The sequence below is a fragment of the Ambystoma mexicanum genome, chromosome 9 (genome assembly GCF_040938575.1).
Source record: "Ambystoma mexicanum isolate Mex_15411 chromosome 9, UKY_AmexF1_1, whole genome shotgun sequence".
Classification (NCBI taxonomy): Eukaryota; Metazoa; Chordata; class Amphibia; order Caudata; family Ambystomatidae; genus Ambystoma; species Ambystoma mexicanum.
In genome coordinates this window covers 1,365,253,674-1,365,325,762 of record NC_090931.1, presented here as the reverse complement: position 1 = coordinate 1,365,325,762, position 72,089 = coordinate 1,365,253,674, and positions in this window count along the sequence as shown.

Here is a 72,089-nt window from a genome sequence, read left to right as displayed (position 1 = left end):
CAGTACCCTTACATCAAAGCCCTAGTGGTGGTGAATGCTTGGGTAGGGATATTATATCTTGTAGGATTTGCATATGGCATTTCACCTTCTGTGATGGCTTGGCAGGCTGATACATGATGGTCTGGAGGGTTGCCCAGATCAATGCCTGTGGTTATGATTAATGCCTAACCTTCCAGCCATCACCTTTTTGATTTGCTTAAGGATTCCCCAAAGACGTCCTATCTGCCAGGGGATCCAACTTCATATCCACTGTGAGGGTGTAGGAGTAAGACTCAGACACAAGGGCGGCATGTTGATTGGTAGAATCTTTTATTAATAACAATTACAGGGGGGTTGGAGGAGTCCTAACTAACCCTACCTCTAAGAGGGATTCCCTTGCCACAACAAGACTAGCTAATGAAATTGTTTGTGTAAGAATTCCCAAAGTACGTTTCACCGTCCTGTGTCTGAGTTCTAATCTATCCCTCACAAGCTAAACTCAACATAAGGTGAAAAGGGAAATGTCTCTTGGCTGTCAGCCTGCCGCCCAGCTTCGTAGTACCAAGCAAGCATTTCAAAAAGGTGTACGAAAGAAAACAACGTATCACAAGACTGAAGAGGTTGATTCTTTTCCCTGGAGTCTTTCCGTGCTTTATCCAAATTATCTATGTGTTTCTGGTTTTCGAAATAGGTCCTTATCCTTACTTGGCAGACCTGACTCCCAAGCCCTGCAACAAAAAGGAATAGCCTGGGTAGTTTTTACAAGCTATCTTGAGGGTCCCAGATTCTTTGTGAGCAGACCCATCTCCCTGGTACTGTGACGTAGAGAAATAGGGCCTCATCACGACTTGGGCGGTAACGGTAACGCTATTAGCGCGGGCGGTATTAGCCCTACCGCTGAACTCCCCGGAGCTAATAGCGCCGGATCACGAGTTCGGCGGTAATGTAAGTCCCCATTCCCCACTGAGCCCATTCGGGAATGCCCCATTCCCCATTGGGCTCAATGGGGAATCTTCGCGCTAATACCGCCGGCGGATTTCCCGCCGGCGGTAATAGCGCAAACTTTCGGCGGATTTCCCCTCAGCTCAGAGCTGGGGCGAAATCCGCCGAAGCCCTGATTCTGCAGACCCTTAAATCCGGCGGTAATAGCGCTACCGCCAGATTTAAGGGTTACTGCCGAAGTCGTGATGAGGCCCAAAGTCTGGATCTATTTTCCAAGCTGTTTTGAGGGTCCTAGACCCTTTCTGAGTAGATACAACTCCCTGGTACTGCACTGAACAATAGCCTGTATGTCTTTTCCAAGCTGTACTGAGGGTCTCATATTATTTCTGACCAGACCCAGCTCGCAGGTACTGAGACGAAGACGAATAAGTGCAGCTCTTTCTTTCAAGTGCTACGAGTCCCAGAACCTGTTCTCAGTACCCCACTTGGTCCATTCTCCTGCCAAGTGGCATCCTCATGAACCTACATCAGAAGTGGCCGGGAGCCCAAGGCAGCTTGACGTGCGTGAAGCCCATTGTAGGGTTCTTTCCTCTAGCATTGTCCTGGAACTGTTGGTGCGGCTTGCCAGCCGGTGTGTGCTAACAACGTCGACAAAGCTGCTGGGATATCTGCGTCTTGCTGGCGTTTTGCTGGAGCGGCTGTGAGTCAACTCCTAGGCTGATACTTATGTCTGCTCCCTGCGCATGCTTTTGTTGTGCGGATCACTGGAGCTGCAGCACTTTCAGGTGGGGCGTGTTTCCTTCCCAGTCTATTATGTCTTTGACTGGAGCGTGTACTGCGAAAAGAACTTTTGATTTTTGTTCATGGAATCTCCTTTACAAAGTAAGACCACTAAGATGGAAACACTTGTACGACCCTTACAATGTTTATTTAACTCTAGGTCTGGGGAAATGACCCTCCTAGATCCTGATATTGCAAGTAGGAGTGTGATTCCAAACATTGCTGCGAGTTGCTTAGCTATAGTTCTTGCAACGAGTTCCTTGTAAAGGAAGGACCTTCAGAAACATAAAATAAAATAATTTTATATGAATATGGGGATGTCTCTGGCTGGGTCCATGATCCGCTGTGTTCTAGACAAGGAAGTTGCTTCTTGCCAAAAAGATAATGCAAACTTCTACAAGGAAAAATCTGTATATTGGTCCTCTGGAAATCTTATTCCATGTTGACCTATTAAGAATTTGGAATCTGCCTCTTGGGATGTTGGCTTACAAACCCCTGGACAGAGAATAAGTCAGTTAGTGATGGAAGTCATAGAGAGAATTTGAAATGTATTAGGGAGAAAATCATTACATACCTTAATCAGTGTTGCAATAGCAATGATGTTGGCTTTTGGATTGAATCTTTTAACATAACTATACTACAAATATTGTCGGACAGGACAGACAATCAGTGTCAAAGAGATGTTAGTCAGATCTGCTCTTCTATGGCGAGTACAGCGCGCCACACAAGTGGAACTGATTTTGGTGCCTCAAGCAAGATTGTTTTGGGTACCCCTTTTGGGGGAGGTGGTTAAGTCAGTACTCACTTGGTGGGTTTGAAGGATGTTGTCCCTACAGTGCTGCCAAACTCTGTGGGTGTTGGGAAACCACCATCTGTAAGAAATAGGGATGAGGGGAACCCTAGGGGTAAGCCTATGATTTCCCAAGGGAAGAAGAATTTCCATCTAAAGAAGACAAAAATACCTGAGATTTTGTATAATGGACATATTATGGACAAAATAAACTGTATCTTACACAACGTATATAAAGCTGAACTGTGGGAATCTAGGCTGCCTTTAAAAAATACGTTTTTCCATTTTGTGCATTCAAGAATAGGGCCTGGGTGTGTGAGAATGCAGGATCTTACATTCTTACGAAGGGTCTAATTTAAGGGCTGGTCCACTGAAGATAACAGTGATTGTATGATTGTGGGTTGTGAACTGTGTAATCTTCCTGCTTTTTTGAGCCATTTTAAGACTCAACACCACTGTTCCTTCTGATCTGATTGGTCTCTGATGACATGTGCTTAAGACTGAATAATGTAAATTATATTTAGCTTCTGTTACACTGTAGTATGTTTATGTATCGTTTTTCTATTTGTTTGTATCTTTATGTTAATGTGGGTCTCGATGCCTGCAGGCTTTGGCATGATATAAATAAATAAATAAATAAATAAAACATAAAAAAATAGGTTACTCATGTTACCATTCTCACAGTTCTCCCTCTCTGGCTTCGTTTCCACCTGAAAGAACAAAGAAATATCGAGGCTGAGTACCACAAAGGAAATACACCAATCACAGGCTAAAAAGATTCACAGATCTTTTATTACTGTACAGTTTACAAAGCAAAACAGATAGCTACCTGGCTCCCAACAACTCACAGTGTGTACCAGCCTACAAGGAGAGGTGTGAAAGAGATGGAGATCTAAACATATATGCTTCCCCAATATGGATCCCCGACCCTTTTCACTTGGTTACCCTGTCCCTGTGAAGATTCTTTCTGTAATTTGCTTTGGAGATTTTGAACCCTTTGTGTCTTCCCAACCCTGGGATCATCCACCCTAGTAGTACCTACAGGGTCTTAGCTGTCATTCTCTGGTTCCTCACGCACCTCTGGGGATCTTTGGCTGCTTCTATGGCTCACTGGGGTCTTCTTTGGACTTCTGCACATCTTCTCTGCATTTCGACTGTGGTTTCTCTGTACTCCAGCACCTTCAGACACCAGTGAGTATCTCTCCTCTTCTCTGGTCTGCCTTCTGCTTAGCTGGTCTCTCTTTAGTGTGCCCTTCTCCCAGACAGCATCTGCTTCATTGCTCTGCTAGTCTGTGTTATTCCAGCTAAGCTCTTGGTCCATGCTGAGCAAAAAACAAAGACGCCATTGTTTTCTTCCCTCTCTGCTTTTTAATGACACCTGACCAATAGGATCATTACAAAGACTAGAGCGTGTGTGTTCATTTTCGCCAGTGATCTTCATTGCTTGTGGCTTCTTCCGCATCCCAGTAGTCCCTATTTGGGATATACCACAAAAATACATGGGGGCATTAGGTAATGTGGATCTGGATGCTTTATAAGAGGAGATGAGAGGGTTGAAGGGGTTAAGTGTTCTCCCGGAATCATCTCTGCTCTCAATTGGGTCCTCGTCTCCATGAGAACCTCCTGCTGACCACGCTCCCTATACCCTGGGCAACTACCGGGTAGAGGCCTCATCTACCTACCTGGCCACATGGGAAGGGGCTTCCCCATCTAAAGCAGTGACACAATTCGTCACACTGCATATTTGAAAGCGTTGTTGGATGAGTGTGGGGTTACTTACAAATTCTCCAAAGCCTTACACTGCAGACCAACGGCAAGATGAGCGGGACCCTTAAAGGCTTGAAAGGGGGTTGAGAAGCAATGTCTTCTGTTTTCCTATCGGGTGCAGCTACAGTGTAAAAGTATATTTTGCATGAATACCGTCTGATAGTAAACATTGGCCTAAGCACATTCGCATCGCACTGTAAATCGCATTTGAATGAACCTGAAATAGGCTGACTATGCTGCCATTTTAAGTTATCCACCATTTTGATTAACTCCTGCTTTCTGTCCCATGGTAGAGCAGAGCAAAATGAACTCTGTACTGTGTCAACATAGATAAGCATGCTGAAGCTGCTAAGGTGGATTGTTTGTCATGCACTAAGGAAACATTGGAGCTAAACAAGAGCCGAGCTAATCAGTAATTTATATGCCATCTGTACCAACAGTGTCTTCCCCGTTCAAGTAGCAAAACAGAATGATTAATAGCTGAACATGTGCTTTTGCAGAAATCTTTGTTTTCGCTCCTTGAAACTAAGCTGACTTTAAACATAAGAACAAATGGTAGACAAATATAAGTAAATGAAATAAGGACTGTTACCCTTGTGTCCAGTATTTGAAACACATATGAAGTGTTTAACAGAAAACATCCAGCTATTCAAGAATGTTTTAACATGTATTAGTTATGTGGAAAGGCTATGTAGCCTAGGTAAATGTGTTACACGAAGAGCGGCTGGACGATGTGTCCAGAATTGTGAGTGAACTGTATAAATACTCATGTTTTGAAATGTCCAGCACTCTCTCATCTCACGGTGTCTGTTTGCACACATTGCGGGGTGTTGAGAGCCAGATAGATGTGCTGCTAAAATAAAGTGTACTTCTACCTTAGTACTCGTGACTGGTGTATTTCTATTATGTGGTATTAAGCCTCGATATTCTTTTAATCTTTCAGATGTCGCCCGAATAGGGACACTCAGGATTAATGTCACATCGCTAGACAAAAACGAGGCTGCTGGACTGGGATCGGAGAGTGACAGGGGACCCTGAAAAGTGAGACGTGATTCCTCTGTAGTACTGCACGCCCGATCCCTGGATGGTGAGCAGCATTTAGTTGGACATCACCACGAGGGTCCCTGTATTGAGGCCTGTTTTGCGAAAATGCCAGCCACGATGATTTGTAATCCGATCGGACCCCTTTGAAATTTGAAATCAGGTGAGTCATGCCCCGATTCTTAAAAGTCCTGCTGTTGGTTGAAGTTTTGTTTTTGCAAATACAAACGATGCCAGGTAAAGACAGTGATTTGATACGCCTGGGAAATTGTCATCCTGTTTCAGGGTATTATTCCGCAGAGAGAGACAATCTTTGAAACAAGGCCAAACGGCGCCACCCGATGGGTCGCCTGCTTATTTTATGTATTGTAAGTATGGTCTAGGAACTATAGTATTTAATGAAATTTGGCAAAGACAGACGAGACATGTTTCCGAACTTCAGTGGCTAGTCTATAGTAGTTTTGAACTTGCCCTCCTAGAGCATTTATAATCTGTATTGTTGAAAAAAAATAGGCTAGGCCTGCAGCATTTGTTGCAGTTAGAGATTGGAGGAAGGAAGCTATGTGGCAACTCAGAAGTAGAGAAAAGCATGCACGTAGACACATGACAAATGCTGAGAAAGCATTGTTGCATGATCAGCGGGTACAGTCAGAATCCATTAGAAGTATGGATAGGGCTTTTCAACTAGATTTGCAAATTATATATCCCGCTCAGGATTTTCATACATCCGATTCATTACTTAATATATTATTGAATGAACATAGAACTGTTTCAACTGCACCGCCTCCTTATGTGTCTCCTGCCGTTGTTGTTTCTCCTCTTCCCATTGGTGTTCCTCTTCCTCCCGTGTTGTTCCCCCTCCTGCACCTCCACCCGTGGCCAACAGTTGCCCTCCCCAAAGCTCCATCTGCACTGCCAGTGGTATTGCCTCCACTATCTATTGACTGTAGTGGTTGAAGGGACAGGAGCTAATCCAAGAATAGTGGCTCGTGGCACAGTATCTAAAGGCAGAAAGAGGGAACTGTATATGTGGGCTAAAAGGTACATAGAAGAGGGTGATGAATCATCTGTTTTAATTGCGATTTCTGACCAATGGACTATTCCTGAACAGATTATTTTGATAGAACAGATGGGAACATATTTAGTTGATATATGGAGTGATTTAACGGACATGAATGTCCCACAGGGGTTGAGGGATTTGAATGTGCTTGCTCGCTCAAGGGACATTGCGGAGAAAGTATATGAGCATGTAGAGAAGGTATTTGAGTTTAAAAGGGAGCTAGATTGATTACAGGAAGATGAAATGGATGGTAATGAACGGCAAGCTTCAAATGTGCAGAAGCAATTTCTTCCTTCATTGAAACAAATGAGTGAAGAAATGTGCATTTCCACAAGAGACGCTCTTATGGATTTCGGATGTTTCAATTTCTCCCATTTAAGTGCATGACACGTTTAGTCAGTATGCCCCGGCATTGCAAAGGAAAGTGTTACAGGTAATGGTAGAGTATCTACAAGATGAATTTATGAAGAGAATGTAATGTTGTCATGCAAATTTGATGGTTATTTATAAAAGATCATTTTCGCCCGATACTGCTTTGACTTCTTTGTCACTTGATTTAGCCTTATTGCTTCATAGATATTCGGATTTGCCTACTTTAAAATTGCCATTGAAGGAGGTTCCTCCGACATCTGTTCCAAAAGTAGAGATCCCAGCTAATGATGCAGCAGGAACACCTGCCACTGCTATAGAAGGACATTAGGTCTCACAGTTTGTCCATGTTCCATTTTCTAGACAGGAAGTGAATACCATTAGGCAATGAATTCCAGATATTAGGAAGAATCCAACAGGATTTTATAAAGAAATTGAATCTGTTTTGCATTTGTCAGTTTTCACGCTGGGTGATATAGATTTGGTGTTTCCTGTAATCCTTCCTGCTGATTTGTGGAAGCAAATTAGAACTGTAGAGAATCAGGCAGGGATGGGTGATACTTGTAGGGATGCCTTAGTACGTGTAGATGGTGAAAGGAATGCCGGTGAGAAACTGCCACAGGTGATACTGATGTTGCCAGATGGAATAGTGACTAAATTGAAAACTCTGGTTCCTGAAAAAAGAATGATATGGGATTAGGTTTCATGCAATTCAAGTCAGAGGGTGCAAATAAGTATTTTAACAGATTTGAGCAAGTATTTTCAGATTTTATTGGTCAAGACATAAGTACAGAGCCAGGAAAGAGACTGTTCGTTGATAAGTTTGTGTGTGGATTATTGCCTGAAATCCAATCACAGATCATGACTTCTGAGGGTGCATGGCAAGCAAAATCACAATCTGAAGTGTTACAAATGGCTCAGTATTATGAAAACAGGGTTAATACAGAGAAGGAAAAGGTGGAAAAGAAGAAGGGAGACCTGAAAACTAGAGTGTTATCGCAGCAAATAGCTAGTGGAGCCAGAGGTGGGAATACACAGTTCAGAGGTCCATTTACACTGCAGTGTCCTGTACATATTAACCAGTGTGCATATTGTAGACAGGAGGGTCATTGGCGAGCACAATGTCTGATCTTTCAGCAGAGATCAAACAGCACTATGTTGCCATGGGTATACGATCCAGAGGCCGTCCTGGGATAGGGGGTCCTGGTAGAAGTCAGTCTGCACAGAATCAACACACCCCATAACAAGATAATCAGCAACAGAGTGTTACTAGTGGGAATATTTTTGATAATCTTTCAAATGTCTATTTTTCTGAGGATTTTGGATCTGACAATATACTGTTCCGTTAGGACAGCCCGAAGCAGAGTCTGGAACCGATACCTATTGCCTTCGATCAGAAAGGGCCCTACGTTGAAATGAAGGTGGGGAATAGGGAGCATCTCTTTTTGATAGATACAGGAGCACAGAAGTGTTCTATTGATCATTCATGGGTTCCAGATATTCCACTATCAGGGCAGAACAACATTTCTGTAGGGTTCTCTGGTACGCCAGTGGTAAGTCCGGTCTCTCTGCTGGTACCAATTTCACTGGGACCCTTCACTGATTCTTGTTCATTTCTATTGACAACAAATTGTGGCGAAAATTTATTGGGATTGAATTTATTAAAGGAATTGAATGTTGTGATTTACTGTTCTCCAGATGGAATGTACTTAACGATTTTGCCCCAACAAACTTCTGTTCCACAATTTCTGTTTATGCCTTTACCAATTGAATTGAATAAGGTTCCGACATGTTTATGTGCAGTTAATGATAATGACGTTGGAATTTTACAAATGGAACCCGTTAAAATTGTGTTGAAACCAGGAGTTAAATTTCTGCGTATTCCACAGTATAAGATTTTGGTTGAAGGTGAACAGGCTTTGAAGAGTATTATTTCTGATTTCGTACACCGAGGTGTAATTAAGGAAATTGCAGGAAGTGTTTGTAATAGTACGATTTTACCAGTTTACAAGAATGGGGATAACGCGATTCCTTTTTGTTTTATTATTGATTTGCACACAATTAATAAGGTTGTTGCTTCACAGTTTCCATTTGTGTATGATGTTACCACAATTTTAACTATGATTCCAGCCACGGTTACACATTTTAGTGTTGTGGATTTGAAAAACGCTTTCTTTAGTATCCTTGTGCATGTTGATAGCAGATATTGGTTGTGTTCATCCTAGGGGGACGCTCATTCACATTCACTCGTATGCCACAAGGGTACACTGAGACTCCAAGCATCTATAGTAGAGTGTTGAAAAAACAGCTTGATATGCTTGAGTTACCTTCCACTTGCACATTGTTGCAATATGTTGATGATCTACTTCTAGCTGCTGATTCTGAAGTTGCTTGCAAAGAGGGCACCGTGTTGCTGCGTATTCATTTAGCAGAGCATGGGCATAAGGCTTTGTTGAAGAAGTTTCAGTATTGTCGACAGGAGGTCGCCTATTTGGGTTATCTCCTGTTGAAGTAGGGAAGATGACTGACACCTGAACGGATATAAAGCATCTCTGATATGTCTGTTCCAAATTCACAGAAAGAGGTCAGAGCCTCATATTGTAGACATTGGAACCTGATTTTTTCTTTGTTGATAAAACCTATGTTGGCACTGACAAAGAAGCACATTTCTTTGCCTTCACTGTGGAACATGGATTGCCAGAACGCTTTTAATCTGCTTAAGGCTGTGCTGTGTTCAGCACCAGTTTTGGGCACACCAAATTACGAAAAAGTCTTTGTTGTGTATGTGAATGAACGTGATGGATGTGCTTTGGTTGTTTTGATACAGGAACATGAGGGTAAGAATAGGCCTTGCAGCTATTTTCCTCCATGTTAGACCCTGTTGCATGCTCTGTGCCGAGATGTTTGAGAGCTGTAGCTGCTGCAGCCTTAAAACAAAGTGAAGGTATGGTTTTAGGTCATTCTTTAGCTGTGATGGTACCCCACTCTCCGTAGATGCTCTATTAAACAGAACGCAGACGCAACATCTCACATCAGCCCGATTAACAAGATACGAGCTGATTCTATTTGCACTGCATATCCAAATTAAGAGATGTTGTTCATTGAATCCGGCTGAATTATTGCCTTCTCCAAAAGAGAAGGATTACAGTGACGAAATGTCACATGATTGCCTCTTTATTACAGAACAAGAAACTAAGGTCAGAATTGATTTAATTGATACACCCTTAAAGAATCTGCAAGGGGAGCTATTCTGTGATGGCTCCTGTTTTAAACTTCCGGATGGTACAACAACCACTGCTTATGCAATCACCACGTTAAGCACTATTGTGGAGACTAAACAAATTCCACATAATTCTGCACAGGTCACAGAGATTATTGCACTGACCAGAGCTTGTGAAATTTCTTAAGGGCTTAGTGTAAATATATATACACATAGTCAGTACGCATTTGGGGTGGTTCATAATTTTGGTCGACTATGGGATGAGAGCGGGTTCTTGACCTCACATGGAACAACAATTCAACATGGCACTCTGATAGTCCGGTTGCTGTCAGCACTTGCACTTCCTACGCAACTAGAAATAATGAAGTGTGCCACACACCAGAAAGTTACGGACAATGTAGGAAAAGGGAACGCTTTTGCTGACAATATAGCCAAACAGACTGCTATTGATTTGCACTCAAAGATGTACGTGCTCGATACAACAGATGGGTTACTGATACTTGTAAGATGGATGAAGGGATTAGCTGTATAAAAGAAATTCAGGCTGAAGGTACCCCAGAAGAAATTAAACAGTGGTCTGAGGGTCCAGCGGGTCTAGATGATGAGGGTTGTTTGGTGGATAATGAGAAGCATCACGGGATGTAAGGGTTCTCCATTTTTTGTCTGAATCAGAAGAAAAAAAAAATCTTTCGACCCCTTCAGATAAAGATTCAAAATCCTGAAAGTCGTCTGATTCTGGTCTGTCGAAAGAGTGGACTGGGAGGCAGTAGGTCTTAACCTTGATGGGCCCACTGCCGATGGAGACTGAATACCATGAAAAAAAGGCTCAGAGGGAGGAGGATTTAGAGCACAGGGTCTGATGAAAAAAAAAAAAGGCTGGATTTTAGAATTATTCGGTCCCATGGTTGTATGTTATAATTAGAGTGTGGGAGCTAGTAAGAGTTGAGTCTTAAAGAACAGATCCTATTGACTAGAGGGAATGTGTAACTGAGAGGACAGCACCTCTTTTAAGGTAGATATATGGTCAGAATCTAGTAGAACAACAATTTATTTTCCCCTTCTGGTGGCACCACAATTATTAGCATGGGTTTCAATTTTTACCAGTTGAATCACATCCCACTTCTGACACAATATGTAAGGAACTCATGGTGTAAACAGTAAAGACAGACACAAGTGTTCATAGTTCAAAGATGTTTATTAAACAATGACTGCATGGTGGAAAAACGCCTAACCTAAACCTAAATCTAAGATGGCAGCAAGCACTGACCATTAAATAAAAAATAAGGCAGTCTTAGTGGTGCTGTGTCAAAATAAAAGGGCCAATACTAATTGAATCATATTGCCAATTCCTTACAACTAAAGGGTGTGGGATAGTGTTTCAATAAAGAAAAGAAGTGTTACCAAAAATAAGTCAGGATGTGATTGCCTGGGGTCTTTCTTCCCCATGTTTTCAGTACAGGACAAGGTGAGATCTTGGAGCACAGCACACACTTGAGCTTTCTCAGCCACGAGCCAACAGTTCTGTTCCAACTAACACAGTACATGCTCTAGCTTCCTCAACATGAGCTGTCAGTTCTGTTCCAACTATCAGGTTCTTTGTTGGAAAAGTCTCTCAGCATTAAAAAGTCTCTTGCCTTCGAAACTTGATGTATCCAACAAACAAGCACAACCAAAACGTTATCTTCCACAGTTCAAGTTGCGTGATGGTTTCACCCCTAGATCTCCATGTTCCTGGGGGTGTCGACACCTCATGTATCATATTCTACCAATCAATTGAACAGTTCCTTTGTCAATGAACTTTGGGTGATGTCTTTTCAACTCTGGATCTCCCTCGACCAGGCTCGGACCCACTTGACAAGGGGGACAATTCACTCCCCCTGGTCTTCCAATACCTCTTACTTTCACGAGTCTTAATGTCTTTTTAAACAGAACTTCAGGCTTTGTTCCTAATTGATGGCTTCCCTCTTCTGGGTTTAATCTCGCCACCTTTTGGTTGTCGGTTTCCCTTTACCGGGTTCACTCTCACCCGCCTTTGGTTGTCAGCTTCCCTTTGCCGGGTTCACTCTTGATGATGGTTATAGACACTTCATCATGGGACTTTAGATTTCACCCCCTCTCATTAGCATCCCTCCACCGGGTTCACTCTTGAATTAATGTTCACCATGCAGGATTCACTTCCCTTAGCTTTCTCAATCATCTGCCGGTCAAAGACTTTCGCCGGTACAGATGCTTTTACAAGATACCTGTATGACCACTTTTACCTCTTATTGCCTCTTCCCAGGGGCTTCTGGTTAGGGTAGTCTTACAACGATTGGGAAGTCGTCAAGAGTCTTTGCTTGAGCATCCATGTGATGCCGGACTCCTCTGTTTCTGGTCTTCCTCCTCTTTCATTAATTTTATCTTTAAAACCTTCAAAGTTCAAATTAGCCGTTAGCTACTTTTCATTCAACACAGTTTGGTTTCTTATCGATTCTCCCCACAACTCACTTTGCTGTAATGACCCACTTCCCTTTCTTTATCCTTGGAGTCAAAGTCGGTACCATCAAGACCAGTGTCCTTCCCCTGCTTAGTTATCAGCAGAGGAGCATCTCACGTACCGTAGACATCAGCTGCAACACATGCTGGCTATTGTTTGCCGTTTTATGAATCCTTCTCTGGAGGATTCACTGGCCTTAGTCAGAAAGGGAAAGGTTGTTTCTCTCCTTGACACCCTCTCGGTCTGTGCTGTCTTTCTCCTCCTCTTGAACTGCTCTGCTGAGTCAGCTCTCACGTTGTGCGGTCCTCCTTGCTCATCGTGTGCAATTGTGCTCCACCCTTTATCACTGTGGGGAAGGTAAAGGGCTGTCAGGTGTATGTGATTCTGGTCAGTTGTCTGACTTTACCTGACCCTTGTTTTGGGACATATCAGGCAAACGGCTCTGGTGTTAGTCCGTTGTCTTTGTGTTGTATGAAAGAGTTCATGTGGTTAAAGGTGGGGCAGTTTTTAGAATATCCTACGTGGTAGGATGGGGAAAAGGTGTTAAAAGAAGTGGGATACCACATCTCAACAGTCCAGGTGATCCTCCCTCACTGGTCCGTCCCCCACGAACTGGATCCAATAGCGTGACTATGTCCTGGCCACCTGGATAACAAATCTCTGCGGACTAGCCAGGGAGACACCTTCAGGATTCTCACAGTTCTTCTTTTCACATCTACTCAATACCACTGATTGAGTATGATTTTTATAAAATAGGACTCTAAAGAATTTTGCAGAGGTACTTTTGTATATTTTCTTGCACTTTTGATTTTTTGTTTCCTTGTTTTAGTAATTATTAGTAGAAGATGAAGCTTTGTTATTCTTGTGCATGCCTGTTTGCGTAGGCAAACATGTTACAGAAAGCACAGGCAACGTGATAGGCAATACTTTACAGGGCAGTTGACTTAGTCTTGTGAACTGTTGCAAAAATGCTGTTGAAGAAGGTGTGCATGCGGTTAGGCTGGAGCATTGCTTGAGTTGCAGGAAGGACAGCACCTCTACCCCAGCCCTAGTTTTAACCTCTGTAGCAAGGCCGATGTTTTGCATCTGCCAACTAACAACCTCTCCCTAGGTCTTCAATTGTTCGTGGATATCATTCCAAATAATTGTGTGCAACTTAACCTTGCAGTTTATAAGTTCATACACTAATGATTAAGTTCAATTTGAGGGCTGCTAGAGGGGGAGCATTTAGACCTTGTGAAGGTTGCACCGGGTTTGATTGATGTGTTGACCGGGAGGAACAAGAAGGCAGGAAAGAGCCAAGGTTTCACATACATTTGCATGATGAAAAGTGGTGGGGTGTCAGATAAAGACCCTAGTGAATGATTGATGGTTTGACCTTTCGCAGTAGGGCTCACCCTTGCCTTACCCAAATTACTCTGAACAGAGCTACAAGTACTAGTCCTGCGAACGCCCATCAACCTAGAGTCAGGCTCTACCTGCAATGGAGCAAGCAGAGTTGTTGAGTGCATATCACCCTCGCTGGCACTTCTGTTTTTAAAAAAAGTCAATCAATTTTCTTTTACTATTAATGGATGTCAGTGTGTAGTCACCCTTCATCAGGGAGTTGAATGCCACAGGCTCTTTGATTGGCATTAGAGAGTTTGAGTTATGGAGCTTAGAGTTGTGATTCACAGGCTTAACGCATCGCTATTGCTGTTAGACTGTGCTAGCATTTTTTTTCTGGTACAGTACCCCCCTGCAGTAAAGTTACTCCTCAGGAAGTACATAATGTAGTTAAATTGTGCATCTTCTCCAAGACAAAGACTTGCCAGCTCCCCAGCCTCCAACTGCAGACAACTTCACACACACCACACTCTTCTGTGCTCCGTGCAGCTGCTGGCATTATGACGCTTTTCACATAATGTGTCACATCCCGGGAAGTCCGGTCAAAGACACTGTAACAAAGTAGGACAGTTCATGCAGGCAAATGCACTCACGCTCACTCCCACACTTCTGATCTATTCTGCAAAAATGGTGTCTACCATCACTACTCTGCGGTCCACACTCAGGGGCAAAACTTTAAACTAAAATCATGGAAATGCAGTGCATTAACAAACTGGAAGAGAGAGCCTTCAAAGTCCAGTTCGGCAGCCCTACGCCTTCTGTCCAGTCTGCCAACTCATAGAGCTGCATTCTGAGATAGAAGGAGTAGCCGCAGGTGAGTTAAAGTGGGGTTAGCAAGCGGTTAAAGCCACGTGCAAAGAGAGCAGATCATATTTACAAGATGTTAAAGGATTACATCCTACACCAGTGAGTGGAGAAACCCCACCGAATAGTACTTCCAACTATTGCTGCCTCTGCATCAGTAGTTGGAAGTGCTCATTTCTTTTTTAATTGTAAATGTTGATGATTTATTTGTGTATCTGACACATTACAGAATGTCGAATAAAAACCAAGTGATGATGGTAATAATGACACTAACTTCAATTAGGATGCTGATAATTCCTCAATTCCAACAAACCTTTCGGGAGGTCACTCTCTTTCTCATCAGATTGCTTGTTAATAAACTCACAGCCTAATATCATATTTTGTTGCATTCACGGGAAATGAAAGACATAGCTTTTACCCAGAGACATTTCAGTTTCCAGACTTTAATCTACATATTGCTTAGGCGGGGTCTCTAGTGCCAGGAGGCCCTAGTGGTGATGTCTGTGCTTTATAAATGCACATGGGACATTTGATTGTCGGGTAACTTGGATGTTAGCATCTGGGTGACGAAATTAGTATTGGGGTAAGCAGTGTCTAAACCACCTACTCAATCATCACACTTCTACAATCCAATAGTGACATAAATCATAAAGATAAAACAGACACAGTCAAGAGATTTACCCCCTGAAGTGAGAACTGGATCGAGTTGCAACCCAAACACCAAAGCATAAAAGTAAAAAAGGATTTTCCAAGCAAGTTTCCATGCTAGTATACACACTTTAATTAAACAATCTGCAATATTATCGAAATGGAAACATACTACTGTAAGGGATCAAGAGTAAGACTCAAACACAGTAATCATTTTCGGTACAAACTTGTTGTGTTATTGATAATAAATTAATAAGGAGGGTTGAGGAAATCCTATCTCTCCCTAAAGCTAAGAGGGGTTTCCCTGCCTCAACAAAACTATGCAACGTCTGTATTATGATCTTAAACCCAAGATTGTCTGCCATACTGTGTCCAACAATTCATACTCTAAACTCAATATAATGTATGCAAGCGGATTCTGGTAAGCTGTGTAGCTTTCATTCAAAGTTCTCAACATAAACTTTTAAAATGCAGAATAGAAAATAAATATAAGTTCTATTGTGGCCAGGGTTTCACTCCACAATTTTGAAAGGGGACAACATCTTACTTGATGTCCTCCAGTTTTTATACTCCCATAGTTTTAAGGAAAATGCATCTTTCCCCTTGACTTTGAGCTTAGAGCCATTTGGGTAACATACACTCAGTGGATGGGATACAGAGTAACTCTGACAGCAAATAACCGAACCAACTCAGGTAGACGGCAAGGTGTACTGTTTTAATATCAATTATCTAAAACAGGGAGTTACAACGAACATCAACTGACGTTCACTTAAGTTCTCTTGGGCCATATCTCATAAAAAACACATTTATATATTAAATATGCGTCATACGTGATGTCATTTGTATTTTGTATTTGTATTTTATTATATGTTATATAGCGCTTTTAACCAAAGCGATTCACGGCGAACAATAAGCAGTACATTAAAATAGCAGTAGAAAGCAGAGTTCAGAGTCGACCGGTAACAATCAAACAAGCGATTGACTTAATTGAGTTTTTAAGGAAGAGTTAAAGAGAGAATAGGAGGTGATAGAGTGGAGAGATAGAGGAAGGAGATTCCAGTGGAGGGGGGGCAAGAAGTTGGAAAGATCGGAAGCGAGATTGTGCACAGGGGGCACAGGGAACATTGAGTCAAAAAAGACCAGCAGAATGGAGAGGCCGAGAAGGAGAATAGAATGAGAGAAGAGAAGCAAGGTAAACGGGGGCAAGACCATGAAGAGATTTGAACACTAGACAAAGGAAGTTGTATTTGAGCTGAGAGTTTAGCAAACTGGAAGAGAGAGCATTCATAGTCCAGTTTAGCTGCCCTACTCCTTCTGTCCAGTCTGCCAACTCATAGAGTTGCATTCTGAGATAGAAGGAGTAGCCGCAAGTGAGTTAAAGTGGGGTTAACAGTCAGTTAAAGCCACGTGCAAAGAGAGCAGATCATATTTACAAGATGTTAAAGGATTAAATCCTACACCAGTGAGTGGATAAACCCCACAGTTTAGCACTTCCAACTATTGCTGCCTCTGCAGCAGTAGTTGGAAGAGCTCATTTTTGTTTTAATTGTAAATGTTGATGATTTGTATGTGTATCTGACAAATTACAGAATGTTGAATAAAAACCAAATGGTGATGGTAATAATCACACTAATTTCAATTAGGATGCTGATAATTCCTCATGGGTCATGTTACTCATACTACGTGGCAAATGAGAAACACCTTCAAAGAGTTGTGATACTCTTAAGGGGAACTTCTAAGTTTACTTTCTATAAGGGGTGAGGTTGTGATTGGATATCTACTGTGAGGTGGACAATTTATGCCTACCTCTAAAATGTGTCATCTTCTACACTTGTAAGTGCCGACTATATCATTGGCTCTCAAACTATAAGGTCCTTTGTTATAGGGCCCTTTGCAATTGGTTGGCATGCTCGTGAACATTCAGTTCACTTAGCAGCACGTGAGCTCAAACCCAGGTGCCAGGAGGTTGAATTGACTTCACCTCCCCACCCAATTAGCCCAAAGTCTTGTAAGAGGATTAAATTCAGCACTACAGCCAAGTTAACGCCTAGTCTATAATACTGAATGAAAACCCTTATTGATATATCTTTAGGTCCAGTTCATGCGTTCTGGATGACTACCCTTGTATAACACCCCTGTCTTGGAATCCCCCTGACCCCACTGAGCCAAGAAGTAATTCGGTTTTGCAAGTTTAAAAGGTTTATTTGATAAATTAAAATATAGATATCACACTTTATAATAAATTAATAATTGAATATCACACTTAATCTGATATGGGAAATATTAACAACGGAGAGTCTGGCACTAGCACACTTCTTTATAATGACTAATGAGTTAACATGAAATGGATAAGGTAGCACCCTGGTAAATAGGAACAAAAGTATAATGTGGTAGAGGATGCTTTATGTAGGCTCAGGTGGATGCAATATTCAATGAATGCAGTACAGAAAATACGCAATGTGATTTCAACCAAACAATGTAATCACTTTTCTCTGGCAATCCCCTCCCCCCTTGATGCAAGGCAAGGAAATGGAAGGAAAACACACAGTTCTCAGAAATGCAATCAACTGTAATTCAGTTCAATCCGGCAAGCTTAGACAGAAGTTTGAAAACACAGGCAATGCTTTGATATGTGCTGGCAATGAATGAGAAATATGCTAAATTTGCTTTTAATTCCCCTTTAGAGGTTCAGGATGAGTGGTATCTAGTTATTATTAGTCCAGGCTCACACTAGCAATGATGCAGGAATGATTAGCAGGTGAAACGAATTTCTGGCAAATGAAATCAGGCAGCAGCAGTTTTTTTTTACATGTGAAGAAATTGCAAATTGCGGCAAAATTCGCGGATGCGCCGAGCGCTATTACAAAGGAACCGCAAGGACTATCTCTACCGTTTTGGGGTCCTAGGAAAGTCTGGGATCTCAGCTTCCAAATGAAAGTTATTGCAAGTCTCTAGCCCAAACGGTTGCGGAGATATGAGTAATTTAGTAAAGGTCGTTTTTGGTTTTGTAAATTTTAAACGCACACTTTTTCAAAATGACAAATTTTACTAGAAATGACAGGTGACAGATAGGAGGCAGTTCTACTTAGGTTAAATAGATTGAATTAGATGAATTTAAACTAAGAGATGTGTTCTGAGTTTTGCTAAGTACTCACAAGAGATTTTGAACAGGAAAGCGACTTGGTCACGATCTGGTCAACAGTCTGGTCAGGTCTTTCCGGGTTCTGCTCACAGCGCCTGGTCTGGTCTCTGCTAGGCACAGCACTGCTTTCTCTCTGGTCTGGTCTCTGCTAGGCACAGCACTGCTTTCTCTCTGGTCTGGTCTCTGCTAGGCACAGCACTGCTTTCTCTCTGGTCTGGTCTCTGCTCTGGATAGATTGAAGTCTCTAGTTTGGCTTTCTGGAGTTTGATGGAGGTAAGTATGGATTTTTCCGGCAGGGCTTCCAGCGGCAGATGAAATTGAATCTCTCTATGTGTCCTGACTCTCTGCTTTTATCTGTTTCTTGAGAATGGGTGTGTGTGTTGCATCACTAGACTTGCCCCTCTCACCTGTCATTGGTCAAATTTTCATTCCTTACTTGATTGGGGGAATGAAATGAAGTGTCATCATGATGAGGTCTGTTTATGATACAGAGAACCCACCCCTGTCAACTTTACACACAATCTATATCTGACCTAAAAACATATTTGCACAGGTACACATTTGTTTAAAATTACATATACATGGTGTGGCTGAATTTAGCCATGTCTATGTCCAAATCTGCTCATTCTCGGAGCTTGCATTCAAAGAGTGTACATAATTGACTTTTTAACTGCTTTTTCAATTTCCGACATGGACCCAACTTTACATACATGTGTGCAGGGGGTAGGGACATTAACTGATGAAGTTTCAGATTTTTAACATGCACACCTTTATAGTAATATCCACTTTTCCGCTAAAACCCCCCTGAACATACCACCGGTTCCTACCACGTCTTAAACTGTGGGCAGAAAAATCACAAGAATTATGGTATCATTTATAAAATTTTCACATGTCCGCACTATGAGTTATCCACCTTTTTATAAAACCATATCCTTGCTGCAGGGGTGTGTCTTTTCAGGTCACATGGTACAGAAACCAGTCTTTCCAGTTTCTGCCAAGCCAGCTTGCTTCCCACAGGCAGTGCCCCTCCCAGCTTCTCCAGGAGGAAGCCACTTTTTACGACGTCTGTAATAAAAACCTTTGCCTGAGTGGAGAGGGCTTTGTTCACTCTCTGGCAGAGCACAGGAAATTCAATTATCAGATAGGTGTCATATCCTTAGTGTGGGCAGCAAAAGGAACATTGGCCTGGGAACATAGTTGTGACTCAAGTTTCACCCCTGATGGGATCCGTTGCTAGGCAAAATCAAGTTCCTTAAGCCAGACCTTCAGCTAACTTTTTGTTGCTTTTAAAATAACTTGTAATTTTACACATGCAGCTAGAATGCTGATTCTAAGTGCAAAACTATGACATTTCAACAGTTACAAAGGCATGTGACACCAAGCATAGGTCACTCATTTAATTTAACATTTTCGATTTTGGTGGTTTTAAATCCAGTTTCAGTTAGGCTTAAGCTGCTGACTCCATAGCATTTTTGTTATAAGCATTGTTTTTGGGCTCTTCATTTCCCAGATTTTGTAGGCACACAAAACTCCATTCTGCCAAATGTCTGCTGGTGTTCAGTAAATATTTTGCACATGTTGCAAGGTTTGAAATAGTCATTTTGGCTTGCCTTCAGAAAAACACACAGTGGGTTTTAAAACGCCGGCTTTTGGATAGTGGTGAGTACTGGTACTGCACCCATTTTTGGGATTTTCTTGGATTAATGCATTCTAAACAGGAATGGTTCTTACATGGTAGTAAATCCTTGCTTAACATTGTTTTGATGGGGCTCCTTACAGTAAGATGGTTATGTGGAACCCCACAAAAAGGGTTGAATCTTTAAAGTGGTCCAATGAGTCACGATTTCAGCAACTTTTTGACATCAGTAACAGTGGATTTTGTTAACAAAGACCTTTCTTTACACTGGTGGGTGGCAAGTTAGGTAACCATTTTGGTGTGCGCACAACTGCGCAGCTTTCCTGGATTTCGGCGCACATGTGGGTTTTCCGCCATCTTGAATTTCCTAAGCCCACAGCACCAAATGTTGTAGCAGGGTAGCTTAAACGTGGGTCAGGACACCCTACAAGCCCCCCCACGTGACTGCACTTTGAGTTTGGGTCGATGGGGAGTCGCGTGCCCAAGGGTTTTGACCCACGCACCGGTCTGTCCGCATAATCTTCTTCCTCTTCTGTAGATGGCACAGTTCAGCATCTTCCTCTCTATCCGGTCAGATCGATCAGTTCTCCTCGCCGGTCCTGATGGGAAGATTGGGCGGTACCCCGGGCCCGTTGCGTCTCTGCTCCCGGTCTCCGGATCGTCCTTCTTGGTCATCCTTCATGGTTTCATCTCTCCTAGGATGATAAAGCAAAAGCGGCAATATCTACTCATAGACGATTTTTTTTTCCACCACTGTTGAGATAGTGGGGCAGCATATGCATTTCATCATAATGAAATATTGCATTCTTATTTTGAAAAAAAAACAGTATCACTAGAGACAGTTTCATGTAAATCACAATATTTTAGAGACTAGAGGTGGTATGTTTTATGATTGGAACTGAATTAGTCTGATACAGTACCCACTAGGATTCCAGAGGATTCCTCCAGTTGTTGCAGAGTGTGCCTGGGATGGCAACATTTCAACTGGTTTATGTGGACCCACTTGTCTTCCCCCTCTGCCGAACCGCCTTTGGGGATGCGGATCTTGTAGGCCACAGGGGAGATCTTATCGACGATCTCAAAGGGTCCCTTCCATGTAGGCAAAAATTTGCGCTGCTTGGCCTGGTTCCTTTGGAAGTTGTATAGATAGACCCGGTCTCCCACCTGATATTCCTTCCTGGAAGTTTTCAGGTCATAATGGGTCTTCATGCTATCAGCCGATCTTTCTAGATTCCGCTGAGCATAAGCAAAAGCATGTTGGAGGTGTTTCCTTAAATTCTCTACATACTCATGAGTAGTGGAGGCATTTATCAGTGTCTGCTCTTGGGTCCTATAGAGCAAATGCTGAGGAAGCACCATCTTGCGCCCAGTCATCAACTCAAATGGTGACATTTTGGTTGCAGATGAAGGGGTAGATCTGATGGCCATTAGGACCAGAGGTAATCGGATATCCCAACTTGGCCCAGAATCTGCCACAAACTTCTTTAATATGCTCACGATTGTCCGGTTATATCTCTCTACTGCCCCAGAAGAAGCTGGTCTATAAGCAATATGCAGCTTTCTCTTGACCCCCAGTATCTCCCACATCTTTGTCATTACTTCACTGGTGAAGTGGCTACCTCTGTCTGACTCAATCCTTTGAGGTAGACCAAAACGGGAAAAGATGTGGTTAATCATCAAGGCAGCTGCAGTTTCTGCCTTGCAATTTGGGGCTGGGAGACATTCCACCCACTTGGTAAACAAGCATGTCACGGTCAACATGTACTTATTCCCCCTAGCCGAGCGAATCACAGGGCCTACAAAGTCGATTTGTAAATCTGACCATGGCAGTGTCATTCCCCTCTTTTGGAGAGGCGCGCGGTGCGTGAGGGATGATGGCTGAAATTGTGCACACACAAGACAACCCTTCAGGTACTGGTCGAGGTCCTGCCCCATGTGTGGCCAGTATGCAACCTCTCTTAAGATTTCCAATGTTGTGTGAAACCCCCTATGACCGGCAGTGGCCGCATCATGGGCGTGACTTAACATCAGGCTTCGGAATGAGGTAGGAACCACCCACTGATCGTGGCCAGCTTTGGATTTCCTTACCAACAAACCGTCTTGGATCCGGAACATTTTTGGACATTTCATCAACACTCTTAGGTCCTCTTTCCCAATGTAATCGGTATCCGTCAGGGGAAAGTTCTCAGGGTCCTCAAGGTGCTGGTAAAATTTACCAATTATTGGATCCCCCTTCTGAGCGGTGATCAAATCAGCATCAGGGGTCTCCTTACTCCATTGTGCCATTGAGAGGTCGTTGTGAGCATTTGTCTGGGACCTAGTGATAGCAGTGACCTGGATTTCCCCCAAAAGGGACTCAATCTCAATTAGATCCCCTTGGATGGCCCCGGTTTTGGCCAGCTGATCAGCTAAGTCATTTCCAGTTTTGTCTGGTCCCTCTACTTTGGAATGACCCTTGATCTTTTTCCAGTAGATGGTCATCTCATTCGAGTTGACTAGATCATCAATGTTTTGGATCAACTTCCCATGTTTCAAGGGTTTGTTGTTAGCACATAACATGCCTCTGGTTTTCCAATTAACCAGGTGCTCCACGAACCCGTTCCGTACATAATCCGAATCTGTGATTATGACCAGTTTGTGGAGTTGATGCCGGACAGCAGTGAGGATGGCCTGATGCACCGCCATCAATTCTGCCACCTGACTACTTCGGGGACCAATTTGGTATCCAGCGGAGGGTCCTGGGGACTCATTCACCCATGCATTCCCTACGCCGGCCACCAGTTCTTTCTCCCCGTTGTTGTCGACATGGTAAGAGCATCCATCCACATACACAGTGGGCATTCCCACACACTTGTCTTCTTCAAAGTCTTTGTGGGGGGAATTAAGGTATGCCTCCATGTTGTCCTTTATGTTTAGACTTTCGTCCTCGAGACAGTTTTCTCGGGCACAATCATGCAAGTCAGCCAGACCTTGCGCGAGGGGACTCTTCTTGTTTTGGCCATATCTGACCTCCACAGGAAAGCCTTGCATTGACAGAATCCAGGAAGTAATTCGGGAATTACTCACATTTCCGGCCCGGATTCTGTCACTCTGGAGATATTGCAGAGGCTGGTGTGGAGTCTCCACTATGATGTGTTCCCCCTGGATAAACGGGCGGTAATTCTTCAATGCCCACACCGTTGCCAGGAGTGCCTTTTCACAATCGTTGAATTTTTCCTCCACAGAGGATAAAGTTTTGCTCGCATAGGAGATTACTTTATTGACCTTGTCATGCTTTTGATATAACACTGCGGTCAAGCACGTATTAGAGAACCCTGTCTCCAGGAAGAACTCCTTGTTTCTGACAGGGTAAGCTAGGCAAGGCGCTTGTGAGAGGCTTCTTTTGAGTTGTTTTACTGCCTCTGCTTGTTCTGGACCCCATTCCCACTTGACCCCCCCCTTCAGGAGATGAATCAGGGGTCTGGTGATCTCTGCGTAGCCCTCAATGAACTTTCTGCTGTAATTAGTCAGTCCAAGGAGGCTCCTTAGTTCCCGCAGAGTTGTGGGGTCTTTCAGTTTCTGAAGTGCTTCCACTTTCTTTTCCTGGGGACAGAGACCCTGAGGAGTAATCTCATGCCCCAAGAAATTAACACGGGTTCTACACCACTGTGCTTTCTGAAAGGAAAGTTTTGCTCCGGCGGCCCTCAACTGTGTCAGAACATAACGGATCTCCGCTATGTGTTCCTCCACAGATGAACTTTTGATGAGGACATCATCTACATAAGCCAGGTTACCCCTTGCACCCAAGTCGGGCATGGCCTTGTGTAGAAAAATGTTGAATTCATTGCCGGAGTTGAGGTATCTGAAGGGAGTCCGGGTCCATGTGTACTGCTGGCCCCCAAAGGTAAAAGCCAGCTTGTATTGGTCCTCCCTACTGACAGGCACAGTCCAGTATCCATTGGTCAGGTCTATTGCAGTGAATACCTGTGACCCCTGGATCTGGGCTAGCCCTTGGTCAATGTAGGGAAGAGGCCATCGGGAAGTATGGACCCGTTTGTTGAGCTCCCTGAGGTCGGCGCAGAGTCTCCACTGGCCGTTTGGCTTCAATATTCCCAGCACCGGATTATTGAAGGTGCTGTGGACTGGACGGATTATTCCCCGGGACTCAAGGTTCTTAATTATTTCAGTAAGGGACTCCATTGATGCGAGAGGCAAGCGATATTGCTTCACAAACACTGGAGTCATGCCAGGGTCCGTGGGGATTGTTGTGGTGTGGATGTCAGTGCGACCACAGTCATATGAGTCTACCGCAAAGAGATCTTGGAAATCCAAGAAAACTTGTTTCAACTTTTGCTTTTGTTCCAGAGTCACACAGGCATCAGCTAGGTTGACTCTCTCTTCCACCATCTGCCTGAAGCCTGGAAAGACTTCTGGTTTGGCTATCTCCGCGGCCTCCTCCAGCTGGGTGGAGAAGTCCCTGGTCAGAGTGCTTATTTGGACCGGAGGCTTCAGGTGGGAAAGGCAGCCCTCATGGACTTGGAAAATCACCTCATCCCTCCTGAAGTCACACGTCACATCTTCCTTACCATAGGGGCAGGAAGTGTACACCAGGAAGTTCCCCCCATGCCGGGTGAAAATCCTGTCTGGTGTTGTATTGTCCTCACTGTCACTGTCAACACAGTCCTTGGGGATTGGTCCTAACAGTTCATTTACAAGATCAATGGAGAAATGTCGGTCATCAACCGCCATTCCAATAATGGTGCCTGCGGCTAGAGTAATACTCTTTAAGTCGCTGTTATCCACCTCTATTAGAATGGGGTCATGTTCTATGTTGACTAATGGAGTCGGGTTTACCCCCAACCCTTGCTGTTGGAGAGAAGCATTTAGATGTATGTAAGCATCAGGGTTTTTCAACTCTTGTCCCCTTTTTACTTTCACTTCCAGGGAGAATTGTCGGGTCCTTTCTGGGATGGTGACTTCCTCTTTAACCTGAATTTCAACTGCATAAGGTAGCAATTGAGCTGACCTAAATGCTTTTTCTGGATCATCAAAGCCCATGGGATTATCCGCTAATCGGGACCAAGCTTTGAAGTTTATTAGGTCCAAACTAATGGCAAAGCGATTGAGAATGTCACTGCCTAAGTAAAAGGCGGCAGTGACGTCTCGCACGACCCAACAATTATGGACTATGCTCTTGTTGCCAATGGAGATTTTGAGCATACACCTGCTTGGCAGGAGATGTTTTGAATTGGGTGCTTCCAGGTCCATTTCCCATTTGTCTATCAGTTTGAAGGTGGGAATGGCTGGATCTTTTGGGAGTTGGCGGAACATGGCTTCGCTGATGAAGCTCTTACCGTTGTTCACACACACTCGAGCGAGAACAGAGTCCTTCCCATCATTTAACTGAACAGGAATGAACAACTGCTCTCCAATTTGCTGAATATCAGCCAGGCTTTGAGCTGATTTCACATCTTCCTGGACTATAGGAGTGGGAGTTTCTGATTGTGGATTGGTATAGAATTTCAGAGTGTTTCCTTCCAGCAAGGAATACCACTTTAGACTGGAAGGAAGGTTGATTTTCAGAAATAGAGAGGACCCCCCATCACCAGTCTGTTGTCCTACTGCTATTACTGTCACGTCTGGAATTTGGTTGTTCTGGAAGTGAAATTCTACTTGGTCAGATTTTTGTTCAACCATGTGGCATGTGCCGTTTAAACTAACATGGTTGACACTGTTTTAATTTTATGGGTCGGCTAGTCTGGGTCCAGAGGACCTTGTTTACGCAATCTATTAGGGGTGACAACCTTCTCAGGAGGTCATTCCCTAGTAAACAAGGGGTGCCCTCTGGGGTCACAACTATGACCGGGTGTTTCAACTTATGTCGCCCGATCTTAATGTCCAAGTCTGCAGTCCCCTCAACGGGAATTTCCTTCCCGTCAAAGTTCTGCAGTTGTCCAGGAAGAGAGGTGAGAGGAATTTGGTAATTCTCTCCCCTTCCTGCATTCAGTTCGTCAAAGGCCCTTCTGGACAGAAGGGTAGCTTGAGATCCAGTGTCCACCAGCGCTGAGATTGTACCCTGCCCCTGTACTTGTACCGGGGCATAATATCTTCCCTCCTTCTCCTCAAGGGGGCACAGATAATGTACATTTTTGGACAACTGGTGGGCTAATTTTCTGGTTTTGGACATCGCTAGCGAAGGGATTTGGGCAGAATCTTGTGGAGAGCCTTGGGAATCTGAAAGAAAAATTTTGCAACTGGAGATCAGAGCCCTTGTGGGTTCCCCTGGCTCCGGTTCTGGGCCGCCCCCCCCTTTTTGGAGGCAGTCACCAGGATGGGTTTGAACCAGGGGATTTTCTCGCTGTTGGTTCTGGGATGAGATGGTGGGCGGCGGTAGCTCAGTCTCCACATCTCCCCAGTCTGGATTTTCATCCCTATGGACCCACTTTTCTTTGGGAGGAGTTCCCCCCTCTCTGAAGGAGAAGATCCTTTTCCCAGGATCCTCTGAGGATCCCTCTCCCTCAATTTGGAAGATCTGTACCTCCTCCTCAAACTGAGTCTGTTTGGGTCTTTTGTTTCTCCTACCCCCCCTCTGCTCCTTAGGAGGCAGACTTTCAGGGGCAAGAGATTTTGTTTCCGGTTCCTGGGTTTCCAGGGGCTGTTTACAAGTGAGGAAGGAAGCTTCCTCCAAGGCTTTACACCCCCCTTCCCCTTGTGCCTCCTCCCTGGGAACCGGTGAGTTATCGGGGTGCTGCCCCCGTCATTGTTCTGGAGCACCAGGTCCAGAGTTGGGTGCGTTCTGCGCCGGCATGCTGATCTGAGGGTTCTGCTGCGCCCTCAGTATATGACCCATATCCCGCGCCATGTTTTGAACCTGGCGCTCTAACTGGGAAACCCGCTCAGGCTGATACGGGGCCCTGTTTTCTCCCCTGGGCTGATCCCGGGAAGGGTAGCTGTCCCTCCTCTGGGAATACCCCGGGTTGGGAAGATTTGGGTACCCCTCCACCCTTGGCCTCCCCTCTCCCGGATTCAGTGGTCTGGGCTCAGGGAATTGAGGAAAGAAGGATGGATGATTTTGGGGTTGGAAGTCGGGTGGATATCTGGGGAAAAAGTTCTGCCCAGGGTTTGGTAAATTTCTGCCCTCCTGTGGGAAGTTTGGAGGGAAGTTCCCTGGGTTAGGTGCTTGGCTGGATCCCCCCCCTTGGGCTGGAGGAGTCCACACATAACCCAGGATGGGTCTGTTACCTTTGTAGCGAGGACTTACATAGTCAGGAGAGCGAGGGACCCCATTTGTGGGGCTGCCTCCCTGGCTCCCTGTCTGTGACTGGCCCGAGGACCTTCTGGGCCTAGCATTATTAGGTGCAGGTAGGTTTTTAGGCCCCCCCATCTCCAAATCCAAAACGGGGGTGACCTTTACCTCTGCCACCTTGGCAGCAGCAGGGGTGCTGTTGGCTTTGGGGTTTTTCTGGGCATTGCTTTTATTTTCTATGGGCTTCTGCACCTCATAGATGCGGGTAGCCTGTTCAATGACCCAGTCTAAAGATCTTTTCTCGTGAAAATCCCTCACGAGCTGGGTCATGATATATTTGGGCAAGGCATGGAAAAACGTGTTTATAAATTCACGGCTATCCGTGCGCACCCTTCTTGTGGTCTGTGCAAAAGCCCGCTTTAACTCCTGCACAAATTCTTGTGGGGCCTGATCCTCCCCACATTGCAAATTGTAGGCTGCCTTGCGAGCCTCTTGAGGATTTCTGTGAACAGAAAAATGTTTCAGGATGGCCGCCTTATAGGTGGACCATCTTAAATGATTTTGGTCCTCCAGCCCCGCAAAGAAACTGGAGTATTCCGGGGAGAAGGTCCACTTTACATATTGAATGCAGCTTTGGCTGTCCTTCAAATGGAAAGTCTCCATCATTTGTTCAAACAACTCTAAGTGCTCCCAAACAGAATACTTAGCATTCTTATGGTAAGGCGTGATGACGCTCCTGATCGCCTTAATCTGCTTTAAGGGGTCCTTAAGCAAGGCCCTTTTTGCCTTATTGGCCTTTTTGGTTCGGGTAACCCTTGTCCACTCTTCGTCGGACTCAGAGGCACTGCTCCCAGAGGTTCCCGTCTGTTCTTCCAGGTTTTCCCGGATTCTGCGAGCCTGGGAATGGCTGGCAGAATGTGGGGACCTGGTCTCCTGTGTCCTGCGCAGTTCAGAGGAGTCTTCAGATTCCTCCTTGCTGCCAGGATTTGATGGGTACCCCCTCCACTGACCTAACTGGGCAGAGGTTTTCAGGATGCCCTTAATGGGCCTACTCTCCTGGGGTTCCCCACTGAACTGTATTGTACTTGGGTGCCCATACCCGGATGCCCACCCCTCCATTCCTGGATGGTACTGGCCTATGAGCCCCATACTCTTAGCTGGATAGTAATCTGCCATCCCTGTGGCCCTGTGCTCATGTGCGCCAGGGGACATGGGGGTGGTAGAGTCCAGGGACTGGGGAAGATGAAGGCCCCTGGTGTTAGGGCTCCTGCGGTTATGGTCAGGAGTCTCTCTTTCCCAGCGGACCTCATCTCTATCCGCCCCTGCTCCCTGTTGCAATGCTAGAGCCTGCATTTGTGCTTTCAGTTCCTCTGTTAAGGCCTTACTCGACTCTATCAGTTTCTCCTGCATCGCTACCTGCTGTTGGAGCCTATCATTGTGTTGACAGAGGGCCTCATTTTCCCTCTGTGCTTCCTGGTTGGTCCTGGAGAACTGGGCCAGTCTTTGCTGCAGGAGGGTTACCTCCTGAGCTGTGTCCCTATTGGCCTGCTCCTTTCTTGCTAGAGCATCCTCCACCCTTCTGGTGTGCTCTACCAAGTTCTGGTTTTCTTTTTGGAGGTCACCCAGCCCCTGGTGGGCCAGGTGATTTTCTTCCATTTTCCTTTTTAAATGGCAGACTTCCTGGCCTAAGGCGTCTCTTTCCTGACTAAGAGCCTGCATTTGTGCCGCCAGGTCGTCCCTCTGCCTTTGAAAGGCACCAGCTTTCTGGCGTTCTTCATCAAACTCTGCCTGGGTATCCAGGTCTTTCAAGATCAGCTTGTTGCTCTCCTCCTTCACTCTATCTAGGTGGCCTTGCAGGGTGACTACCTGCTCAGCACATGCCCTATTGAAGTCTAGCTGTTGCTCCAACTTTTTCTGGCTTTGCAGTAGGGAGTCCAAACCTTCTTGGTGTTCCTTCTGCAAGGCCAGAAATCTGGTATCCTGTTCTGACTTTTCCTGTTGTAGGATGCCCATATCCTCTTTTATTTTAATGATATATTGCCTACTATCATTTTCTGCCTCCTGGCTCCTCTGCAGCCTCTGCTCAGAAGAGACCAGGTCAGATTGGACCTTCTCTAACGCCATCTGTTGCCTATTTGCCAGATTTTGGGTTTCAGCACATTTATCCTGCATGTCTCCCATATATAGGTACAGGTATGCTGCTATCCTGGCAATCTTATTGTGTTCCTCTTTGGCTTTAGGAGCCATATATAGTTCACTCAGGGCCACATGTAATGGACCCTGATCTCTCCATAAGTCTGACCCTGTTTCCGTGACCTGTTGCATGATGGCCTGCAACCAGACTGTTTGGTCCTGGTGAGTCCACTCACCTCTCACAAATAACTTATGTAAGAAGTGCTCTCTGGCTATTTTCATGTCTACTAAGGCCGTCATTCTAGAGATTGGTCTCTGTCCTGACTTACAGAAGTTAGTAATTTATTTTTGCAGAACAGAACTTTTCTTGGAGTGTCCCTTTTGAGGAATGCTTCACAGCGTAATGCAGCGTGGTGATCCGACCGGATGTATGTATCCCGTCAGTTAGCACACTGTATTAAGCTGCACAACTGGTAAATCTAACCCAACGTCTCGGCTCGAGCCCCCACTTTGTAAGAGGATTCAATTCAGCACTACAGCCAAGTTAACGCCTAGTCTATAATACTGAATGAAAACCCTTATTGATATATCTTTAGGTCCAGTTCATGCGTTCTGGATGACTACCCTTGTATAACACCCCTCTCTTGGAATCCCCCTGACCCCACTGAGCCAAGAAGTAATTCGGTTTTGCAAGTTTAAAAGGTTTATTTGATAAATTAAAATATAGATATCACACTTTATAATAAATTAATAATTGAATATCACACTTAATCTGATATGGGAAATATTAACAACGGAGAGTCTGGCACTAGCACACTTCTTTATAATGACTAATGAGTTAACATGAAATGGATAAGGTAGCACCCTGGTAAATAGGAACAAAAGTATAATGTGGTAGAGGATGCTTTATGTAGGCTCAGGTGGATGCAATATTCAATGAATGCAGTACAGAAAATACGCAATGTGATTTCAACCAAACAATGTAATCACTTTTCTCTGGCAATCCCCTCCCCCCTTGATGCAAGGCAAGGAAATGGAAGGAAAACACACAGTTCTCAGAAATGCAATCAACTGTAATTCAGTTCAATCCGGCAAGCTTAGACAGAAGTTTGAAAACACAGGCAATGCTTTGATATGTGCTGGCAATGAATGAGAAATATGCTAAATTTGCTTTTAATTCCCCTTTAGAGGTTCAGGATGAGTGGTATCTAGTTAATATTAGTCCAGGCTCACACTAGCAATGATGCAGGAATGATTAGCAGGTGAAACGAATTTCTGGCAAATGAAATCAGGCAGCAGCAGTTTTTTTTTACATGTGAAGAAATTGCAAATCGCGGCAAAATTCGCGGATGCGCCGAGCGCTATTACAAAGGAACCGCAAGGACTATCTCTACCGTTTTGGGGTCCTAGGAAAGCCTGGGATCTCAGCTTCCAAATGAAAGTTATTGCAAGTCTCTAGCCCAAACGGTTGCAGAGATATGAGTAATTTAGTAAAGGTCGTTTTTGGTTTTGTAAATTTTAAACGCACACTTTTTCAAAATGACAAATTTTACTAGAAATGACAGGTGACAGATAGGAGGCAGTTCTACTTAGGTTAAATAGATTGAATTAGATGAATTTAAACTAAGAGATGTGTTCTGAGTTTTGCTAAGTACTCACAAGAGATTTTGAACAGGAAAGCGACTTGGTCACGATCTGGTCAACAGTCTGGTCAGGTCTTTCCGGGTTCTGCTCACAGCGCCTGGTCTGGTCTCTGCTAGGCACAGCACTGCTTTCTCTCTGGTCTGGTCTCTGCTAGGCACAGCACTGCTTTCTCTCTGGTCTGGTCTCTGCTCTGGATAGATTGAAGTCTCTAGTTTGGCTTTCTGGAGTTTGATGGAGGTAAGTATGGATTTTTCCGGCAGGGCTTCCAGCGGCAGATGAAATTGAATCTCTCTATGTGTCCTGACTCTCTGCTTTTATCTGTTTCTTGAGAATGGGTGTGTGTGTTGCATCACTAGACTTGCCCCTCTCACCTGTCATTGGTCAAATTTTCATTCCTTACTTGATTGGGGGAATGAAATGAAGTGTCATCATGATGAGGTCTGTTTATGATACAGAGAACCCACCCCTGTCAACTTTACACACAATCTATATCTGACCTAAAAACATATTTGCACAGGTACACATTTGTTTAAAATTACATATACATGGTGTGGCTGAATTTAGCCATGTCTATGTCCAAATCTGCTCATTCTCGGAGCTTGCATTCAAAGAGTGTACATAATTGACTTTTTAACTGCTTTTTCAATTTCCGACATGGACCCAACTTTACATACATGTGTGCAGGGGGTAGGGACATTAACTGATGAAGTTTCAGATTTTTAACATGCACACCTTTATAGTAATATCCACTTTTCCGCTAAAACCCCCCTGAACATACCACCGGTTCCTACCACGTCTTAAACTGTGGGCAGAAAAATCACAAGAATTATGGTATCATTTATAAAATTTTCACATGTCCGCACTATGAGTTATCCACCTTTTTATAAAACCATATCCTTGCTGCAGGGGTGTGTCTTTTCAGGTCACATGGTACAGAAACCAGTCTTTCCAGTTTCTGCCAAGCCAGCTTGCTTCCCACAGGCAGTGCCCCTCCCAGCTTCTCCAGGAGGAAGCCACTTTTTACGACGTCTGTAATAAAAACCTTTGCCTGAGTGGAGAGGGCTTTGTTCACTCTCTGGCAGAGCACAGGAAATTCAATTATCAGATAGGTGTCATATCCTTAGTGTGGGCAGCAAAAGGAACATTGGCCTGGGAACATAGTTGTGACTCAAGTTTCACCCCTGATGGGATCCGTTGCTAGGCAAAATCAAGTTCCTTAAGCCAGACCTTCAGCTAACTTTTTGTTGCTTTTAAAATAACTTGTAATTTTACACATGCAGCTAGAATGCTGATTCTAAGTGCAAAACTATGACATTTCAACAGTTACAAAGGCATGTGACACCAAGCATAGGTCACTCATTTAATTTAACATTTTCGATTTTGGTGGTTTTAAATCCAGTTTCAGTTAGGCTTAAGCTGCTGACTCCATAGCATTTTTGTTATAAGCATTGTTTTTGGGCTCTTCATTTCCCAGATTTTGTAGGCACACAAAACTCCATTCTGCCAAATGTCTGCTGGTGTTCAGTAAATATTTTGCACATGTTGCAAGGTTTGAAATAGTCATTTTGGCTTGCCTTCAGAAAAACACACAGTGGGTTTTAAAACGCCAGCTTTTGGATAGTGGTGAGTACTGGTACTGCACCCATTTTTGGGATTTTCTTGGATTAATGCATTCTAAACAGGAATGGTTCTTACATGGTAGTAAATCCTTGCTTAACATTGTTTTGATGGGGCTCCTTACAGTAAGATGGTTATGTGGAACCCCACAAAAAGGGTTGAATCTTTAAAGTGGTCCAATGAGTCACGATTTCAGCAACTTTTTGACATCAGTAACAGTGGATTTTGTTAACAAAGACCTTTCTTTACACTGGTGGGTGGCAAGTTAGGTAACCATTTTGGTGTGCGCACAACTGCGCAGCTTTCCTGGATTTCGGCGCACATGTGGGTTTTCCGCCATCTTGAATTTCCTAAGCCCACAGCACCAAATGTTGTAGCAGGGTAGCTTAAACGTGGGTCAGGACACCCTACAGTCTCTCATCACCCATGAAGATTGTCTTTGAATTTGGCCTTGACGAGTATTCTTGTCTCAGGGAATATAAGGGAGTGTGAGCATGCACTACCGTAGTTCTGGAACTCAATGACCAACTCAATTTTCATCCTTGGCTCACTTGACAGAGGACCATAATTTGAGCCAATGTTCAGCATTTAAATGTCTTAAATGAATAAAACCTGGCATGCATGGTGTTCTTTCTTTGCACCTCAACACAGGATGATTCAGATTCTCATGTTCTCCGTCTTCAAGAATAGATAACCGGTCTTGGCTGCCCTCAGCTTTGGTACCAGGCCAGACAACCTTGCCACTCATGTCCACGATCTCAGCTAATTCGTGCTGCAACACAATTCTCTGCCTTACCTTTTCATGGGTCTGGGCTTACTAAATTCATGGCACCAATATCCAGCTTATATATAATGGCGGCTCTGCCTGCAGTATATTCACTACTTATAGCCAGTTTCTATGATCACTTAGCCTACTTGCATTACAGCATCTGTACACCTATTGAATTGCATGTATTTTCTGCAGTGCGTCACACACATGCAATCTTCTTTTCACATATGAAAGTTTACTTGATTCTTAACTTTGTCACCAGTTTCTTTAAGGTCCATGCATTTTCTTCAGTCAGTCTTCTTAGCGTGTCACGTGTGTCTCTTGTCATGTCACCTCATATTCCTTCGGGGATTTCCTCTCTCATATTGTCATGTCTTTGGGGATATATTTGATAGGGTTTTCAGAGGATATCTTCTCTCAAACACTCGCTGTGGAATTGGCACACATATGGGTGTCAAACATGGCAAAATCTCCAGCTTCCAAGATACAGGATGTAGGGGGAGGGACTTCCTATAGAGGCATTCAGGTGCTCCTCTTCAACTTCTACCTTTTACATGCAGTACTTTAGAGTCTTTCCGCTTCACCCCAGGAGAATGCCTCTTCCCTTTGAATTCCTCCACCTGCTACATTTGACTTCTGCATTTCAACTTTACTCAAGGGTCCTGTGTTTCCCCTTTGAGTTTTCCCTTATTCCCACAGTTCAATTTCTCACATGTGGTTCTCCTTATACCCTTGGTATACGCTTGTGCCAAGGTATTTGTAATTGAGTTATTGATCCTTAAAATGGGTATTAATCCTCTATTTCGTATTCACAATTTCACGTTCACTTCTTCACTCACTGCTGGTTTACTCTCCTGCCAGGAAACTGAATCACTTCTCACTCCTGGTTTACTCTCCTGCCAGTATATTAGTTCATGTCACTTTTCACTCCTTTCCTGGGTGTCAGTCCCAACATCACTGGTAGCCTGGTGCACTAACCTGCCAGGCCGTTTACTTTCTCTGTTCACTCTTTCTTTCATTCTTGTGACAATATGTTTCCAAAGTTGGGTCTCTGACCTTTTTCTTGACCAAGTTCACAACTATGTTTATTGCTTTTTTCATACGTTGGGTCTCTGATCCTTTCTCAGTTTTATATGCATATATATCAAATCTCCTTCTCAAGCATTGGGTCTCTGACCCACCTTTAACCCTGTTTGTATATGTATTAAGTATATCAAAAACACTTTGCATTAAATCCAGAGTGGGTTAGTGCCCCTCTTTCAACAATGTTTTTTATCCATCTCAGTTTCTTTACTGTCTTTAACTGGGCTCTCCTGCATTATCATTGTGACAAAGCATTCACTGTCACGCTCCACGTTAACCCATTAGTTCTCCTTGGGCTTGCTGGGCGGCTTTGCAGTCCTCGCCTCTCTTCCTCCACTTCTCTCTTGAACCGGTGACTGTACATACATCCCATCAGCCAGTCAGCTTCTCCTCTTCCTTCTCTCGCTCTGCACGGCTATACCGGATCACAATAATCAAACAGTAAGCTTCCTTCCACTCTGTGTTCTCACACACCATTTATATCATCCTCTGTGCTGCTTCTTACAATCATCTCTTCTCTGGTATCCTGACTGTCATCAGAACAAGTTATATACAGCTTCTGGCTCTATCTCTCTCTTTCACATGGAGCAGCTGTAGCTATTTTAAACTTCCCAGCATAGGCAAATGTTTCCAGAGACTAGAACTTTGTGTTGGCTTCCCACTTCTAGTCATCATGATTGCTCGATCACTTCTCCTCGATTGTGTAGTAAAATAGGGGGCGGTAAATAGTATGATTGGTTGTCAAAACCTGTACAGTCATTATCTATGGCGCAATAGGCCATATAGGTATGTTGTAAAGGCACATGGATGACATGTGGAATTGGGTCTGTAAGGTTATTTTGGTACACTGTTTTTGTTCTGTCCCTCTGGAGTTTATCCTCCCCTTTGAGGTCATCCCACAGCTAGCCACCACCAGGCTCAGAATCATGGATGTTTTCTGCATTTCCCTGGCCACGTAAGGGAAGTTTCTCTTCAGAGAATCAGTGATGATATTACTAGATTTTTCACACTACTATTCCCTGCGTAAATAATAGACAATATGCACAAAATTGCAAGATGCATCTCCCTGGGTAATGATGCTGGGGAAATAGGCAAATAAGAACTGCAATGTTTATAAAAACGTTATGTTTTGTGCAAATGAGGATTAAAGGTGACATAAGCGGTCTAACATGGATCAACGGGGCAGTTAGCAGTCGATAATTCCAGTCCCTGGTTCTTGCCGGCTCGCCAACGTCAAACCAGGCTTCTTGGTGCTCTGGAAGATAGTCAAGCCAGATTTGGATGTGTTACCCCGACAAGGGAACAGGCTTTGAGATGTTTCAGGGTTAGTTCAAAGATCAGGCCAGGTTCGAGCCATTGTAATTGCTGGTTAGGCTTCAGTAATGGTTCAAAACTGTGCCCCTGATGACATGAGGTGTAATTATACAAAGCAGCAACAGATTTTCAAGATGGTTCGACTCATTTGGTAACCACTGGGTTGGTAGGTGATGCAATGATTCCAGCATTTCGAGACAAGTTTTGGCAATGAGCACTTGGTTTGAGTCAAACAGGTGACAGCCCCTGCTATGGATGCAGTGGCATCAAACTGACACTCACTGTGGTTCTAAGGGGTGCTAGATTGGGTGATTATTGAGAAGGACACCAGGGTTTTTTAAGTTGTTGGATCAACGGCGAAAATGCTGGTGACTGGATGCACAGTACAAGGCAAGTGGTTTGTGGGGTGTTTCAAGGTCACTGTTCGATGAATCCCCCCAGTGTGTGGTTGACTGTTGATGAAGATATCCAAAAAATGCAGTTTGAATGCTGCTAGTGCAGCAGTGAATTCTTGTTTAAGCCCAGACAACAACATGCTCAGTGGGTGCTGCGTGGCAGTGAACTTGTTCTAAAGGTACAACACAACAGTTTTTAGAACAGGTGGGTGTCAATGGGAGCACAATAGGGTCATGTTGGTTCATCTGGGTTGAACAAGCTGCTTGTGTCATGCTTTGAATCTGATCAATGGCAAAAAGACAGGGATCCTGCTAGTCTTGACTCTTCAGTTAGCATAAACCCCAATTCCAGGAAAGCCCTCTATTGGGTTTGGGTTGTGGGGGTAGACCAGTCTCATACTGCCTATACCTTACTAGGAAGAGACTGACTTCCACCTGCACCAACCTCATGCCCAATGTATACCACTGACCCCTGACCAATCTTCACACTTGCTGGCCTTTATGGTCAGGTGGGCCTTTTGAAGAGCCTGAAACACTATTCAGAGGTTTCTCACATGTTCTTTCCAAGAAGGGCTGAAGACTGCTATATCATCCAGATATGCAATGCAGAATATATTCAACCCCTTTAGAACATGGTTGACCAATCTCTGGAAACTGGCAGGTGCATTCTTCAAACCAAATGGCATTACCCTAAACTGGTAAAGCCCTGCTGGAGTTGAAAAGGGAGTCTTCTCCTTGGAATCTTCTTCAAGGGAAATGTACCAATACCCCGCAGTGAGATCACAAGTGCTGAGATACTTTGAAGCACCATGCTTGTCTACCAACTTATTGTTTCTTGGTAGGGGGTGAGCATCTGTCTTGGTGACAGCATTCAGAGCCCTGTATTCCACACATAACCTCAACTCAGATGAACCTGCCATTGGGAACAGAATATTAGGACTAGACCATGGACTACTGGAGGGTTCAATCACCCCTAGATTCAACAGTGTGTTGGCCTCAGACTTGATGTGACATCCTATAGCTCATACATTTGGTAGGCACACTATCTCCAGTGTTTCATGTTTGCAGCAAAGTGTCAAATAAGGAGTAAGTAAAACAAGGGGATGAATTGCCTCAGCAAATTTCTCACCTCACCTTGCTTCCGAGGAGACAGTTGAGGAGCCAATGTGACACCCTCAATGGAGCAATCTGAAGGACTGTCTTGGAATGAATCAGGAAGGGGTTCTTGCTCTCTGTCTGATGCCAACAGCCGAGTAGCCATTTAGAACCTAGGGATTAATGCCTTCAGCCTATTTACGTGGAACACTTTAGGGGCTTGACCAGGCCTCTCAAGTTTCACTAAATAGTTTACCTCACCAAGTTTCTGTTCAACTTTGTAAAGGTCTGACCATTTATCCTGCAGGGCTGTAGGCTGGTTGGTATTCATGATTATGACTTGCCGGCTTAGGGAAAATGTACAAGTGAAGCTTTCTGTTCATTCCAATGTTTGACCAATGCCTGACCAGCCTTCAACTTGTCACTGGCCTTCTACACTAGTAAGTACACAAGGTCCCAGGTATCCAGGTGCTAGGAGGTAGAATTGACTTCACCAATTAGCCCTATTCACCAATTAGCCCAACATCTCTCATCACCAATGCCTTCTGCCATGAAGATTGTCTTTGAACTTGGCCTTGATGAGTATTCTTGCCTCTGGGAATATGAGGGAGTGTGAGCCTGAGCCATCAGTAAGGCAATCCTCTTTCTCATACCCAGCACATAGCTCACCACATTTGTAGTGACAGGAGGGGTGGGGAGCTCCCATCCTTTCTTGACATTAGCCAGTGGTCCCTTGACAGGGCGACCAAAGAGAAGCTCAAAGGGACTATAATCAACCGCTTGTTGGGGGACCTCATTGTAGGCAAAGAGTAAGCATGGCAAAAGGAGATCCCACTTTCTCCTCTGGGGCTCCTCTAGAGTTCCAATCATGCTTTTTAGAGTCCTATGACCCTCTCAACTGGGCCATTTGTCTGTGGATGATAAGCTGAAGAAAACATATAGGAGACCCCACATTCCTTCCACATGGTGTGCATGTACTTGGGCAAAACGTTGCTGACTTATTCAGACACAACCTCTTTAGGGAAGCCAGCACTGGTGAAATTGTTAAGTATAGCTTTAGCAACTGGCCTGGCAGTTTCTGTATTGAGTGGGATGGCTTCAGGATATCTGGTAACTTGATCAACTAACACCAGAATAAACCTGCTGCCAGAGGTTGTAGGAGAATCAAGAGCACTAACAATGTCAATCCCTACCCCCTCAAATGGTGCACCCACTACAGAGATTGATACCAATGGAGGCTGAATTGTTGCACCACGTTCACCAGAGATTTGGCAAGTGGAACAACTCCTGCAGTGGCTTTCTATCTGGACCCCCATCTTGGGCCAGTAGAAGTGCATGGCTAAACTCTCCATTGTCTTCTTGATGCTAAGATGACCTGCAAGGAGGGCCTCATGCACCAACTGCAGGAGGAAGGCTACTAACCTCCCATGGTCTGCTTCCGTGGACTATGCAGGCTCACTTTATAGGAGCCCACCTTCCCAATAAATTATATGTTTCCCAGGAGGTGCACCCGCAAGCTGGGAACAGGCCTGTCTCCTTAGGCCTTCCAAATATGGGCACTCATGTTTGATCTTTCTAAACTCAGCCCTGTCATGACCACTGTCAGGTTAATGCGTGGTAGTTCCAATGCAGAGCCAGCACAAACTCCTTCCTCCCCTAGAGGCTCTTGGCGCCTGCACTAGCAGTAATGCAGGGCACTGCTACCCCCACAGCGAAAAAGGATTAGGGTCCACAGATTGGATGGATATAGGGAAGCAGAATCACTGGAAAGATGGTTAGGGAGTAGTGATGGACAGGTAGGGGGATTTAAGGCTAATCCTGCACCTTGGCTCTTTGGTTTGCTTGCTGGCTTCCACGCTCAGGCTTTAGTTTTGGCTGCATGCTAGGTGACACTCTCTTGCACACATCGCACACACACACTTTTTGGGTGGGCAGATTTTCACTCAGTTGTTTGTTGCCTTACTGAGTTATTGCCGCAGAACACACACCAGTTGCCCACTGAGTAGTCACCCAATACACTCTGGGTTGACCCTAATGAGTGATGTAGCATACTAACACTGATTTAGTAACCCCTGCTGAAATATACCCTGGTATCAAGAATACTGCCATAACATGGGTATCAAGAGTGTGCCAGAACATGGTTCAAGAACATTGCCATAAAATTGGTATTAAGGTTTTTCCAGAACACAGTATAAAAACATTGCCATTGTCACAAAACAAGTAATAGCACTTAGCTTCCTCTGTGTGCATGTGGCGTCTATGCCCGGTATCTGCCTCTGCTGTACCAGCTGACTCAGAAGCCGTCAGACAGAGCGTTGTGGCAGCGGCACCTGCGGTCTGCCAAAAAGGATGCAGTGAGTATGCACCCAATCACACACATTAGGACTCATTGTAAGTGGGCCAGTCCGTAACAACGGTGCTGGTAATCCTACCAGCACTGTTGTTACCAGACCCGCACACTACGGGTCTGTCTGTTGGAGTCACTGTGCTTTGCAGGTCTGACCCCGCCGGGCACAGCGACCATGGTAAGCAGTAAAGGAAGTAAAGTAAAGGAAGTACTGGCACTGTTACTAACGGTGCCAGTGCATCCGTGGTCCCCACTCCCATAGAGTCCTATGAGACTCTATGGGAATGAGGAATTACAGAATTACTGGTGCCTAACTTCCCGGCTGCCAAAAATTCCTTAGTGCATATCTAGGACCCGAAAACACAAGGACCCCATTGCGCTGTACTGTAAGGTACTTTGTGCAATGATAAAATGTTACCAAAAGTGGCAACAAAGTCGCAAGACCAAGAGACCAAAGTTTCTCAGTACTGACAGGCTGAAGGATGTGTCAGTTTCCCTGTAAAAATTATCAAAGGCTCAGGGGAGCACAGCAGAAGGCTGTGTTCAACTGACAAAAGTCAGGTCAGGATGCTGAAACAAAAGCACAACGTTTGGGGGGTCCATAAGTACAGAGGGAAAGTTGCCTTTAGAGAATGTTTCCCTATCACCAGTGTCTTCTGAACCTGCTGTGTTCCACTGTAGAGCAAGTGCTTCAGATCATGATTGTGATGCCTCACGCCACAGGTAAACACTATGTTTTAGGCACGGAGTATGAGAGGGGAATCTGATTAGCAAATTATCCTTTCTGAGATGGAAATACCCACATAATTTTATTATTGTAATACAGAATCAAACAAACCAGGGACTCTACACCCTCGCCTGATGGCAATCCATCAGACTGCTTTCGATGGGAAAACCAAAAATAAATTGTGATTACCTCAATATTTTAGGAATGAACTGGCATCCGATTTGCCTATCCTGCATTATATGTGGGCATCTAACATGATGTGAGTACCAAAGTCTTTGATAGGGATACATAACATGATTCAAAAGTCTGGAAAATGATGTTTGTGGAACTATGATGGAAGAATCTGTTATGACAAAGAAGACAGAACACTATACAAAAGTATCAAGAAACCCCTCACTGCTCACACCAGAAAAAACACAATCCACTATGGAAACAGGGCCAGTACACCTCTTGTAAGTAGAACAAGTTTTAATCTCACATAAATACAAATAGGTGCCAACAAAGAACTCTGCTGCCACGGATCGCTCTGACAAAAACACAATGAGCAATATATTTTGAATATTCAAGCATCACAAGTGACATACATTACATAAATTACAAATCCAGATGGTTGGTTCGACCCTGTACACATATAGCCTGCTCCATATGGTATTCCAGGAAATTGGTTGCAACATCTTCTGTCCATCTTCGTCCATGTGGGGATCTTCTTCTTTCGTCATCCAGGGTGATGATATTAATTGGCAATTAGTTACATAATTAAATAGTTTATAGCCCTGAAGTGCACCTGGTATCAAGGATATGAGTGAGGACGCTACTTTAGATGTTGCCATCATTTCTTAGAACTAAATGAACCCCTGCTCCTTTGCCAGACTTGCTGGTGCCTCCACGCCTTTCCCACCCACAGCATTCATTTGTTACCTTCTCCCTTGTAACCTTTGCAGTACAAATCACATGACCTGATGGTGGGCGCAGTACACCCCTGCTCTCTGATCTTTCTGTTCTATCATTTACTCTATAGTTTTATAGCCGGAGGTGTTGGGTTGATCAGTGTACTCAAATATTCATGTCTTGGGCTTGTGGGTCTTGGGCCACCATAACTTAAAGCTCTGGACTGGTGAAGGTCTGGAGCCCTTGCACCCTTCACATGTGATAGCTTCTTCAAAGATCCATTGCAGCCCTCTCCTGACTTTGCATGGCACCTTCTTTCTGGGTTGCATGCACTACTGATAAGATATAATAAAAGGACTGTATGTGTGTGTTAAAGAAATTAACCTTCTGCAAATCTGCAAGGGTTGTGAGTGAAAGGTGCATGCACACTTCTAAGTATCTGGCCTAACTGTGAACATACTTGCATAGCCATGGAACTAGGCCTCGATTTCAAAATGGTGTCTACCTTCTAAACTGGAGTTTCACTACATTCGTGATTCTAACGCCAATATTCACTATGTTTCCTCTGCAATTCAGCATCTTTTAGTAGGTACCCTCCACTCTCATGGCTCCCCTACCACATCTCCTTCGACAGTGGCCTCATCCTAAATCATCTGGGGGCTGGGGACTATCGTCCCCTGCTTCCCAAAAAGCAAAAAACAAATTATGAAAGCTAACACTCTGTGCCTTCTTTTTTCTCTGGGTCTGCCTGCCTATGGTTAGCTGATGGCTACTGTGTGCTATGTAGATACACTTTCTTTTTCCCTTCTTCCCTGCTATCTTTTTGAAAATTGGAACTGGCGCTTCTGTCTACCAACAATACAAATCTCCATTGAATTATTCTGTCACGTTTACATAATAATTTGGTGGTTTCACAAGGATATTTGTTATGTCATGCTTAAGGGGATTTAATACTGTGCCGAATGACCACTGTAGCAGTCTCAGAGCACCTAGCTTGTCCTGAAAAACCGGCCCTGGCCCAGAGTATACAGATTATTGTCTTCGGAAGGAAAAGGAACAATGGGGCAATATAGGAGGATGGTAAAGAGGTTGAATAATGACAGCTCATAGGTCGGGAAGGTAGCAAGGGCAAGAGAGTGATTGTCGTCATATTGATGTATGTGGATCCTTTGGGTGGACCACGTGTCAGCTATGAAGACGGAATAATACATTTATTTTGAACTCAGTTGTCTGTGTGAGGCAGTTTCAAGGGATAATAATGTATGTAATTGCCTTATGGTGTTTGATTGGCAGATGGACTCAAGAAGTGCTAGAACTGACTATTTGGATTGATAGAGACCATTTGTCAAATCTGGAATAGCAATTCCTGGATAATTGTTAGGCCATGGTTTGTCAAGAATAGGGCATACAGTGAATAACTCAATTTATTGTTGTTCACATTTATTCAAAGTTGATACAGAAAAAATTTAGAAAAAACAACCTTAAATAAATGCCTCCTGTATACCTGCAAGACCTCGTGCCCACCCAACCCGGAGTGGAAGATGGAAGTCACGGTATGTGTGTGAGGATGTCTGTGTTGGGGATGATGGCGAATGTTTGTGGCAGGGAGCAGGTAAGTGTAAGTGTGTTTGCATGTTTGTGTGTGTATGTCTTACTCGGAAAAGGTACTTAACATAATATATACAACAAAGCATGTGATCAGCTTGTTTGAAGAGCTGTTTTGATATGTTTGCTGCCTGGCATACAATAAAGAGACCTCTTGGGTCTGATGCACATAGTTGAAACGTTACTAATTTCTATTAGGACCTCCTCAAAGGCACCGTTCCTATTTACTTTCATCACACCTTCTACATTTCCCCCATCTCCTCTACACGCACACACGTATTCGGATTGCACTAAGTTAGATTCTGGTGCCTGGCCATTGAATGCAGTATATGCTCTGTACATTCAATGCACATAATAACCATTACCTTTACCGTTATATTGCATTCCCCATCCACAAAATTGTTTCACGGTGCTTCAATTCAATCGATAGAATTGATAAATGTGAGTTCACTTTTGGACATTATCCTATCACTGGGTCAGACTGAATCCTAGCAATGGTATATAAGTGATTTGTTAGTTGCCATGCAGATTCAGAGATCGATAAAGGAATGCAAGTACAATATCACGCATCCGAATGCTTTGCATGTAAATGGTGTCATAAACAAAACAGAAAATCACAGCGTATAGTCTGTCATGTTCTCTAAAAAACTGCCTTTTTGTCACCGGCCACTGCAGTTATGAAATTGAATACTTAAAAATAATGAAGCTTCTGGTTAGTTGAACATTTTGAAATGTAATTTATATACAAAAGACTCTTTTCTGCAAAATCAGGTCCTTTCACACATAAGTTTCAAAAACGGAAAGAAAGAAATTGGATTATTTTCTCGTTGGTACTTTTCTGTAGAGCTCAAGGTACCCGTACGTGATTTGCACATACAGTGCTGACTAATACTGGCATACCGATGAGGGCACACCTTTAAAGTATATTAAGTAACTAAGAAAAATATCTAACGATCTGTAACCTTTGCAGATCTGTGCATACAGTGGTAGCATTAGTGTGAGGGCTGAGCAAACCAACGTTTGTGCCAGAATACTTTTATGAGAAGCACTTTTTAAATTGAAATGTCAAGAGCCATCATCGAGATAAACATTTTAGTAGAAGAATATACAATGACTAGGTGTTCCTGGCGTACAATACCACAGCATGGCAATGTCTTGCCCTCTCGTTCTTTCTTTATCACTCTCTCTGGATGTTTCTGCTTTTGGTGGTATCTGTTTCTCCCTTTGCCTCTCTCTGTCTTTCCATGGGCAAGAGTCACGTGGTCAGGTCTATTTTTGACAGCAACACAACCAGGGGAAAAAAAAAACAGATCCCGTGAGGGAGAAGGTCTGCTGTTTCAGCAGGCACACATGTATTCCCAAGGCATGTGTGACTGAAGGTCCATTGTCCATATGGGGGGATGAGAGGAATGCAGAATGGCTGTGGGCCTCCTTCTGAGTCAGCCTAATGCGGTAACAAAATTGCTGGTATTCATGCATACCACCACTTTACCAGACAGGCCGATTATGGGTTTGCCAGTGGGGGCACCTGTGTTAACTGAGCCAGGCGCCCTACCGGCAAAAAAGCCCTCCTTTACAGCATTGGCATTGCTTGTAATGGTGGCAAATCCCCTCATGGAGTCCTATGGGACTCCAAATGTAGACATACACCATCACTCCGGCACCCGTAATCTGGCGGTAATGTCGCCTGACCGGATGTCGGAAACAGTAACAACATTTGCCAGTATCATGGCTGCTCTACCACCAGGATACCAGCAATGACAGAATGAGGCCCTATATAAGGCGTGCTGGGGTTCTGCAAGAACATTTAATGTACCTTAACACCAGACCAGTTTCTACAACTGTGTTTTTATTTTATTTTTTCTTTGCTAAGCTTTTATAAGTAGATGCCATTTTGTAAAAAGATTATGGACTTGACTTCTTGTTTGGTGGTAATTTGGCAGTCAATCTGCAGAATTACTAACAAGCTATTTTATTATTACGGCCACTTTGTTCTATGGTTTTAACATGGGATTACAAGTGGTGGAAGGGTAGTGTTAAATGAATCCCCATTTGTGGAGTTCAGAGGATTGGATGTTGATTTTTTACAAAATTACCACAAACAGTAATTCTGCCACAGTAATTCTGCAAAAATGTGACCTTAAAGTGGCCTGTTTACCTATTGCATGATGTTTGAGTCAAATCCTCCACTTCAAGGTCAAACCTGTAGTTCAGTGGTCCATCAAGTGTGGTAATTCCATTATTGCCAAAAAGAATTGTCTGTAATGGAATTACCAGCAGACCAAAAGTTTTTTAGAGGAACTACTGGACTTGTAATGAGACCCTTTACCTACTAGTTGTTTCTTTTACCTAGTTAGATTAGTACTACAACAATTCTGATAAAGGTAATTGAGATGGGTACACGTCTGGGTGTTTTATATTATCTCACCCACATCTCTGAAATCACTCACTTTATTATTCTCTTACCCGACCCACATCTTGGGATAGCACTTACCCAAATTAATTATTGAGCAAGATTGTGAATGCCAAAGATGGTGATGTTCTGCAAGGCTTCACTAGGGTTTGACAGAGACAACAGCACTATATTATATAGATCATTAAATCACTAAGAATTAATTATCAATACTTACTGCTATGTCGCAAGTACTTTATTTGGACAACCCTACATATAAAAGCAACACAAAAAATAATGATCTACTCCACCAGTCTGATTTTTTATTCCCTGTCTTATGTTATTCCTTCCTTCACCAACCCAGCAGATCAACATTCCAATTGGTATGTAATTTTTATATAATTTGGCACTTCACGTCCTATTTTTTGTTATTCTTTGCAATTTTTGTTATTTTTCTGTCATACTTCTTTCTACAAATTAGGGTGAACTGTTTATTACTTCCATACAACTCTAATGTATGTGATTATGTATTCTGTAGCATATTTCTGCTGATAATGTCAGCCTTGAGGATGACATGAGGGCGGCATATGGTTGAAACACGTGTTGGCTGGAATCAGAAGCAAATTACACGACTTTAATAAACCAATCTGTATAATAGTACGCATTTTGATTTTTGCAGTAATTCTAATCAAAGAATAAGACACACATCATTCTAGCCCTGCACAATTCTCCAACCCTTGCCAAACAATCTATTTCCATTCTGGAGGCCTTGGGGAGGGCTTCTGGGTTATGTGTGATGCTGCGGGCAACTTCATATATTATCAAACAAATACTCAAGAGCCAAAGCATACCCACTAGCGTGTCTACCCACTCTTCTCATATACTTCTAATCAATTTAGAGGTTTCAAAAGTTTGGGATGGTTTATTGGAAGCTTCCATCTGCAATGTCTTACAATAGCAAACACATTGAACTTTTTAAATTTCCTTCTTACTCCGATGCTTCTTGACACAGAAATACTGCCAGCTTTCAGTGTCAGTTTTCCGGGCACATTGATTCTTGCATGGAGTTAAGGCGAATATTTAGCATACCCATGCATATTTCCATAACTTTCTTTCATTGTTTTTTTTTTTTTCTCTCTGTGCTGAGCATGTCTCCTGTAAGGTTTGATCAAGTGATTTGCAAAATCCCCAAGGAAGTGGCAATGTCCAATGCAACTTAGACATATTCCTGGTGTGCATTTTATAAATATGTTGAATTATCTCAGCAGGATATGTAGCCAAAGTGGGGGCCTTAACAAAGACCCTGGTGCATTACCTGACGTGGTAAAGACCTCCTTGCCCACAGCTCTGGACTTATTGCTATTTGGGCTCTGGTCCACTTGATCAGGGTACTAATAGTGTCTTTATTTGGTTGCAAGACAGACTGGCATTTTGCAACTGAAAAATATGTCTGCCATTGAATGCGATACAAAGTCCGTTCACCCTTTCGATGGCTGCATTTAAACAGGAGGATGTAATTTGCAATTTCTGTGAGAAGGTTTTGAGGAGGGGAACTTCAAACAAGCCATTGCAAAGGTTTAGAAACTCAATGTTTATTTAACATCTTGTCAGCGTACATTGGGATGAAGTGGATGAATCGTTTGTGGTGATCTGCAAAACTTGTCACCGCTTGATCGAGGTGGGAAGTGGCACCCTGGACGCTTAGGGCTAGGCTCCTTTACAACATATGAGCAAATGCAAATGCAAGGAAAATCTTTAAGTGTCCATTTTTTTTTACCCCATTCTTTAGAAAAATAATATACAAATATGTACAAAGTATAATATCTGGTAACAAATAAATGTTCTTTCTTTTGTTGTATATATAAAGTCAAGTGTTTTTCCCTTCCCAGTTCCTACCTCTTGTTCCCTTATCTCTTTCCCTTATCTCTTCGTATAATCATTGGTGCCAGCTTTTGATTTTCGCTATGGGCCAAAAGTAACTGGGCATATGTTATTCTTGCAATTGGTCATTTTTTACATGTTTTACATGTTTTACATTGTTTGGTGCTGCGTAAATGTGATTAGTTGGTGCTGTACAGTGCATCACAACAGTCACAAAGAGATGGCCATAACAGAAGGGGATTGTAGCATGATGTTTAACCAAAGTAAGAGATCCTCAGGAAACAATGTCATGTCACTGTGTATTACCTACACAAATTATGAGTTCTCAAAGTATGCAATATTTTATAAATGCCAATACCACTGTTAAAACAGGGCAAAATGAGTTTGTGATTTATGAATATCTTTGTGTGATGGGTTGCATGTGTTTTAAAATATTGAGTGCCATTTTAAAATGGACAGTGGGCATGGCAGAAGGCTGTGCCCTCTGGCCATGGCCGAAAACCATGCTAGTGGTCTGGATGCATTCTAAAAATATATGGAATAACATAACCCTTCATATTAAAGGACAAAACTTTAGTTGCAGGTATGTTAAGGTGAGCAATACATTGTAAAAAATAAACTTTGAATTTCAAGGAGTAAACTTTAGTTTCACTGACATTAAGATGAGAACTTAACGCACCAAAACCAGCTAAAGCCACCTTAACTCTGCTCCCCCTGTTGCGCAGCCTATGACCACAATAATGACATCACAGATCATATCACTGGTGACATCACTAATTACATTACAACAGTAACCGGCAGTAAGGATGGCCTCCAGCCATGGTCAGTTTGCATGGCAAATATATTTGAACAAATTAATGGGTACTAATAATGGTGTTCAGTCATGGACACTGGCCACACTCTTCACCCATGTGCACTGAATATCTTAAAACACTAACAGGCCATCAACTGTAGATTTTAGCCTTCACCAGTGGCTACAGCTTTCATCTGTTTCCACTGCATATTATATACACTAAAAAGCCACTAGCCATTGTCTTCAACACAATACTGGCCTTTGTCTGTGCGGACTGTATATTCTAACATATTAATGGGCACTAGCTATGCCCTTTAGCAATGGCCACTAACTACAGATTTCAACGTTATATTTTTAAACAATGATGGGCCACTAGTCATGGCTTATAATCAACCACATTGGTATTTTTACAACACTAACTGACCACTACATATGACCACTACATATGACCACTGCCTTTTTCATGGCCAAACCCATGGCCTAAATTGTTATTAAGAAAATCAAAGTTTTTATGAACCAACATATTAATCAAGTTATGTCTAATGCCATTACAGATGTAATCTGTTAAATACAATGGGCATCATTATAAGGTTGCCAGTCCAGAAACAACGGTACCGGTAAGCTTGCCGGTACCGTTGTTTCTGGACCGGCAAACTACGAGTTCTGACCTGGCGGCCGGAATGGCACCCGCTCGCAGACCTTGACTTATGCACCGGCACCATTCATGAATGGTGCTGCTACATCCGTCCTCCCCATTCCCACTGAGTCCAAAAGGACTCAAATGGGAATGGGGAGTAATATTATCCGGCACCCGACAATGAGGAATTACCGGGACCGCTGGGGCTGTAATGCCCCGGTAAATCCACATTTGGGTTCTAAATTTGGGTTGAAGGAATATTAATTAGGCATTTGTTTGATTATGCTGGTAACCTATGTTTTGGTGTTACAGAGGTTTTGTTACATTCAAACCAACCACTTATTTTTTTGACATATGCAGTATGGTGTCCTGAAGTGACTGTGGTACCAATGTGATATATTGTACCTACGGTTGGGAAGGTTTTCTTTCCAAAAGATACTTTGCCGTGTGTGAAGCCTGTAAGTTAGTTATTTTTGGTACCATTTGCATTGTACCGTAGAAACATAAGTATGACATACTGGCTATGTGAGTTTATTTTATGGTGAACGATTGTCTGAATTGCAAAAATGGTATACAATGCCATGATTTGCATTCTGCAGAAGTTGGTGAAATGCAATGGATTCAGATTTTGGTATGGATACATATACACATTGTTTATTAGTGATGTGCTATTGTGAAACATGGTTTCAGAGAGTGCATGCATGTTTCCACATAGATGAAATCTGGAAGATTTCATTTATAGGGATGTTTTTGGTTTCCAGTACTTGTAGTAAGTACATTAGGAATGCTTGTGGATCAGGCACAGTAGTCCAATCCTTGCATTATACCTGAGACACTCTAAGTGTTGTCAGGATTATTTGTGGCCTTTCTATGAAGGACGAGCATTTGCAAAAACAACTGATCTGAACAGTTTAAGTAAATGCTGTGATTGGTGGCAATTGAAAAACAAGATTGATTGTTACATTAGCATAGCAATTTACTCTAGTTGTGTTGTTGAGCTTAAATGGACCAGGGAGTTCGGTTTGTGGATCGTTTGATGGGCCTGTAGATTTTTATAAAGCAGAGACTTTGTGTTTTGTTTTCTGATGGAATTGCAGTTTTGTGGCTTTAGTTTCTGATGCAGAAAGAGTTGGTCATTGTTTCTATATCAGCATTGTTGGGAGATCTGGGATAGATTCTGTTTGTATTAGTTCTCTGTTTAAAGGTTTATTTTTTGAGGTGCATGGTACATATCTAGATATGGGGGTGTATAGTGCACATAGCCTGTTGTATTCCAGGATGCAAGGAATGTCAGCATTGACTTTATTTGCTTCAAAGTTAACTGGGAATAGGCCATTGAGTGTATGCAGAAATGAAAGTGCTATGTAACTCATACCTTATTTAAAGATTGTACTGCCAATGCCAATCAATTCTTGATCTAGGGTTAGACCTTGTGATTTGTCAATAGTCACAGCATATGCAAGAGAGAGAGAAAATGGTTCTCTGAGTATGTGCATTTCTTTGAAAAGAATGAAACATGCTATTGTGCGGCCAATTCTTTTAACTCATTCAAGTTTTTCAAAGTGGATGTTGCCAAACTGAATGTTGCTGTCATGTGGTTATGTTTGGAAACCAATAACTGTATCAATTGCTTGATTGACTAGATCTTGTTCTATGTCAAGGTTACGTTTTAGAAGTAATGTACAGTTTAGACACAAAGTTGATATTTTTCTCCAATCTAGCTGTGTTGGAGATGTTTCTAAGCTATTTAGTCGGTACACTTCGAGTTTGTCTGTGGAACTGATATGCAGTATGAGTTGCATTTCTTTTTTCAACATGGTCTCGTTGAATTGACTACAGCTTGCAAGGCTTGGCATTAAGGACATTCATTTTAGATTGTGTTGAGTTAATTGTTGCATGGCATCAGGAGAACATGTGTGTCATCCATATAGCTCATGGATGAGTCTAATATTTAAGATGGATTTTGTATCTTTAGTAAGCAGACCAGTTCTAATGCGTTTTAAAATGTTAGCATAGGTGAGGTCTGCAGACTGACACATGTTTTAGTTAGTTCTTTGTAGTGAAAATGTTGCCTGAGATTTACATTTCCAATGGTGCAGAGCGAATTGCTGCATTGTTTGTGTCCTAATGTTTTGAAAATAGGGGGATCTTTTTCTGGTGTAAACTGTAGGAGGTCTCTGAAAACAATAAAACGTTTTCCTCCAATCAGTTCTTTGTAGTTGGTTTTAGGACTTCTTGCATTCTGAGATGAATTAAAGCCAACATGAGGTTGGAAAACATGCTTACTTCATCTATCAGGAGCACTAGAATTCTGCGTACTTCAGTAGCAGCTTCTTCTGATAATTTGTAGTATTATAATTTGTTTTGGTGTTAATTTTGTAGTAATTTGCTGATTACTTTAATTAAGAATGTTTTACCAGACCCAGCTTCAGCACTTACATACAGGAGCAGAGGTTTATAATTTATATAGCTACACGTTTTAGTTTCATGTTTAAAATCATGTTCTATTACTTGAGTGACTTCTAGAGAAATGGTGCGTTGTTCATCATATAGCTGTGAATCGAGCACTGACAAGTCATCCTCAGATTATTTATATTGATACATGGTATTGTCTACCTCAGTCATGGCTATTTCAACTTCATTTACAATGAGTGGTTCTTGGCTTCCTGTGAAGGAAGGTTGACTGCCCTTGGGAGTGTCTTTATCTAGTTGAACTTCAATTTCTTCCTCTTGTATTTTTGTCTTCTCTTTGGGATTTATAAAGTACTTTAAGACAAAGCACTCTTGTCAGCATTCATTGTAAAACATTGCTTTGTATTGTTTGAAATTGGCATTTGTTATACTTCTCTCATTTGCTTTGAATGCAGCTTCAAATGAGTCATAGTCACCCAATAACTATTTTTCTTTTCTCCAAGATTTAAAAAGTTGGAGTAGGGCCATGTAATAAAGTTCTATACATTGTGGAGATGTACAGGCCGATTCATGGAATTAATGTGCGCCGAAAATCTCTGCGCAAGCGTGAGAAAGCATGCGAATCGCAGCGCAAGTGCAAAAATTGCAGTGCAAGCGTGCGAAAGCCACGCACATCGATTCATGGAAGTCCGTGCGCATGTAAATACTGGGATGTGTGCTAAAATCCTGCGTGGTGCACGCGGGCGCACACGTCATCAAACGGCGTGAACTACGTGCACAGCGAAAGTGCACATTGCGTGGCACACACAACAAAAGTAGGCAGAACACGGGGCGTAACACGCGGAATGGGGAACAACACGTGAAAATGTGGGCGTTGCGGGGGAAGTACAGGAGGCAAATGCACAGAATGCCCACACACGCGCCTACAACACGTATTCATGGAATCGAACAGGGGAAACGTGTGCAGCAAAAAGATGCGCTAATCCGGAAACACGTACGCCAGCAGGAAGCAGGCGTACGCGGACCTGCGCAGCATAAAACTCACATGCCAAGGGAATCATCACCTCACTATTTGCCAACTATCCAGGGTCCACCCATGAAAGTTTAATTTACATAATGTCAACCCTAAACCGGGACCTAGAAGCTGGGCGGAATGGCGATACATGGCTGCTTGGTTAGTATAAATGCCTCTGCACATGCATGCACGTCAGATACTGAGTAATGTCACAACCCCACTAATGATACCCTTCATCACCTTCCCAGGGGACATGCCTACCCTCTGAGCACCCACATGATGATGCCAATTTGGAACCCCACCACACCACCGAGGTAAGATACAACACAGCCCATATTGCAACCCGGGGCATAGTGGAGCGCACATTTGGAGTGCTCAAGTCACGCTTTCACTCCCTTGACCGCTCTGGTGGGCAGCTGCTACACGCGCCCCCAGTAGTGTGCAGGATCATAGTGGCAGCATGTGTCCTGCACAACGTTGCAACTCGCCGGGGCCTGCCTGTGGACATGGTGGTGCCCCCACATCCCCAACCACATGCACGGCTGCTGCTCAGGGGAAGGGAAAGGGCACGTGGTGAGGCAGCCAGTACGCAGCTGGTGGCTAATTACTTCACCTAAAATCACACCCCTGTGGAGTGCACACATCCCTGGTACATACCAGCTGAAAATCAATGATGATGACATAAGGGACAGTCAACTGTCACAACCATACCAGCCTGAGATTGGTCACCTGGAAGTGTTACATTACCTACCCAAAGACAACCAATGCTGTGTCACAAAAAGACACACATTTATGCTGCATGAATGACTTCCCCCTTGCAAAATATAACATGAAAACAGTGCCATGTCACCCAACCCCTCCCCATCTCTGCTACCCAACACACAATGGCATGTCATGCAATGTGAAAGCAAACAAAGGAATGCACAACACATGACACAAGTGTCACAAAGTGCACTGTCCCAAATGGAAACAGGCCACAGACAAAATGCTCCCAGTAATCAATAACGAACAGCACACATGGCCAAATACTTACCAGCAACACAATACAGCAACACAGGATGAAACATTGCTAAAATATGACAGTACCAAATGAAAGTAGTACAAGTTTTACAACCTGAATAAGCCAGCACATACACCCCTTCCAACTGCAGAGTGTTGACGTCAGGCAAATGCGTCAGTGTACTGCATACAACATGAACTACATCCGCAAAGGAGACGGCCTTGTGAAGACATGAAGAAGGTACCTGTGAATAAGGAGGAAGACATGGATGCACAAGCACATATCATTACACCATGCAGTGCTCAATACAACAACAATCGCTACTAGGGATGTACACACAGTTTTGACCACAGACTGCCCACACAGCTCATGGGAGCCCAATGTCACTGTGTAAGTCACTGTCACTTGGTAACACCCTTTGCAAGCCCATGGAAAGGGAAGCAGGAGGGGTGTGTGTGTCGGGAACCCAAGCATTTAACCCAAATACAGGACAAGACTGCATGTGCCCAGCTGGAATACACAGTGGATGCCCACGGGAGCCACACAAGGCAACACAATGGCCATGTTGGGGTCAGGGGGGAGGCAACTCAGGAGGTTCGAGGACAGCAGGCACAACAACACCCACCTGCGTGGATGTTGCGGAAAAAGAAATACCTCCATGGGCTCATGGCCTGCAAGGCTACGCTATTGTGGGAGAACTGCTGCTGTCGCTGTCTTCACCCTCTGCTTCTGCATCAGGAGGTGGTGGTGTTATGGGAGGCAGCGCACGCAAAACCCTGGTATGGTCCTCCATTGCAGCAAGCATGCAGGTGTTGAAGGTCTGATTCTGGAGGATGATAGTGCGGAGATCCCCATGCAGCACCTCACGGGTTGCCTGCATTTCTGCATGCATGGCCTCGCATGATGCCTGGATCTCCTCCCGAGTTGCCTGCAGCTCAGCTGAGAGCGAACGTGTGAGCTTCTCCAGCTGCTGTTCTGACCTTAAATTTCAGGAAGCCTCAAGTTCACTTAAAGTCTGCCTGAGGAACTGGAGTTCTAACCTCAGGGCTTCCCTGTGGCCCTGTGACTCCACAAAAAATGGCTTCCCGCAGAGTCTCCAGTGCCTCCCGTCGGCCCCTGTTGGACACCAACATATCTTCCCTGTGTGATTGGCAAATGAAGTCTGTTGCCTGCTGTTGTTGCTCCATCTGCCTTTCAGGGGGGAGAATGGAAGTGGCCACCCTCTCCATTGCCTGAGCCATTATTTCAACTGATGCTCCCTGTTGTGCTGCAAAACCGTACATGGAGTTTTCCCATACAGCATTGCCTGGTGGCGCACGGCCACCGCATCGGCGGGCACCACACCTGTTTGGGGCAAGGCGATCTGCACCTTGCTTTGCCGGCACTGCCTGAGGCTGCACGATTGCATTCCCCCTCTGATCTGCTGGCCCAGGAACAGGATCAGATGTTGTGGAGTGTGACCCTGCATCCGTAACCGCCAAAGGCAGAGTTACCAACACTGACATCCCCATAGAGGGTTCTGCCCCTGGTGCAGGTGGGTTGGACAGAACAGAATCCCTGCCAGAAACACTCACCTGCGACAGCACATTAGTCTCATCATCCGATTCAGCACCTGAATCATAGAGGTCTGGGGAGGTGCAACCAGAGACACCCCTGAACAGTATGGTCTACAATAAGATTGGGATTTCACCCACCACCACACCACATCCTCCACTGGTGCCCGGTCGTGCCTGAGATTCCTCCTGGGTCTGCACCATCTCCTCCACCTCTACAGCATCAAGTGCGTCATCACATGCAAAAACATGAAAGACAACAAATGGAAACAGGCATGAGCACCATAGCACACACAAAGGCCTTACAAGCCAGAGATCCAGTACATGATTTACACATGTCCCACATGACAATAACCCTGGCATGCATGCACTGTCAATGAGTTTGAAGGGGAGGCAAAAAGCAGACACTGAGGACACCAAGATGGAAAAGCAACACATTTGCTGCATGCTGGGGAGCACTGGCATCAAACATTAGCCTGTGAGTGGCATGTCCAATACACATACATGACACATGCCAGCACACAGATGGCATGTAGCCTAGCCATGGTACATTTGACAAGTACAGACATATGTCAGTCAATGAGTACTGTCACCCATCCATGTGAGATGGACATGATGAGATGAAAAATGCTAAATAGTGTGACAAAATGCGCATGTGCCACACACTGCAACACATCCAGTGTACAATAATACAGTGATTGCAGGCAGATGTACACATCAATGGTTGGTCACTTCAACATGACAGGAAACAATTATCATGTTCCACATTCAAACAGGCCCCAAAAATTAATGTGAGCAGGCCAATACTCAATCAACCTAAATGGTCTAATCATTCATAACAAGGTAAAAATGTGGGCAAAAGTGGGGTGTAATCAATGACAGAAGCATGTCACAATGTGGCATTAGGGCTGAAAAATGTGTTGCAAAAATGGGAGAATTGAAACAATCAGACTGAATGAACACTGAAAAATTCAGAACAATGTTGTTGCAAGATCACAGTTGAAGGGCAACTGCAGTAATGTGGTGCCAGTTGGCTACTGTGGGCAGAAGGGATACTGTCATACCCAAATCCAAGGCCACTTAATGTTTTGGAGGAAGCACATGGGTGACCCATACACACCCTCACTTGGTACTCATTCTAGAACCCGTCACCCAAACAACATACACATGGATTACACACACATGCATGGGCACTCACGGGACAATGCGTCATAATCTGGTAGGTCTCTCATGCCTTGGATCTGTTCCTCTGTGACAAAGGTTCCAGCAACAGACTCATTTTCAGTGAGTTGGTTGTCCTCTGGTGGAGACCCTCCGCCAATCACCAGAGTAGAGGCATGATTTGAGGCCAGCTTGTTCTTTGCTCTGCGTTTCAGGTCATTCCACCGCTTGTAGCAATCATCAGCTGTGCACCTCACAAATCCAAGGGCACTAATGTGGTCCGCGATGGTCTGCCAGCGTGCCCTACGTTGACCAGGTGTAACCTTGCACCCTGCAGTCACCACCATTTCACGGCTATGTGCCGACAAATAGGCCACAAGTGCATCAAGTTCAGCATCATTAAAGCAAGGCTTCCTTGATGTGCTGGAGTGTGTAGCCATGTCTGGGGTCTCATCCTGTCGTGCCAGAGCACCCTTCTTCTTCTTTTTCAAAGGTGGTGCAGATCCTGAGTGGCTTACGCAGCTCTGGTCAGTAGGGGCAGAAGCGCAGGTGGACTGGGTACTAGAAGTGTGCGAAGGCACAATGACCATAGGTCTTGGTGCAGCATTGGCTGCAGAGTCATGTTTGCAGGGCCAACGTCGGTTTGATGGACCTGGACCGACACTGCCCCGGCTGGGAGACTCAGAGCTGGGGTGGATAGAGCTGCAGCTGCCCCTGCAGCCTCCCCACCATGCCTACTTGGGGCAGCAGATGACATTGCTGCCCCAGATCCACATGGCCTGGTGACAGCAACTTGCACTGCCACACCTGGCTTAGACTTGCTGACCTGGAAGTCAGCCTGGGAGTCATCCTGTGCCGGTTCTGGTGCCAAAATGGGCCGGTCCAACAAGGGCTGAGCTGGGATGGTGTCAGCTATGTTTCCCACAACCATGGGGGGGGGCATGGGTGTCCCTGATTGTTCCTCCACATACGGGGATCTAGGGGCACCCTGCAAATCCTGGCCACGTCCCCTACCGCACTCACCATGCCCACCTTCTGGAGGTTGGCCACCTTTGCCTCCCTTACTGCTTGGTCGCCTCCCAACCATGGCACTGATGTTGTTGTGCCTATGGGAATTGCAGTAAACAATTGTCCTGGGCAATTGGGGTGAAAGGGGTAGGGTACTAGATGGAATTCGTACCCTAGTGCTCTGGCAAGGCTGTATGTGACCCCTGGGGGAAGATGACGGGTCACGCAAACGCACAGGCACCCCAAAAACAAAAGCACACGTGCACACAACCCCTGTTGCACCCAGAAACACAAAAATAAGCGTACACGTGTTACACACAGCCTACAATGACCACTGAAGGGGTATGTGACACACAGGGGCAACCGCAGTTGGGAAATACGTGCACGACTCACTGTCTGCCTTGAAAAAGAACGTGAAAAAGACGCACGTGTGCGCGTAGGCAACACCCCCGCCAAAAGTAGAAAAGAATGCAGTCTGAGGAAACAGGGAGTACAAACTGGAAACGTTGTGAAGTAATGACGTGTGAACCGACAAGAAGTACAAGATACACCCGCCCACTCTCCACAAAAAGCACGCACAAGGAAATAGGGCGATACTCGTACCTTTTCAGCCAGCCCACATGTGAAACGTCACTTACGCGCTTACGCGCTAAGGCCCTTTCCTCCAATAGCAGAGTGAAGTGCAGTTTTCTCACATGCTGATTCACTATGCACCCGTGTTGTGGGCAACGCCCGCGCACGTAACGTCACTGACGCGCTTACGCGCTAAGGGCCTTTCCTCGGATTACACGCTGATGTGCCAAATCACTCCGTATCAAGCTGGCCACGCAAATACACACGGAAGACCACACTCCTGCCCAAAAGGCCATTTTCATGCCCCCAAGAGCCCTGAGCACTCACCCACCAGCCACCTGCTGCTGTCTGCCTGCTGCCCACGTGCCCTGCTATTTGGTGCCTGCACGTCTGCAGAGGTCCAGTTGCTGTGTCCACCCTGCTGGAACATAAGACTTCCGACTGGGATAACATTGCTCCACAGCCCAGCCCCAGGACCCAGTTGCCCACCCACGCCTGCCTCGGGGGGCGCCATGTCAGGGCAAACGCCATCTGAGACCAGTGGCAATCCCCAGTCAGAGAGGCAGAGGGCCACCACTTTCAGTGAGAAGGAAGTTGGTGTCCTGGTGGAGCATGTCCTGGGGAATTATGATGCCCTCTTCGGAACATCACGCGCCAACAAGGAAGGACAGTTGAGGATCTGGGAGGACGCAGTGGTTGCCATCAACGCGGAGGAGGTGGCAACCCGCGCATCAAGCAAGTCAAGAAGCGCTGGGAGGACCTGAGGTCCAGGACCCTCTACAAGGCCCGACGCCTCACGGAGGGGGGCCGGGGCAGCATGAGTAACATCCAGATAAGGGTCCTGGAACACATAGACCCAGCGCTCCACGCCCAGATCCTTCAGAGGGAGACCCATCTGGAGTTGAGCGGTAAGTGGGAAAGCATTGATGTGTGAGACTGGGCATGTTGCAGTGTGCTGGTAGTCTGATACTTGCCTCTATGTGTGACATAGGCCATGTATGGATGTGTGTGTGCAGGGACATCATGGTCATGCATGTCAGACCAGTAATGTGTGAACCACATGGATGGTGCATGTGTTCCAATGCAACATGGGGAGCTGTATGCAGAATGCACACATGAATGCATGCCAGTCTCTGTTCTTGGACATGGAGGGGGGATGAGGGATGGGTGCTGCTGTCATGTACATGTATGGTGCACATGTGTGTGTGTGTCTGAGAAGTGTGTGTGTGTGACTTTGAAACACCATGGTGGCAGGTCACATGAGTTGGTGGCAGATCACTCTCTTCGGCAGGGGCCTCTCTCTGGAACAGCCTTCCTGCCTCCCTGAAACTCAAGGAGAACCACCTCCAGTTCCGGAAACACCTCAAACCTTCCTCTTTGTTTCTGCTTTCTCTCCTCCCCTCCCTTGCTGAACTCCTGACTGAAATTGCACTGGTTACCTAGCCACCCCTCTGATCTCTGGGCCAGGCCCTGTCAACTGCCCACCTGCACTGCCTCCCTGGCAACCCCTGCACTTTGAGACTGTTTCTGTATCCCGTCAGTCCCCTTTCCAGCACTTGTCTGCACTTCCTGCACTTGCCTGTTTTATTTTATGTGTTTTATTTATCTTATTTCTCCACTTCCCATGTACTGCACTTCCCCCTCTCCCTTTCCCCCCATGCACTCTTCCTGTCCCCCTTCCCATGCAATTGCACGATCTGAATGACACCTGGCCTAGTAAGATCATTATCTGTCCTCCCTTTGTTCCCCCTTGCCTCGTCCCGCCTTGAAACACTTGTTTGTAGGTGCGTTATTAATGCCATATCATATCATATCATATCAAGACACATGTCCGTGATGATGTGTAGATTCACTCATGCAGTGCGGTCACCGTTGTATCCACTGTGTCCATCCACTGTGTCTGTGGTGTACAAGCCATGATGCATGACCCTCTGGTGATGTGTGTGCATGGGACCAGTGTGACCCATGATGCATGTGAGTTTGAAGTCAACATTTTGGTTAACAGAGGCCCTTGTACATGGATGCTGATGTTGATAGTAGGCGCCAGGACTGTTTCTGCATGTGTGTTGCGTGCATTCAGGTGCCCATCATTGCTGGGGGGTGAGGGTTCTGGGGGACATGAGTCGGGGCCTGAGGCTCACTGCTGGGTGGTGGGGGCTCTGGGGGACATGAGTCGGGGCCTGCTGGCAGATGCCCAACACTGAGGGGGAGTGGGGGTCTTGGGGGACATGAGTCAGGGCCTGCTGGCAGATGCCCAACACTGAGGGGGGGTGGGGGTCTTGGGGGACATGAGTCAGGGCCTGCTGGCAGGTGCCCATCACTGCTGGGGGTGGGGGTGCTGGGGGACATGAGTCGGGGCCTGCTGGCAGGTGCCCATCACTGCTGGGGGGTGGGGGTGCTGGGGGACATGAATTGGGGCCTGAGGCTCACTGCTGGGGTGTGGGGGTGCTGGGGGACATGAGTCGGGGCCTGCTGGCAGGTGCCCATCACTGCTGGGGGGTGGGGGTGCTGGGGGACATGGGTCGGCGGTGAGGGTGCTGGGGGACATGATTCGGGGCCTGCTGGCAGGTGCCCATCACTGCTGGGGGGTGGGGGTGCTGGGGGACATGAGTCGGGGCCTGAGGCTCACTGCTGGGGGTGGGGGTTCTGGGGGACATGAGTCGGGGCCTGCTGGCAGGTGCCCATCACTGCTGGGGGGTGGGGGTGCTGGGGGACATGAGTCAAGGGCCTGCTGGCAGGTGCCCATCACTGCTGGGGGGTGGGGGTGCTGGGGGACATGAGTTGGGGCCTGCTGGCAGGTGCCCATCACTGCTGGGGCGGTGAGGGTGCTGGGGGACATGAGTCAGGCCTGCTGGCAGGTGCCCATCACTGCTGGGGGGTGGGGGTGCTGGGGGACATGAGTCGGGGCCTGAGGCTCACTGTTGGGGGGTGGGGGTGCTGGGGTACATGAGTCAGGGCCTGCTGGCAGGTGCCCATAACTGCTGGGGGTGGGGGTGCTGGGGCACATGAGTCGAGGCCTGAGGTTCACTGCTGGGGGGTGGGGGTGCTGGGGGAAATGGGTTGGTGATCACTAGTGGAAGGTGACATGTGGGCTGGCTGGGGTGCATGCCCATGGTGGATGGGCTGCGTGCGGGACATGACCAGGGGTGCAGGGTAGACCCCTGTGGTGTGGGTTGCCTGCAAGGGCCATGGAGGGGGTAGAGGGCACACCTGGGAGGACCCACACTGCCATTTCACGTGTGGGACTCCCCGCACGCCCCACTGGATACACGTACCTGCTCTGACAGCGAAATCGCATTTGAAACTTCCCACGCACCCCCGAAATACACGTACCCCGCTTGCACAGGCCCAATCGCGTGTGAAACTTCCCGCACACCCCCGAAATACACGTACCCCGCGCTCGCACAGGCCCAATCGCGTGTGAAACTTCCCGCGAACCCCAGTAATACATGTACCCCGCTCGCACAGGCCGATCGCTTGTGAAACTTCCCGCGCACCCCAGTAATACACGTACCCCGCTCGCTCAGGGGCGATCTCGTGTGAAATTTCCCACACACCCAAAATACACGTACCCCGCTCGCACAGGCCCAATCGCATGTGAAACTTCAAGCGAACCCCCGTAATACACGTACCCCGCTCGCACAGGGCCAATCGCATGTGAAACTTTGCGCGCACCCCAGTAATACACGTACCCCGCTCGCACAGGGCCAATCGCATGTGAAACTTCCCGCACACCCCCGAAATTCATGTACACTGCTCGCACAGGCCCAATCGCGTGGGAAACTTCCCACGCAGCGGGGTACGTGTATTCGGAGAGGGGCGCGGGGAGTTTTACAGGCATTTTTGTGGTTGGGGCCTGTGCGCCATGTACGGGATTTGTGCGCTGTACATGGCGCACACGGAGGGGCTGGGGGCGTAACTGGCGCTGCTGCAGGATCGCTGCGCCACTCTGCGCCACGGCTGGTAATGGATTTTGAAATCCATGAATACGCTGTGCGTGGAAATGGATTTTGGCGCACGTGGCTGGCGCAGACTGTCGCACGTGCACACTGTGCGCCAGCCGCGGGCGCCACTTGTGCGCTGAATTCTATGAATTACCCCTGTAAATTATAACTTTATATGATTCATTAGACTGGTTTCATGAGTTTGACCAGGCTTTCTTCACTGAATATTTGCCAGTTGTATCATTTGCCATGACATTGTTTTTGTAGGTGGAGTTTTGGGCATTGTTGTACAGACTCATATTTTCTAAAGCAGTACGTCTGTTTGGGTAGTATGTGTACACTAAATTGTTTATATGTTTATGTCCTGGCTCTTGGGATCATTTCTGGCTATATTTTCTATCTCTTGATACAATTTTAGTACTCTTTGTCAGAATGAAGATGGATCAAGTTTCGTCCAGACATTGGGCCTCATCACGAGTTTGGTGGTAACCTTTAAATGCGGCGGTAGCGCTATTACTGCCACATTTAAGGGTCCACCAAATGAAGGGTTTGGCAGATTGGTGGGAAATCCACCGGCGGTAAGAGTGCGAAAATTCCCCATTGAGCCCAATGGGAAATGGGGAATTCCCAAATGGGCTCAGTGGGGAATGGGCAATACCCATTCTGCCATAAGAGCTTTTGTCCAGCATTGATGTCACACTCTGTCCTTGGAGTATAGAATACATGAATCCTCACGATCTGTGTATTGATATTTTTAGTTTTGCAATGCATCACTTATAAAAACCATTTTCTCATTCCTGAAGATCAATACGTACAAAAAGAGGTAATTGTGTGGTCAAAAAATTGCAGAGTCTCAGTAAAACACCACAAAGCCATGTTGAGGCATCTCGAGCGCACTGCCATAATGTAGTTTAAAAACACACTTTTATGCAGTGCAGTTACATATATCTGATGTCAAGTTACTGTCCTACACTACTTCAAATGTAATTCCAACAGCAAGCATAGCCAAGAAACATGGCAGAAAGGAACCATAGTCATAGATTTCATGCCTGCTGCTAGTTTAACAATTTCTTTTAACATATTACTAGGCCCCTTTGATTGCTGCAACATTAATGAAATCAACGTATAATATTCTAGGACAAGATGGGTACAATATGTATTGCAATCCTTCCAGGTAAACAAAAAATATTAACAACATCCAAACGAAAATGCTCCGAGGGCAAACATACCCAGAAATACTACACACTAAAGAATTGGCAATAACGTTAATGAAAATGTTCAGGCGCTTTGTGACTTTTGTGACAAATCGAGCAATATCTCTCTGGAGGGAAGCTTCTCTTACGTAGTCTGGGGTAGGCAGAAGCTACCTGACTCTAACCCTGGGTGTGGCTATCTGTGGGAGGACAAAGCAGGAGAGGAACAACTCCAAAGGGGTAGGAAAACATTATACCAAAAGAACTTTGAAGCCACCATTGATGACCATTTGCCACTGGGGCCACCTGGAGTGAACGAAGGAAAAGGAAAAGCTGACGGGATGTATTCCCTGTCAGCGGTCCGAGAAAGAAATGGAGGAAGAAATGCGAGGACTGCTAAAGCCCCCGGTAAACCCAGGAAGAACAAACGGATCACCGTGGCGAATGAAGGTGAATTTCTTGTCACAGTGATAACATGGGAGAGCCCAATTAAAGACAGTAAAGAAACAGACCCGTATGAAAACATTGTTGGGAGAGAGCATTGACCCAATGCTTCAGAAGAAGATTTGATTTACTTAATACATATGCAAACAATGTTAAAGGTGGGTCAGAGATCCAATGCTTTAGGAGGAGATTTGATATACATGCAAATAGTATTGAGGGATGGTCAGAGACCGAAAGCTTGAAAGGAGGAATTAACACAGTTGTGAACATTGCCAAAAAAAGGGGCAAGGACCCAACATTGGAAACATATTGTCACATGGATGTGGGAAAGAGTAAACAGAGAAAGTAAAAGCCCTGGCAGGTTAGTACATCCGGCAACCAGTGAGGCTGGGAATCACACCCAGGAAAGGAGTGAGAAGAGAAGCAAAATAATATCTTGTTAGGAGAATAAACCAGGAGTCAGAGAAGAAGAGAACCTGAAATTGTGAATGTAAAAAGGAGGATTCATACCCCTTCTAAGGATCAATAAGAATGTTACAAATACTCTGTCAGGAGAGTCAGGAGAGTATACCAAGGGTAGAAGGAGGACTGAGTGTGAGAAATTGAACATTATAAAGAACTGCATGCATAAAGGAAAGCAAAGGGGAAGTACGGGCCACTTGAGTAAAGTTGAACTGTGGAAGTAAAATGGAACAAATGGAGGTCTTCAAAGGGAAGAGCCATATCCCTGGGTGAAGCGGGACGACTCTAAAGTGTTGAATGTGAAAGATAGAAGAGGTCAAGGGAAATTAGGTATTTTCCTTAAAACTATGGTACTACAAAACCTGGTGGAACTCAAGGAAGAAGTTGTCCCCTCTAAAAACTGTGGAGTAAAACAATTGCAGAAGAGCAAAAGGTAGGGGAGGTACTCCACCCTTCTTTTGTGTGGAGTAGCAGAACATTATTGACCTATATCCAGAAGTGTTGGATAGATAGTGAAGGGTGAGAGAACACATCGGGTAAGGGAGACCAGCTTTCTCAATTAGAGCTTTTTTTTTTTTTTTTCTATTCAGCACCTTAAAACTTTATGTTGAGAAGTGTGTTAGAAAACTACATAGCTTACCAGAATCCCCTTGTACACATTATAATGAGTTTAGAGTGTAAGGGTCAATTTAGGATTTTTGGACACATGACAGAGGACGCTCTTTTGTTTAACATCCTGATACAGATGTTCCTTAGTTTTGTTGAAGCAGGAAAACGCATTTTAAGATTAGGTTTAGATAGGATTCATCCCAACCCATGTTATTATTTTCTGGAATTAAAAGTCTGTAACTGAAATTTTGGCCTGCGGGTGGTACACCAAGCACAACCTATTCTTCATTCTTAACAGTGAAGTGATTTCTGTGAACAAAGCATTAAAGAAGTTGGCCCCATTATTAAAATGTCACAAATTCCCCACCGTGGAAACACATCCCTCACCAGAAACCTCTCCACTTGTGATGCTGAAAATGCCTTTTGGAGAGACAGGGCCTAATAGTCCTTGTCATACCATGTCTCTGTGTGTGCTTTCTGTATGTTTTCTGCCACTGAGGTCCAGCCTGGTCCTCTGACAGTTGTGAGGAGTCAGTAATGTGAGTCAGACAACTGCTGTAGTTTTCTCAGTGTTTGACATTTTGTTAAGGACATAAAATGAAAAGAAAACCTAACTAAATCTACTCTACCAGGGAGTTCCCTATCTAGTCCAGGTTCAAGGGACAATCTCTGAGCATATATAAAAACTGGGCCTCACACTAAACAACAAAACAATCAAAGTAAATCATAAACAACCAAAATAAATGATTACCAAATAACCAGTGACTTGGATAGCTTCCTCTTGTCCTCGGTAGATCCCTTTCCCAGGATTGTCCAAAGTCAACCTTTTACAAAGAAAAGTAAAGTCTTGAATCAGTTTTTAAAAGTTCCAAAAGAAACAAAAGTTCACCCTAACAAAAATCCACTTGTAACCGTTATTTTTCCATTTGTTGAAAAGTGTCCTTTCCAATTTCCACAAAGAAAACAGCACCAATGGTAATCCTGCATAACCACCTTCCAAGATAGACTTGGCAAAGTATGTACAAAACAAAAGTACAACTTCTGCCTCAACAACTGTCCATCTTTTTATAACCTCTGCAGCGTCTTTAGTATAACTTGTCAGAATGCTTCTTCAAAGGAGTTGTTTTCATCTTGACAGCTCCCTTCTGCTAAAGGCACTGTAAAAGCTGGCTTCCCTGCTTAACAGTGAACTAATGCTTCAACCACTTTCAATATAATGTTCTCTGACAACCATCGATCTGTCAGCTCTGCTGCAACTCTGTACTTTGAGGATTTATTTGACAACTTAAAGACAAAACTCTTTGACCTCCACAAGTAGGCAAGGCACTCTTCCTTCCTATGCCTCATTTGTCTGTCTTCCAGCTACCACTACAATCTGCCATGGCTTCTGGACTGCTTCTGTCTCTCAGCTTCATCAGGCTCACCTTCACAAATTGTTGATTAATTCTTTTAACAAGCACCCAGCTCCCTTCCCCAGCTTTATGATGTGAGAAACCAGAAGGTGTCTTACGTACTTTTCCCCGGGGATCTGTCATCCAGGTGGCCAGGACACGGCCATCGCTTTTGGATCCAGTTCCTAGGGCTGGACCAGAGGATCACCGGGGTCAGGGGTTTTCAGGGAGGGGGAGTGGGACGATGGATGGTGAGACATACTGTCCCCTTCCCTATAATGCTGTTACCCATCCTATCAGGTAGGATATATTTAGGAACTCTACCCCTCCCTTTACAACATGAACATGTTGACATGGACAGCCCACTGTGAGAGAAAATGAAATGAAATGAAATGATATTTTATTTATATCGTGTTCATACACAAGTGTTGCAGAGCGCGACCAGGCAAAAAGGGAGGGGAACAAGGGAGAACAAAAAAGAAAACAGCTATCTTACTAGGCCCAGTGACCTTTAAGAAGGCACAAGTGCATGGAAAAGGGAAACAGGGGAAAGTGCATGGAAGAGGGGAGTGGAAAATGCAGAGCAGAGTAGAGAAAACAGAAATAAATATTAAAATAAATAAATAAATACATAAATAAATAAATAAATGTGATAAACCATGGTAGTGCAGCCAGCAAGCGGCAGGTGAAAGGTAATCAGCTAAGGTATATCTGATTAGTGCCGAAGAAAAGTGGAGGGGGACTGTATTGGTACAGATACAGAACCCTAGTGCAGAGGGTGGTCTTGAGGCAGTGCAAGATGGTGGCAGGGTGAGCAGGTACCTGGGCCCAAATGACAGTGTGGCGAAGCGCTCAATGCCAAAAGAAGAAACAGATCAACAGGGGAGAAGGTGGCAAAGGCAGAAGTAAAGAGGAATGTCTTGAGATGGTTTGGCAACCAGAAATGGTATTCCTCAAGTTTCAATGTGGCCGGGAGGCTGTTCCAAAAGGAGGCACTAGCCAAAGACAGATATCTCCCATCTTGTTTCTTTGCAAAACGACTAACCCTGAGGGAGTTAGAAGTATAGGAGTGAAGGGAGTGGAGGTATTTACTGAGGGATAGCTGAAGGTATTTTGGAACTAGGCCCCAGAAAGCCTTGTGGACAATGCAGAGGGTTTTAAATGTAATCCTTGCATCCACTGCTAGCCAATGAAGGGATTTATGGGCTGGAGAAATATGATCCCAATGCCTGAGGCCAAGGACAATTATAGCAGTCCTGTTCTGGATTAGTTGTAAATTGCGGAGAGTGGAGGCCGGTAGATTTAGATAGAGGTTGTTACAATAATCCAGTCTGGAGAGAACCAGAGCTTGGGAGACAGTGAGCTTTTGAGGGAAGGAGAGGAAAGGCAGAGTACCTCTAAGGAGGTGCAATAAGATGTTTGACTTTTTGGAGACATCATATTTATGTGCGGAGAAGGAAAGTGTAGAGTGAAAGATAACCCTGAGGTCCTTAGCCACGGTAGGATGAGGGCCAAGGGAGGCCAGCCAGAGAGCGAGAGGAAAGGATGGAGATGGTGTACCAATAAGGAGGATCTCGGTCTTGTTGGCATTTAGATATAGATGGTTGGCGGCACACTCAATTTGAATGGCAATGAGACAATCAGAGATGAGGGAAGGAGAGCAGGAGGCTGAAGGAAGCCTGAAAATGAGTTGGGTGTCATCAGCATAACGCTGGAAAGTTGAGCAGAAAATGAAGATGCAGTAGGCGAGAGTTGCCAGGTATTGGTTGAAAAGCCAAGGCGAGAGGTTAGACCCCTGGGGAACACCACATGTGGTGAGCGAGATAGAAGATAGGAAGGACCCAAGTTGTACCTGGGAGCGTTGATCAGAGAGAAAAGAGGTCAGCCAGGCTAGAGCCTGATCAGTGATACCCAGGTTGTCACAGAGACGATTGAGCAGGATGGTATGATTGACCGTGTCAAACGCAGATGAGAGACCAAGTAGGATGAGGACAGAGAGAATGTTAGAATCGAGATGGGCAAGCAGGTCTTCATGGATGTTCAGCAGAGCAGTTTCCGTGCTTCTGGGAGCTCTGATGCCAGGTTGGTGGTCATGGAGGGAGCCAACAGAGTCGGAATGAAGAGAGATGGTCATCTTTTCCAGGAGCTTACCCAAAAAGAGAGTAATGGAAATTGGGCGGTATGCCAGACATGATGAATCAGCAGTGGATTTCTTGAGGAGAGGATACATAAGGGATTGCTTTAGAGGGGAGGGGAAAGAGCCAGAGGCAAAGGCAAAGAGAGGTTGCAGAAATCAGCAAGGGCCGGAGCAAGGGTGTCAATGTGGACCTTAATGGTTTTAGAGGAACAGGGATGGGCCTGTTTTGATGAGGTTTTCATAGATCAGACTTGTCTAGCTACCTCATCAGGGGAGAAAAGAGTAAAGGAGGAGAAAGGAGGAGGGAGGGTAGCTGAGGGAGGGTCAGCAAGATGAGAAGTAGAGGGAGGAGAAGGGGGAGGTGAGGAGAGGGTGGACAGGATGTCCTGGGATTTAGAGATAAAGTGAGAGGCAAGGGCATTGCAAAGAGCCTGGAAGGCGAGAGGAGGGGTGGAGACTGCAGCAGGGTTGGACAGCTCCTTGCAGATTTTGAAGAGTTTTTCTGAATTGTTAGATACTGCAGAGACGCTGGCTTGTATGTGGACTCTCTTCTAAGAGCAGACAGCGAGTCGATATTGCCTTGGGAGCAGGCAGCAGTCCAGTTTGTCAGAGGATGAGCAAGAAGCCTTCCATTTCCTTTCTGCCACACTACACTTCCATTTAAGTGTAGATAGGACAGAGTCATACCAAGAATTGGGCCGGATAGCTGAGAAGGTGGGTGGCAATCTAGGAGTGGACTTGGCTTGGGGCGAGGAGATGGAGTGATGAGAGGAGAGGAGGCAGTGATCACTCCAGGAGAGAGGAGTGTTAAGGGGGTAGAGAGGGGAGGCCTGATGAGATCAGGACATCAAGTATGTGCCCAGCAGATTGAGTCGGGCCAGAGCCAGAGAGAAGGATAGAAAGGGAGAGGGAATCGCAGAGGTCGCAAAAGAGTGCATATGAGGAACAAGTAGAATCAAGATGGATGTTGAGGTGACCAAGGAGGAGAAGTTGAGTGGTTGAGGCCAAGAGGGAGGAGGAGAGGTCAGCCCACTCAGAGAGAAAAGAGGTCATTTGACCAGGGGGCCGGTAGAGAGTAGCAACAATAAAAGAGTGGCTAGGGGAGAGAGAGAGAGTCTGCAAACTAGGCATGCAAAAGAGGAGTAAGCTTGAGTGGGAATGAGAGAGGCCGAAATCGACTCAGGGAAGATCAGGGATACACCCCCTCCAGGTCGGTTGGATGTGGGGGCTGAGAGGATCTTGTAGCCATCAGGGAGGAGAGTGTCAAAACCCGTGACAGAGCTGGCGGTGAACCACATCTTGGTGAGACTGAGGACATCAAGGTTGAGTTCTTCTAGGAGGTGACAGATGTCAGAGGAGTGTTTAACAGCCAATCGAGAATTGAGAGTGGCGAGATGGAGAAAGTTGCCAGCCTTAAAGACCTTCCGGGAGGGGTACAGATCAGAGGTACGCCCTGCGGAGGTGTGGATGATGCTTCAGATGGGGCAGAGGAGGAAGTGGAGGAGGGCAAGGTAGCTAGGGGAAGAGAGCAGAGGACAGCTGGAGATGAGAGGAAGTTGATGAGGCGAGGGAACCGCCTAACAAAGAGGATGAGATTAGCCTGAGGGCCTTGGACCATGACAGTACCATTTAGATAGACATTGATGAAGACTCTGGAGGAGTCAAAGAGATCCATACAGATTTCCCAATGGGTGCCACCATTAATGTGAGAGGAGGAGGCAGGACAGAGCATAGAGATCATATGAAGGGTACGAGATCTGGTGAGGGAATGAAAGAGAGGATGTCAGTGACGGTTTGTCTGGCAGAGGTGCTGTAATGGTTACCAGTGATGGGGAGACCTGGTTTGGAAGCCAAGATATCCTTTTTGAATTTCTTCTTACCAGACATAGTGAGAAGGGAAGTTGATAGAGAAACAGTTGGAATAGATAGGAGAAACAGATAATGCCATGGGCAGGTGGAAAGAGGAGGCATTAAGAGAAACATACAAGATCAGAGGTATGGAGCAGTCACTGGGCTAGCAGGTTACAATTGAGGGCTGAAGTAAGGTGAAAAAAAAACACAATTTTGATTCACAGAAACACACCCAAATTTCACTTTCCCAAACAGACACAATTTCACTTTCCCAAACAGACCCAAATTTGACTTTTGAAAAACACACCCAAATTTGACTTTCCCAAACAGACCCACATTTGACTTTCCCAAACAGACACACATTTGGCTTTGCTAAACATACCCAAATTTGTTCAAACAGACCCAAATTTGACTTTCCCAAAACACACCCATTTTTTACTTTCCCAAACACACCAAATCTGACTTTCCCAAACAGACCCAAATTTGACTTTCCCAAACATACCCAAATTTGACTTTCCCAAACACACCCAAATTTGACTTTCCCAAAACACACCCAAATTTCACTTTCCTAAACACACCCAAATTTGACTCTCCCAAAACACAGCCAAATTTTACTTTCAAGGCAATTGCTAAGGCACCAATAGGTGAAAGAAATGAGGTAGGATTATAGGTGAGTGCTTAGACGAGAGCATGAAGGGAAGACCAGTTAAAAAACAAGAAGAAGGTAGAGTGTACCGCAAAGAAGTGAAGCCAAAATGGTAGGCAGAAGGAGGGAAACTAAACGATAAAGAGGGAAGTAATAGAGTCTTGGAAGTCCAGTTTCATAGCTGAGGGAGCTAGCAGCCCCAGGGAATGTCAGCCTGTTGTAATAGCGACATGAAGCATCACGGTAAGCGGACAGGGGCCTTAGAAATGGGCCTTTGGTGAGGGGGCGGGCTAAAGCCTAAACAGCAGCCAATCAATTTAGCCGATGGGGGAAGGCACTACTGGAGTCACTGCCTCACAAACACAAAGATGCTGGCAGCCATGTTGGAGACATAGCATCAGCAGGTCAAAATACCAATTACATCAACCTTGCATTGTGAAGGTTTGAGGTGTCTGAGGGTGTCAATGACATCACGTTCGGAGATTTCAGTGAATGAGAATTTGGGCATGTTGCTTATTTTTACATTAGATTTCCTTTGTACATGAGGGCTTTGCTACTACAATACTGTCTTTACCTGACTACAGAAATATGCCTTACACTACTTTGACTACCAAGATAATAAACAAAGTAACAAAACATGGAAAAACAAAGAACTTACAAAATATAACAATTCACCATTCATAAGTCAAATCTTTCTCATTCAGTTTTACTTAACCTCCTGACTCCTAGCAAAGCTCAACAACCACTCTGACCCCACACCTCTTGCCCAATCCCAGCAATTAAAAAAAATAAAGTTTTCTCTGCATCATCTCTTGGTTTTCTCTGAAAGTCCACCCACTCTTAACAATGTATTCAATATCACAGACCCAACCTTACTTGTAGAAACCTATAATAGCACCATGACAAAGGCACTAGATCTAATTTACCCCACCAAAATCCGTAAAGGTAAACAACTCTCACACCTGAACAACTGGTTCACACCTCAACTGAAAGACCTCAGAACCCAAAAAAGAAAACTGCAAGCGATCTGGCGACCCTCGTCCACCGAGGAGATCAAAATTAAGCTAGCCACCCATTCCAAATGGTACAAAAAGGAAATTATTAGTACTAAAATGAACACATACAACAACAGAATAGCTAAAGCCAAATCTGACACAAAGGAATTATTCTCCATCCTCCGGAAAATGGAATCACCCATTCCGCAAATTGATAACACGCCCAAAAACAAACTCTGCTGCACTAATATACAAAATGCCCTAGCATGAAAAATTTGCTCTCTTCAAACCAAAATTGCTATAAAAAAAGCTGCCTTGCTATCTCCTATGGAGCCTACTCATAAGGTACAGCCCCCCCAATCTAGCTCAACAACACTCCTCACCTATTTAGCTTCAAACAAATAACCATACTAGAGACAGCCAAAATTATACTCTCCTTAAAGCCTTCCAACTGCAAAGGAGACAACTGACCTCCTCAAATTATAAAAGATGCAGCGAGAGACCTAGCTCCCTTCATCTCCAAATTGATCAACGCCTCCTTCAAGACCAACCTCGTACCCAATAACCTCAAACAGTCTTGGGTCCTACCTCTACTAAAAAATCAAACTCTCGACCCGTCCATCCCGACAAGTTACAGACTCATCACCACCGTCCCATTCCTTCTCAAAATTATTGACAGGGTAGCCTACCTGCAAATTCAGGACTACCTCAAAACCAACAACCTTCTAGGCTCACGACAATCTGGCTTCCGCCCCCTTCATGGCACTGACACAGCCTTGATTGATCTTAAGACTCAAATCGACGAGTTGAAGGATAATAGTAAATCAGCTATGCTACTCCTCCTTGACCTTTCGGCAGCCTTTGACCTGGTTGATCATACAGTCTTATGTAACCACTTTGGCTCTGCTGCCCATTTTCAAGTGATGCTATAACCTGGGTACAATCCTTCCTTGCAAACCGCACAATGAGAGTCTTCTCCCCCCTTGCAGCTGCCGATCCCATCCAAGTCTCCTGCGGTGTCCCCCAGGGATCATGTGTGTCTCCCACTATGTACAACATCTTTACCAAGCCTTTGTTTGACAAGTTGGACAGACTGGGTGTCATCTACAC